This window comes from Emys orbicularis, chromosome 19 (genome assembly GCF_028017835.1).
Source record: "Emys orbicularis isolate rEmyOrb1 chromosome 19, rEmyOrb1.hap1, whole genome shotgun sequence".
Taxonomy (NCBI): domain Eukaryota; kingdom Metazoa; phylum Chordata; order Testudines; family Emydidae; genus Emys; species Emys orbicularis.
In genome coordinates this window covers 6,471,642-6,541,362 of record NC_088701.1, presented here as the reverse complement: position 1 = coordinate 6,541,362, position 69,721 = coordinate 6,471,642, and the positions used below count along the sequence as shown (strand labels likewise).

General features: G+C 58.8%; 1 protein-coding gene across 2 annotated transcripts; it reads left to right on the top strand.

Moving 5' to 3' along the window:
- Positions 1–14,890: 14,890 nt before the first annotated feature.
- On the top strand, positions 14,891–66,553 carry ADGRL1 (adhesion G protein-coupled receptor L1). Of its 2 annotated transcripts, XM_065419655.1 has the most exons (23): positions 14,891–14,960; positions 21,570–21,783; positions 29,494–29,603; positions 41,012–41,026; positions 49,352–50,152; positions 51,352–51,666; positions 52,183–52,286; positions 52,622–52,807; positions 54,162–54,200; positions 55,372–55,555; positions 56,850–56,972; positions 57,054–57,259; positions 57,529–57,699; positions 58,317–58,526; positions 58,881–59,101; positions 60,699–60,765; positions 62,001–62,092; positions 62,354–62,522; positions 62,784–62,912; positions 63,246–63,342; positions 63,883–64,011; positions 64,506–64,523; positions 65,775–66,553. In XM_065419655.1, the coding sequence occupies exons 1-23, from the start codon at positions 14,891–14,893 to the stop codon at positions 66,551–66,553; spliced, it is 4,449 nt and encodes a 1,482-aa protein (XP_065275727.1). The 2 variants fall into 2 exon arrangements, with proteins under 2 accessions (XP_065275727.1, XP_065275726.1); XM_065419654.1 differs by lacking the exon at positions 41,012–41,026.
- The last annotated feature ends 3,168 nt before the right edge of the window (positions 66,554–69,721 follow it).

Below are 69,721 nucleotides of genomic sequence, written 5' to 3'. Positions count from 1 at the left end.
TGGCCGGTTCCAAGGTATTGTGGGAGATACCGGTGAACAGCACTGTGGGAAAAACAATTCAGTTGGGGTAACTGGCCAACACTCCTGCCTACAATATTCATGTTGTGCACTTACTGAGCGGTAATGGGGTGCGAGTGCTATGTACGTGTGGTTAACATGGCCCCCATCACCCTAGGTCTGGGCACCTCCCATTCTGTAGTGTATTTACCTTTCCAACACCCCGGGAGGCCAGGCAGTGCTAATAGCCCCATTTGGGGAAACCGAGTCACAGACCGACTCATTGACTTGCCCCAGGAGGCTGCGGCTGGGCAAGAAATTGAACCTGGGTCTCCCACGTCACAGACTCACACTCCAGCCACTGTGTCCCCTTCTTCTCTGAGACGTGCTGGCAAATGCTCTGTTATTGCGAGGTGACGCTTCCGGGACCCTGCCGTACCCAGAGCCAGCTGCAGCATCTGCGTGGTCTGTCGTGAGTGGGTTTCTGGCAGCGCACAGAGGCTCCGGCGTGGCAGGTACTGCACAGAAACACAGTCGCTGCCCCTAGCAGCTTTCAGGGAAACTGAGGCACAGAGCCAAGAAAGGACTTGCCCTAGGTTAGGTCTCGTGGGAAAAGCACAGCGCCCCCTAGACCTGTTCTGGAGGGAAAAGCAGCCCCTTCCAGAGCCCCCCGCCCCCTCCTTTTCCTCACTCTCCCGCCCAAGCACTAACCCCGCCCAGCGGCCCCCAGCATGTCACAGTGACAAGCGCGGGGGTCGTCTGCTGCGGGTGACAGCCCCGACCCAGGGATCCAGGGACAGGCCGGGGCTGCGAGCAGCCGGGCAGAGACGAGACATAAACACAGGCCGGGCCATGTGCCCAGCAGGCCTTGCCTGCAGACAGCCCCCAGCCCCCCAGATTTCGATGGACCCAGCTGATTCACAGCAGGACCCACCCCTGAGTGGCTGCCTGGGAGTCCTGGGCAGGGGCGGATCACCTGATCCTGGTAAAGGTGATTTGGGGACAGTGGCTCTCCGGGCTCCCGGGACCCATGGCTAAGTGTGGGAAGGACGGCGGAGCCGTGCTTAGATTGGGGGAGGAGCTTGGAGTCAGGACTCCTGGGTTCTATCCCCAGCTCTGGGAGAGGAGTGGGGTCTAGTGGTTAAAGCAGGGAGCTGGGAATCACGACGCCTGGGTTCCAGTCTCAGCTCTGCCACCCACTTGCTGTGAGACCTTGGGCAAGTCACTCCGGTGCCTCAGTTTCCCTGTCCCCCCCCCCCCCGTGCCGATAAGGCCCCGCGTGCGGGGTTGCTCACTGGCTGCAGGGCACTTGGAGACCCGTGTGAGTGCTCAGCATTATTCCTGGCCCCCGGGGGCGCTTTAGCAGCTCACTGAGGTGATTAGATGCCTTTCATTCCCGTTCCAGGAGATTTCATTTCCCTGAGTCATGGCTTTCAGGGGGACGGAGCCGCCGGGTGGGATAGGAGGCAGCTCTCTGATCTCACCATGGGGTCTGTGGTCTGGCCTCAGCTGGGGGGCAGAGGCCCGGAGTTTCCCAGCATGCACCAGCACAGCCAGGTCTGTAGTGGTGCATTGTGGTAAACTCCCCGGGGTGCCCTGCAGTCACCAGGGGGCCAGGCTGTGAACAGCTCCCACCGGTGGTCAGTCGGTCGTAGCCACGCGGCTGAAGCAGTCCCTGTCCAGGCTGTGGCTCCTGGTGTGGCCAGCTCGAAATAGTAGCTCTCTGGGCACGGAGTGACCCGCCAGCAAGTGTGAAAAATCAGGACCGGTGGTGGGGGGTAATAGACACCGATATAAGATAAAGTCCCAAATATCAGGACTGTCCCTATAAAATCGGGACATCTGGTCACCCTACGCGGCGGGTCCAGCTGGGGCCTGTGGGTGCAATTGGAGCAGCAGGCAGATGGGACCCCTGGCCGGTGCGGCTGTCTCGGCCCTTCCCCCTCCCGGACAGCTCCCTGTGCATCCCAGAATGCATTGCATCTCCCCAGGTTGTGGATACTGTGCCCTGCGGTCACTGGCGGAGGATTTACCCAGAATGCGTTGCTGCCCCCCATGGCGCTATGGGACCCCTGGGTGCGCACCCTGCCCACTCGCTGAGCACTGGGGGATGGCGGCTGGCCCCACACGCCGCAGGAGAGCGCTGGGACTTGCTGAGGCAAACACTGGGGCGCCTGGTAATGTGGCCAGAACCTTCCTAGCGGAGCCAGGACCGAGGCCGCCCGCCCCATTGTGACAGCTCCCTGGTGGTGGCTGCAGCCAGGTGGGCCCTGCCGGGGGCGATGCCCGGCGGGGGCTCCGGGCCAGGGGGCAGGGATCAGCTGGCAGCAGGGCTGTGCCCGCCCGCAGGCGCGGGGGAGAGCAGGCGGCCCAGCCTGCAAATAGCTCTCGCCCGCTTCCGTGAGAGCCTCAGCAGAACATTATGTTTCCTGCATAATAAGGAGACTAAATCCAGCCCCAGCGACTCCTCACCCTCCCGCGCCGCATATGGGAGCAGGGAGCGCCAGGCCGCCAGGAGGGTATGGGGGGGGGGCAGCACCGCACCTCCCTTCTAACGGCTGTGGGGCACTCTGCCATGGGGGAGGGCAGCACCCACTGGCTTGGCAGGGGATAGAGGGGCCGGAGGCATCATCGAGGCGTGCTGAGGGGAGTGGGGAAGGGGGGGCTTGTATCTACCCCTGTTCACCACCCGGCTGTCCCTGTACATCCCCCTCTGTCTGTCCGTCTATCCCTGTACACCCCCCGTCTGTGTACTGGGCTGGCAGCCTGTCAGCTCAGCTCAGCAGGGGGCGCGGTGCTGCAGGGAGCAGGGTGGGGGCTCGGTAGGGGGCGCTCTCCCCATGCAGTCAGGGCTGACCCCAGTACCCCAGTGTGGTGCTAGGGGGCGCTGTGCTGCAGGGAGCAGGGTGGGGGCTCGGTAGGGGGCGCTCGCCCCACGCAGTCAGGGCTGACCCCAGTACCCCAGTGTGGTGCTAGGGGGCGCTGTGCTGCAGGGAGCAGGGTGGGGGCTCGGTAGGGGGCGCTCTCCCCACGCAGTCAGGGCTGAACCCAGTACCCCAGTGTGGTGCTAGGGGGCGCGGTGCTGCAGGGAGCAGGGTGGGGGCTCGGTAGGGGGCGCTCTCCCCACGCAGTCAGGGCTGACCCCAGTACCCCAGTGTGGTGCTAGGGGGCGCTGTGCTGCAGGGAGCAGGGTGGGGGCTCGGTAGGGGGCGCTCGCCCCACGCAGTCAGGGCTGACCCCAGTACCCCAGTGTGGTGCTAGGGGGCGCTGTGCTGCAGGGAGCAGGGTGGGGGCTCGGTAGGGGGCGCTCGCCCCACGCAGTCAGGGTTGACCCCAGTACCCCAGTGTGGTGCTAGGGGACGCTGTGCTGCAGGGAGCAGGGTGGGGGCTCGGTAGGGGGCGCTCGCCCCACGCAGTCAGGGTTGACCCCAGTACTCCAGTGTGGTGCTAGGGGACGCTGTGCTGCAGGGAGCAGGGTGGGGGCTCGGTAGAGGGCGCTCTCCCCACGCAGTCAGGGCTGAACCCAGTACCCCAGTGTGGTGCTAGGGGGCGCTGTGCTGCAGGGAGCAGGGTGGGGGCTCGGTAGAGGGCGCTCTCCCCACGCAGTCAGGGCTGACCCCAGTACCCCAGTGTGGTGCTAGGGGGCGCTGTGCTGCAGGGAGCAGGGTTGGGGCTCGGTAGGGGGCGCTCGCCCCACGCAGTCAGGGCTGAACCCAGTACCCCAGTGTGGTGCTAGGGGGCGCGGTGCTGCAGAGAGGAGGGTGGGGGCTCGGCAGGGGGCGCTCTCCCCACAGTCAGGGCTGACCCCAGTACCCCAGTGTGGTGCTAGGGGGTGCGGTGCTGCAGGGAGCAGGGTGGGGGCTCGGCAGGGGGCGCTCTCCCCACGCAGTCAGGGCTGACCCCAGTACCCCAGTGTGGTGCTAGGGGGCGCTGTGCTGCAGGGAGCAGGGTGGGGGCTCGGTAGAGGGCGCTCTCCCCACGCAGTCAGGGCTGACCCCAGTACCCCAGTGTGGTGCTAGGGGGCGCGGTGCTGCAGGGAGTAGGGTGGGGGCTCGGCAGGGGGCGCTCTCCCCACGCAGTCAGGGCTGACCCCAGTACCCCAGTGTGCTGCAGTTTCTGGGGTTCACACAAAGGGTCAAAGCAAAGCTGTGACTGTCGTTAAAGAACCCTTGCAATAATGTGGGTGTAAAATTCTCTCCTTCCGGAAATCCTCAGCCCATCCCCGTCCTGCATGATAGCAAATAGGGCTGAGAGCCAGAAGTCCTGGGTTCTAGCCCAGCTGCGTGAGGGGAGTGGGGCCTAGAGGAGGCGGAAGCTGGGAGTCAGGACTCCTGGGTTCTATCCTGCCTGTGGATGGGTTGTCCCATGCGAGGAGGTAAAGGCCTGGGAGGCTGGACTCATGGGAGGGGAATGAGATTTAGTGGTTACTGCAGCGGGCTGAGGGTCTGAACTCCTGGGGTCTGTTCCCAACTCCGCTACTGACTTCCCTCGGGGCAAGTCCGTGCCTCAGTTTCCCCATGGCAGTAGGAACCCGGACCCTCTTTACGAAGCCGTTGGAGCTGTCCGGATAGATTATCATACATCACTAGTGTAAATGTGCTTAATTCAGTGTAACTCTTCCCCTTCGGGGGAGTGAATGGTACAAGCCAGTTTAACTGCGTCCACAGTAGAATTTGGATCACTGTCACTATCGGTAAAATAATCACACTCCTAAGTGCCCTGGCTATGCTGGTGCAAACGTGTCTATAGATAGCCTGGGAAGGATTCGATTTTCATCCATAAATGTTGGCAAACGTCCATTTCACCGGACACACACGAACCCACGAAAAAAACCCCAGCGATGATATTTACGAGAGAGGCAAAGTAAGAAAAGTGCCGCTTGCGAACGTTTGATTGAAGGCAATTGACTTTGTGTGTTTTGAGCTGTGACATTGACAATGTGCGTTTGAATGGTTATAAACCGGTTTGAATCTCAACCTCTGCTGTCATCGGAGAATGATTGTCTTTCACACACCCCCACCATTTCCCACGAGTGTGAAAATTGAAATTGATAAAACTGGGGGAGGGGGGGAGGAAATGGTTAAAAATAAACATTGATATTATCTGTCAAAACGATAAAAAAATGGACTTCTGCTGTAGCCCAGGCTTCGCTGACACCTTCTGTAGTTTGGCCAGAACAAAATCACTGTAAAAACCCAGCTGTAGCTGCGATTGGCACTGGGGGTTTCATTTCGGCTAGCTTGAGGGAGCTGACTTGATTGCAAGTAAGCTACCTGCTCTCTCCGCCACGTGGATTGCTAGACCACGTCCGCTGCGTTGGCTACCCCGGCTTGTTTCTTGGTGTAACCTAAACTGTGAATTTATTGTTCTATGGGTCAAAATCCCTAGGGGAAGAAGCCCCGACCTGGGACTCTATTCCCAGCTATGCCACTGGCCTGATGGGTAACCTTGGGAGAGTCACTTTCCTGCCCCCCTGCCTCAGTTTCCCTATCTGCAAATTGGTCCTGCCCTCCTTTGTGAAGGGCTTTGAGATCTACAGATGCTGTGTGATGGGTGAGAGCTAGGGATTACTGTTATTCTAAGAGGGGCGGGGTGGGGCTAGGTTAAACCTACTGTAGTTTTTGCACCAGTATAATCAAGTCACTCTGAGTGATTTGTCCCAGAGATAGTTATATCAGCACAGCCTCAAAAAACCCAGGGCCTAAAACGGGTGTGCACAAGACAATGTGGATTTTCAGCCAATGCAAACTGGTTGAGTAGGAGCAAATTCAACTCAACTAGCTAGTGCAGGGGTGGGCAAACTACGGCCCGGGGGCTGCATCCGGCCATCCAGACGTTTTAATCCGGCCCTCGAGCTCCCGCCGGGGAGTGGGGTCCGGGGCTTGCTCTGCTCCAGTGCTCCAGCCGAGGAGCGGGGTCCGGGGCTTGCCCCACTCCGCGTGGCTCCTGGAAGCAGCAGCATGTCACCCCTCCAGCTCCTACGTGTAGGAGCAGCCAGGGGGATCTGCACGCTGCCCCCACCCCACGCGCCGCCCCTGCAGCTCCCATTGGCCAATGGAAGCTGCAGTGGCGGCGCCTGTGAAGGGGGCAGTGCACAGAGCCACCTTGCTGCACCTCTGCATAGGAGCTGGAGGGGGGACATGCTGCTGCTTCTGGGAGCTGCTTGAGGTAAGCGCCACCCAGAGCCTGCCCCCCGCCCCCCTCCCGGGCCCCAACCCCCTGCCCCCACCCTGATCCCCCTCCTGCCCTCGAATCCCTCGGTCCCAGCCCAGAGCACTCTCCTGCACCCCCAACCCCTCATCCCCAGCCCTATCCCAGAGACCGCACCCCGAGCTGGAGCCCTCACCCCCTCCCACACCCCAACCCCCAATTCCGTGAGCATTCATGGCCCGCCATACAATTTCCATACCCAGATGTGGCCCGAGGGCCAAAAAGTTTGCCCACCCCTGAGCTAGTGCCTCTGAGCTGGTCTAGACTAGGTGTATTTTAAAAATGGGTTAGCTCACATGTTTTAGAAGTCCAGTGTGGACAGGCCAGGTTGTATTTTAGCTCAGGCTCTCTGCTTTGCTGTCCTAGGCTTCATCCTGACTAGCTAATGTGGGTAAAAATACAACTTGCCCGGTCTAAAAGATGTTAGCTAACATGGGTTAAAACAAGCCTTCTATCTCCGTCTAGACACGCCCTTAACCAACAGATGTTAGCGAACACGTTTTAACAACAGAGATTGAAATCGGAGAAAACAGCTTTAATTGGAAGGGCAAGGGTGGGGGAGGTGTTGCTTCTTTAACAAAGACTTCTTTTCTCCCAACTGCTCCTTGGGTGTTTGAGTTCAATAAACATCACCAATACTAGATGCAAACTCTGCTCCTGGTTTATCCATGACATCGGGGGCTCACTTGCACCAGTGTAAGGGGAGTGTGAAACTGTTGTGTTTCATGCACACCATGCCCTGGTGTAAAGGGGAAAAGCCATGGGAGAGTCAGACCCTGGGATTTTAAACAGCTCAGATGTTTTTTCAAACCCTCTCGTTTCCCGATGCGAATGAGCTGCGGCATGCGTGGAATCACTGCTCTCAGAATCCGGTCTGATCCCTAGTTTTCCATAGAGACGCCCAGAGTGGACGAGACTTGAATTTCAAGCAGGAAAACCAACCATTTCAGGCTTTCTTTGCCCCGGATAAAGGAGCAGGGATGACCCTGATTTCCCAGCTCAGTTCCAAGACTCCTTCAATACATGGAGCTGTAACCAATGGCCCGGAGCTGTCGATTGTCCCATGCCAGGACGCCGGGCTAGATGGGCCCGCTGGCAGCTCAGCGGGGTGACGCTGCCATTTGCACAGGCTGGGAGAGCACATTTGCGGGGGGAGGGCCCGGCTCTGCAGCTGGGCCGGGATGCTGCTGACAAGGGCTCGGCCAAGGAAATGGGTCATTTCTCTCTGGGCACCCCCAGATCCGGGGGCAGGGTGGATGCAGGTGGGTTTGATTTTGCCTGATGAGCAGCCAGGGGCTTGATTGCTGATTCCAAAACCATCCAGCACCCCCTCTCTTTGTCCCCCTCCCCCCTTCGCCTCCCCCTCCATCCTCCAGCTCCCCCCAGCCTAACATGGAGCTGAGTGTCAAGGAGCTGCGAAGATGAGCTGTTACCATGGAGATGCGTCACGGGTTCTAGAGTAAGGGCCTTTGTCAGTAAAGATCCCACTGTCTAAGGGGAGGGGGGCTTGCCGGGGAGCCAGGACTCCTGGGTTCTCTTCCCAGCTCCAGGAGGGGAGTGAGGTCTGCTGGGTAGAGCTGGGGGTAAGGGGATGAGAGCCAGGACTCCTGGGTTCTCTTCCCAGCTCCAGGAGGGGAGTGAGGTCTGCTGGGTAGAGCTGGGGGCGAGGGGATGAGAGCCAGGACTCCTGGGTTCTCTTCCCGGCTCTGAGAGGGGAGTGAGGTCTGCTGGGTAGAGCCAGGTAGTGGGGGCGCTGGGAGTCAGGACTCCTGGGTTCTCTTCCCAGCTCCAGGAGGGGAGTGAGGTTTGGTGGGTAGAGCTGGCAGGGGGGGCTGAGAGCCAGGACTCCTGGGTTCTCTTCCCAGCTCCAGGAGGGGAGTGAGGTCTGCTGGGTAGAGCGGGGGGTGAGGGGATGAGAGCCAGGACTCCTGGGTTCTCTTCCCGGCTCCAGGAGGGGAGTGAGGTCTGCTGGGTAGAGCTGGGGGCGAGGGGATGAGAGCCAGGACTCCTGGGTTCTCTTCCCAGCTCCAGGAGGGGAGTGAGGTCTGCCGGGTAGAGCTGGCAGTGGGGGCTGAGAGCCAGGACTCCTGGGTTCTCTTCCTGGCTCTGAGAGGGGAGTGAAGTCTGCTGGGTAGAGCCAGGTAGTAGGGGCGCTGGGAGTCAGGACTCCTGGGTTCTCTTCCCCGTACTGCCACTCACTCACACACAGGGTGAGCTGGCGTAAGTCCCCCCGCCCGCCCCGGGAAAACAGGGAGCGTGATCTGGAACCCGCCCACTAAAGAGCTCGACGTGGTGAAAGGACCAGCAGGAGAGCTCCAGCAGGCTACAAGGGCCGGAGGCCACTCACCCAGGGCTGGCCAGTGGCCGATAGCACGGTCTGTACCGCTGCGGCTTTGCTGTATCGTGTGCTCCGTTCAGGCAGCAGCTCCCCGCCCCCTGCTTCGCAGCATTACATCGTCCCATTAATTGAGGCTTTTAATTGCAAACCCTGGTGGAGCTGCAGGCGCGAGTCAGCCTGGCAGGCTGTGCTGTGCCCGCTGGCCACATGGCGAGGGCTGCGGTGGAGGAGACTCTCTCGCCCTCAGAGGAAGGCTTGTGGGTGGAGCCATGATCCACAAGGGCCCCTCCCCCGGGGGAGGTCATATCCAGTGCATGTCCCCCAATAACCTCTTCCCGATGTAACCGGGACACCGAACTGTTGCTAAGCAACACTGGTTCTCCTTGGCTACCCCCTAGAGATGGTGCCACCCATGGAGTGGGTGTGCCACCCAGCCTCAGAACCACGCAGCTGGGTGCCAGAGCCCCCACACTGCAGAAAAGTCCATGGGGATTCCCCCCACCCCACCCCCCGTGAGGCTCCAGTGGTGGGGGTGGCAGTCGGCTCTGCTTGTTTGGCCAAGATTAGCTGCCCTGCTCCCTGCATACGTGACTCCCATGTGGAATCGGGCTGGGATCGGGGGGCGCCAGCGCACCTGTCATCTGCGAGAGATGCCGTGGGTTTGATTCTCAGCACGGAGCCAAAGTCATTTCTAGTCCAGAGACTGGACGTAGACTGTCGGCTCTTGGGGGCGGGGCCGGCTTTGTGCTCTGTGTCTGTGCAGCTCCTGGCACAATGGGGTCCTGATCCGTCACGGGGGCTCCTAGGTGCTACCACATTACAAATGAATAACAATCCCTGACTCTTACCCATCCTTTTTCATCAGTCGGGCTCCAAGCACTTTACAAAGGAAGGTCAGTAGCATTATCCCTACTTTACAGCTGGGGAAACTGAGGCACAGAGCGGGGAAGGGACTTGCCCCAGGTTACTCAACAGGCCAGCGGCAGAGCCGAGAGTAGAGCCCAGGGCTCCGGAGTCCCAGTCCAGTGCTCTCTGCACTAGGCCACGCTGCCTCCCTGAGAATAATAAAAAATGGCGCCAACTGAGCTCGGCACCCATTGTGCCAGGGGCTGTGCAAACGTAGCGAGAGATGGCAGCGTTGCCAACCTTGGACGTGAACCGGGCCCCCAACACTGCGAGATGGGCTTAAAATCATGAGATTTGTTTTACAAAATAACAATGAATTCAGGTTTCTTTTTTTCTCCTCTGAAGCCAGCTTTTCCCTGCTGCCCCCAGGGCCACGGGTTCTTCTGACTCCAGGAGCTGGGCCTTGAAACCCCCCACCACCATGGTACTGAGGCAATGCCAGCCCCTAAGAGCCCCCTTCCCATAGTATCTGAGCCCCCCTGTGCAGTAGGGCAGGACTGTTATCTCCATGTTACCTATGGAGAAATGGAGGCACAGAGAGACTCCCGCAGGGGTCACACAGAATATTTGCAGCAGAGGGGAGCCGGTTTCCCCATAGCCCATCTTAGTGCCCTAGCTGCCTTCCTCTCTAAGCCCAGGACCGTCCTTCTAACAGACCGAGGGAGGATTTGCATATTGCAGGAGAAATAGGGGTACAAAGCAGTGAACTGATTCACCCGGCCTGCTGGTGTGAGCAGTGGGATGTGAGCCCAGATTTCCCGCATCCTGCTCCAGTGCTTTACCACATGACCACGCTGCACTTGAGTTTAAAATCTCCTCTCAAATAATTCCCCTCCCACCCCCCCGTTCGATATTTACATCCTTCAGCTACTCCCAGACAATTATCTGAGCGCTCCTTAGCCGCCGTCTAGCCAAGCTAGTCGTATTTAGTTCTTTTAATCTCCCCTTGTAATTTAATCCTCCGAGACCCTTAATAATTTTCGCTGCACTGCTCCAAATTCCCTCTCATTTGACGGCAGCTTCCGTGCCCCGGAGCGCAGAGGCAGGATCCAGGCCGGAAGTGTCCCTGGAGAGGGGGTGGGGACCGTCCTGCCCACTGGGCACTGGGATACGGCATGTCCTAAAATAGCCCCGGCCCTATGGCTGGAGCAGCCGGACGGGCACACAGGGGTGCTGCAAAAGGCCCGGCCCGTCTCTGCAGGGCTAACAGGTCGTGACCCACTGATGCAGGTTGGGCTTGTGGGTCAGATGCTGGGACTCAGGAGAGCTGAGCTCGATTCCTGCTCTGCCACTGACTCCCCATGCAGCCTGGGGTGAGTCACTGCGTCGCCTGGTGCCTCCGTTTCCCCTTCTGTAAAATAAGGGGGACTGATCCTTCCCTTTGTCTGTTTCAATTGTGAGCTCTATGGGGTAGGGGCAACCTCTCGCTGTGCCAGTGCATCGCCAGGCACAAGGGGGGCCCTGACCTCGGTCGGGGTCCGTGCAGCAACTGGCCCAATGGGGCCCCCCACATCCTGGTCACAACCTTAATGCGGATAATAATTGTGTGTCTTATGCTGTAGAAAGGAGCCTCCTGTGTGTGCAGACTTGGCAGCCCCGTTGCTTGGGCGCTGCCCAGTGGATGGGCTGTGGGGAGTTTCCAGGGAACCGCTGTTGCTGGGTCAGGAATCCAGGGCTCCGAAGGCCGATAAATCTGTTGGCGCTAGAGCAGGAGATTTCCAGACGCTTGTTCATCTCGCTGCCCTTTGCTGGGGCTTTCCACGGAGCTTGGGAGGCACCTTTGCAAGGAGACGCTAAACAGGGACATGGCACAAGCAGGGTATGGGGGGCTGAAACCCACTTTGTGGCCCCAGGCTGGAAAATTGGTCTTGGGTTGCAGCCAGTGTATTGCACCCTAATGGAGCTGGGGCGCTTTATAAATTGAGCATTGCAGCCAGCTCTGGGGTGGGGCGCGGCTGCTCCTTAACAACCATGCAGCCACACTGTACGAGACTCGCCTGCCCAGCACTGAAAGGCAGCCACCTCTGGGGTGGAGCATGGCAGCTGCTTGGCAGCACACACAGACACCACATGGGGATCATTCACCCAGCACTGAGGTTCCACTGCCTCTGGGGTGGGGCTTAACAGCTGTTTAGCAGTCACACAGTATTTGCACAGGGATCCTTCACTCAACCTTGAGATGCACCCACTTCTGGGGTGAGGCGTGGCAGCTGTTTCACTGCCACCCACCATCACTGTCAGACACTTTAGAACAAGAACAAGTGACTATTCCACGTGAAGAAGCTACAGGAGGGAAATGAGATGACCAGGATTGTAGAATTAACGCTAGAATTTGGCCCGGACCCCTCAGTTCCTGCTCCGACTCGCTGGGAAAGGGCTCTGATGCAGGGCCCTCATCTGAGCGATTCGCCTGGCCCTAGCTAGGTTACTATGGTGATCACTTTGCCCCACAGCGACCCCTGCAGTAGCGTGAGGGTCCAGTTCTGGTTCTTCCTGATAACGATCAGGACCCAACTTGCATCTAGCAAGGGTCTCAAAGCATTTGCATCACCAAAACCTTCCAGGTCGTCTAAGCATTGGGCCCACCCTCATTAGTTCCGTTCTACACATGGGGAAACCGAGGCACAGAAGGGAGCAAAGCACTTGCTCATGAGTCACATCAGGATGTGGCAAGGGAACCCAGGAGGCCAGATGCCCAACCCCCCCCCCCCCCACCCTGCTGTGACCACTAGACCCCGCTCCCCTCCAAGAGCCAGGAATAAAACCCAGGAGTCCTGGCTCCCAGCTGCCTGCTCTAACCAATAACCCCTACTCCTCTCCCCAAGCTGGGGCTAGAGCCCAGGCGTGCCACACACCAGACTCTCCCTCCCGGCTGATCTGCCATAATTTGGCAGTTTTAGATGTAATTAGGCAGTTTCTTAAACCGCGGCGTCTTCGCCCAAGAGACCGAGCCGCCTCCTGGAGAGACCAGGAAGCCATAATTAGGAGAGCCTTGGAAAGCTCCGTTCACATGTGCTGCCTGCGCTCCAGGCCCAGCTCCTGCAGACGGGCGGGAGGGAGAGATGCGCGGATGGCACAGCCGGGGTCCTACTGGCCACGGCCCTAGTCCACGGGGGTATCCCAGTGTCCGGGATCCTTGTAGCCCACGAAAGCTTATGCTCTAATAAATTTGTTAGTCTCTAAGGTGCCACAAGTACTCCTGTTATTTCAACAACCCAGCGTCACTCAGCCTGGCCTGTTCTCACTGCTACGCCCCACCCCTCTCCCGGAGCCAGGAAAAGAACCCAGGAGTCCAGACTCCCAGCCCTCCAGCTGTAACCACTAGATCCCATCTCTGGCTAAGCAGGGATGAGCTGAGACCGCAGATGGTGGGGAGATCTGCAGTCTGTCACTAGGGGGTGAGGCCAAGGGTTCAGCAGGGGGCGCTCTCCCCTCGCAGTCTGTGCTGACCCCAGTGCAGTGCTGCGGGGGGCTGGGCTGGGCTGGGTGGGGGAGAGGCTCATTTGCCATCTCCCCGTGCCCAGGAACTGGGAGATGAGTGGCTAGGACATGCTGGCAGCAAGACCTAGCAGGGGGCCCCCTCCTTCCCAGCACACGCTGTTCTTCCCAGGCTGTGATATGGGGGGGGGCTGCAGCAGGGGGCCCCCCCAGCTCCACCCCCAGCTGGCCTCCTTTGTTCTCCGCTGAGGGGCTGGGAAATTTATGAGGGGCTCAGACACGCCTCTGCCCGCCCACCTGCTGGCCCGTGCCCCATGCCCATTGCTACGTGTTGGCATCCCTGGCTTGGCTTATCCCCGGGTGAATGACTAGAACCCCCTGCTCCGGGGGGGGGCGGCTGCTGGGGCCGCCCTGTCCTCAGTCCCCGCCCATGCCCCCAAGAGCTGCCTATCTCTGACCTTCCCCCCATCCACCCCCTCTCCTGCCCAAGTGTCCCCCCCCAGCCCTAGTGCAGGGCTTTGGGGGCCCCCAGCCCCATTCAGTGCTATGAGGCCTCCAGCAATAGGTGAGGGGGGGGACACAGCTCGGGAGACAGAGCTCTAGTTTTACGTGACTATAGAAGCTCTGAGCGCCTAACCCCCACCCCCACTGGAGTTGGGAAGGGCTGTTCTTCCCATATCAGGGATGGAGAAACTGAGGCACAAGGGGGACTGGACTCAAGTTCACTCAGCAGAGCTGGGAGTAGAACCCAGGTGTCCTTAGTCCTTACTCATCTTCCCCTCCCCTAGGCAGGGATGGAACCCAGGAGTTCTGACTCCCAGCCCCCCTGCTCTCCACACTAGCCCCCCCCCTCCCCTCCCCTCCCCTCCCAGAGCTCGGGGGTGGGGACGACGACCCAGGAGTCCTGACTGAAGCCAGCTCTATGATCCAGCACTCTGCTCTTTGCCCAAGGTGGTTCCACCTTCATGGCTCAGCTGTTCTCCCCCAGGGCCCCCCTCGAGTCGCCAGGGTCCCCCGGGGCCACCGAGCTGCTGCGCTGCGCTGGAGCTGTGACACTGATGAGCACAGAGGCCCCGGCCAAGCCATCAGACAGGAACCTGCAGGGGCTTTGCCAGCCGGGGCACTGGAGCCTGGCGCGCAGGTGTCAGCACTGCCCTGGGGGAGCTGGCATTACCCGCATGGCTGGGCCCCCGGCCGGCAGCACTCACCACTAAGGCACAGGAACCCCAGAGCTGGGGAGGGAACCCAGGAGTCCTGACTTCCAGCCCCCTCTATTACCACTACATCCTACTCCCCTCCCAGAGCTGGGCAGAGAACCCAGGAGTCCTGGTTTCCTTCCCCCTCTATTACCACTACACCCCACTCCCCTCCCAGAGCTAGGGAGAGAACCCAGGAGTCCTGGCTCCCAGCCCCCTCTATTACCACTATACCTCACTCCCCTCCCAGAGCTGGGCAGAGAACCCAGGAGTCCTGGCTCCCAGCCCCCTCTATTACTACTACACCCCACTCCCCTCCCAGAGCTGGGGAGAGAACCCAGGAGTCCTGGCTCCCAGCCCCCCCTCCTCCGTTACCCCTCCCCCCCACTCTCCCACGCATCTCCCAGAGCTGTGTCAGCCCGTTATTAACCCTTCCCGTGCCAGGGCTGGCCCTAGCTGGCGGTGGACTAGGGAAGCCAGTGGGGCTGGGTGTTGTCAGTCCCTGCCCTGGAGAATAGAAGGTCCGGGGGGAGGGGACCCGTGTTGGCCCTGGGTCAGAGGGGGGAATTCCCCTCTCCAATGGTGGTGCTACTGGGCTGGGAGATGGAGAAGGGGTCTCTTGCCGTGCATGGGATGGGGTGAACCCTCAGCCCCCACCAGCTTGTTTCATGGCTTCTCCCCCCTCCCTCCCCCAGGCTCGCTGTCTGCCGGATCGTCCCTCCTGTGTGATGCCGGGAGAGGCCCCGGGCTCGGGCCGCTGAGAGCCGTGCCAGGGAGCAAGTGTGCCAATCCCCCAGCCGGCGCCATGGCCCGTCTCGCCCACGCCTTCTGGAGCCTTTGCGTCACCGCCATCCTCGTCACCTCAGCCACACAAGGTAGGACGGGGGCTCCACAGCGGGCGGGGGGAGCAGGGGGGCAGAGGGGGTCTGGGGATCTCCAGGGGGCACCCGATCCCCAGCTGCACCTGGGGTGCAGATAGACCCTGGGTTCCCCCTGGATCTGCAGCCTGCATTGCCCAGTGTCACCACTAGGGGCTGTGGAACAGCCTGGGCCCCCACCCTGCAGTGCCCCCCAGAGGGGAGACGTGCCAGTGCTCACAGCGATAGGGAAAGGGGGGCACTGCAGGGCTGCGAGGGGGAGCGGAGGGACACTCCTGGCTCTTTTGGGGGTGGGGGGTTCTGGTCCCATGGGGGTCTTGGCTTCTCAGATTCTACCACCCAGCTTTAGGGGCTGACAGGGTGTCACGGACTGTGGGGGGACACAAGGCCCTGCACACCCGGCTTCCTGCGATTCACCATGACTCTTAGCCAGCCAGTAAAGCAGAAGGTTTATTTAGACGACAGGAACACAGCCCAAGACAGGTCTTGCAGGCATAGACAACAAGACCCCCTCAGTTAGGCAGAGGTGTCACCTGGCCCCAGCCCCCTTCCTGGGTTCTCAGGTTACATGCTCAGGTATCTTCCCTCAAGGCCAGTCTCCCATCTCCCAATGCAGACTGTCCCAGCCACACTCCCCTGCAACCTTCCCAGGCCAACACTCCCCACTCAGCATTCAAAGACCACATTAAGAACAGTCCCAGTTCGTCACATAGGGCCAGTGGGGAGAATATTGCCGGGGGTGCCCCCCAACTGTGCAGATCCCCTCGGCCCGACCCGCAGCCCCTGCCCTGGTCTCCCCCTCTCCCCAGCTCTGCCGGTGCCCCTCAATCCTGACCCACAGCCCCCTGGTAGCCCAGCCCTGGGCTCCCCCCCCAGCTCTGCCAGTGCCCCTCACTCCCGACCCGCAGCCCCCTGCTAGCCCAGCCCTGGGCTTCCCCCACCACAGCCCCTCTGTAAGGAAGAGGCAGATGCAGTGAGGATCTTGTGATCCACGATTGGCACAGGGTGGCCCCGATCTCGGTCAGGCTCTGGGTAGCACCGAGGGTTGACAACTTTCTAATCGCAGAAAACTGAACACCTTTGCCCCGCCCCCTGCCCCGCCCCTTCTCTGAGGCCTCGCCCCCCCACTCCATTCCCCCCTCCCTTTGTCCCTTGCTCTCCCCCCCCCCCCCACTCATTCGCTCATTTTCACAGGCTGGGACAGGGGGTTGGGGTGTGGGAGGGGTTGCGGGCTCCGGGGCGGGGCCAGAAATGAGGGGTTCGGGGAACATCAGGGGGCTCCGGGCTGGGGCAGGGGTTTGGGGCATGGGAGAGGGTGAGGGGTGCAGGCTCCGGGCTTACCTCTGGGGGCTCCCTGGAAGTGGCGACATGCCCTTTGGCAGCTAGGCGGAGGCATGGCCAGGCGGCTCTGCGCGCAGCCTCTGCCCGCAGGCACCGCCCCCGCAGCTCCCATTGGCTGCGGTTCCTGGTCGGTCTCCACTGATCTCAGTCCAGGTCAGTGCAGAGCCTGGCACAAGGGGGCCCTGATCTCGGTCGGGATCTGGGCAGAGCCTGGCACAAGGGGGCCCTGATCTCGGTCGGGATCTGGGCAGAGCCTGGCACAAGGGGGCCCTGATCTCGGTCGGGCTTTGGGCAGAGCCTGGCACAAGGGGGCCCTGATCTCGGTTGGGATCTGGGCAGAGCCTGGCACAACAGGGCCCTGATCTCATTCAACACCCTCAATACCCTCCAAGCTGTTACCACGAGTCCCTGGCTGGTATCTCTGACTCTGCTGTTCAGACAAGGGTCAGTTATTATCATTAAGCTCTTGTGCCTGCGTTGACCACGCTCTGCTCAAGGGCGATCTGGGGGCGCTGGGTTCCCTGTGCGGGTGGGTCCTGCTGTCGAGCTGTTAACCCTTCGGGGTGCAGCTGAGCAGGGGGAGAGCTGGCGGGGAGCCAGAGGGGGCATCTTTGGGGGGCTCCCATGGGGGGCTCGAGATCCCCAGATGTTGACATTACCTGCGTTATTCCTTTCCTCTACTCCTCCATCCCCCCTTTCCGGACGACACCCCGTGAGGTGCTCGCCCAGGCCTGCCGGAGTAGGAGCTCTGGGCAGGGCATCAGAATGGGGGCAGGGCGCCAGGCCAGGAGACTTCAAAGAGGGCACTGGGAGGGGCACATGGGACCCAACGGTTAATCTGGTCCCTTCCCAGCTTCGATCGAGGCGTTGAGCAGAGGGAGCTGAATGCAGGGGGGCGGGGGGAGGGAACATGGGAGAGGGGAGAGCGATGACAGGCTGCAGCCCAATGTCGGTTACAGCTGGCTCAGGGGAGAGCAGGAGCTGGGCTTAGTGGAGTTCCTCCAGATTTACACCCCAGGGAAGCTTCAATCCGGCTCTGTCCCTGAGGCTCCGAGGTTCCTGGGTGACATTAATGAGAGCCACCAGGTCTGGTGGTCGGGTGAGTCAGCAGCGCAGCTCTGTGTAGGCAGCCCAGCCTCAGTCACACTCACTGCCGGCTGCGTAGGGAAATGTCAGGGAGGGAGGAGGTGGAAATCAGGGTAGTGGGGGATGATTCTGTGCTCAGAAGAGTGAAACGGGGAGCCCTGGGGCCCCAATGCGGGTGGGGCAAGGGATAGACATAGGACAGGTCACCAGAGAGAAACGTCCCCTTCCCCTAGATGGTGGCTCAGGTTCTGGTGGTGTGTAGTGGATAGAGGGTGGGGGGGAGTCAGGACTCCTGGGTTCCATCCCTGGCTCTGGGAGGGGAGTGGTGTCTAGTGGTTGGGGAGTGGAGGCTAGGAGTCAGGACTCCTGGGTTGTATCCCTGGCTCTGCCACTGTCTTGCTGTGTGACACTGGGCAAATCATTTCCCTCTCTGTGCCTCAGTTTCCCCATCTCTTTAGATTGGGGTAGGGACTATCTCTTGCTGTCACTGGGGAAAACCATGTTACGGGAGCAGGGGTGGGGGCTTGTTAAGAGGACACAGCAGAGATGGAAGTGCATGGAGGGGGCTGCAGCGCTCAATACCCGCTGAGTGTGCTTTGCACAGACTTACGGCTGCCCCGTCCCACCCCACCCCCGCCCCATGGGTAGCATCATCATGGTCCCCACGCCAGGGGGTGGGGGAGATTCCTGTTTAATCTGATCATCTCAGCGCTATCTGCTTCCGTTTCTAAAGTTAGATCCGGGAAGAGACGGTGGGGGGGGGAGGGGGGAGATTTAAAACAAGGACTCTACTGTGAGTGAGGGGGGCTGGGCCCCAAGGCTTGGCTTGCCCCCAGCCCCATGGGAGAGCAAAGGCAGAACATAAGGCTGATTGGACTGATCCACCACAAGGGGGCACCGCTCTGGGAACTGAGCTAAGTCGTCAGTATCACGTCTACAGGAGATGTGACCATGGAGTGTTCCTGTATCCCAGGGGCAAAGTGTGTCTCAGATATTATTGTTATTCCCATTTCAACCAGAATCATTGGAGAATCCCCCCTGACTGGGGGCAGTGTAGGGCATAGGACACACAGCTGAGCAGTTCATATTGTGCCCACCAGAGGGCAGTGTTGTGCAGACACAAATGCATGCTCCCTAACCCCTATGAGCCCATGGACACACAGCCCAAGGCACACCCATGCACAAGCACATACACATAAGTACACACACACACATAACCATGCAAATGGACACACACACATGCATGCACAGGTGTGCACAGACAGGTGATGCCCAAATGGGCACACAAAACACACTCACTTGCACATACAAATGGCCAATTGCACACACACACACACACACACACACCCCTTTGCACACACAAACATGCATGCGCACACACAAACACACTTGTACACACACACCCCTTTGCACACACAAACATGCATGCGCACACACAAACACACTTGTACACACACACACCTTTGCACACACAAACACACGCTCCCCCACATCACACACTCACATAAAAATACTCGCATGCCCCAGCCTGCTCCCCCCCCATTCACCCGGCCTGTCCCCCCCTCAGGCCCCGCGCTCACCACAGGGGCCGTGCCAGAGACGGCTCCATTCTCCACTCCCCTTTGAGGGGCAGCTGCCAAGGTCGGGGGAGCGTGAGCAAATCTCCCATAATGCACCTGCCATCCCTTTAATCACCTGCCTGGCTCTGTGTCCTGCAGCTCCCGCTTCAGTCCCTGGCTCCTGGCGTTTCAAGCCCCGGCCTCGCGCTCAGCAGCCAGGCACCTTTGTGCTGTTCAAAGCCGCCAACGCGGGGAGACGGGGGGGCTCACACCATGACCCATTGTCTGCGCTGCCCTGCGCTGCCCTGCCCCCTGTCCCGCTCCTCAGGATGCTGCAGGGCCTGACGGCCGGCCCCATCCTCCACCAGTACCGTAAAGGGGCTGCACATGGCCCCCTGAGAATCCCACCCCCGGGTGCGGAAATCGTGTAAGGGCCCCACACCTGCCCTGCTCCCAGCCCCTGGCATAGGGGGCAGATCAGGGCGCCCTGTGCAGTGGCTATTGTCTGCCCCTGGGACAGAGCCCTTAGGGACAGGAGCACTGGGAATCAGGCCCCAGGCTTCAGGAAATGGGATGGGGGCAGTTGTGGGGACATGTGGCAGGGATCGCAGATGACAGGCGTTTCGGGCGGAGGTTGTTCCAGGGTCCCCACCAGGGGAGGTGGCTGGGATGTAACACACTAGCTAAATGCACTGTGCTCCCTCCCCATCAGGGCAGCGGCTGGTCCACATAGGGGATAACAACCTCCTTCCACTGCCAGCTAACAAAGCTGTTCTTTTAGCTCACATGGTAGGAGCTCACATGCTTTTAATGCTGGAGGTCCCAGGTTCAACCCCCTCCTGCCCCATTGGCCAGGGTGGGCCCCATCCCCATCCCTGTCTGCCCATATTGGGCAGGGGACAAATCCCAATTCAGAATGGCGCCCCATGACAGGAAGGGCCAGAACAATGTGGGGGAATTTCAGGCCAACCAGCGCCTCCTGGTGGTGGGGTTTGGAACAGGCAGCAGTCAGGGCTCCCCAAAGTCCTGGCAGAGGGAGGCTGGTCTCCTTGGTTTCCTGCCCATACCACTGCCAGGGCACGAACTGCCAGCCCAGCTGCACCAACCTGGAGGGAGGGGGCCCCTGCTGTGCATTGCCTCTGCCCTTCCCCTTCTCTGCTCACAGCGCTGTGCGGCAGCAGGACACCTGGGTTCTGTCTGCAGCTCTGGGAGGGGAGTCTAGTGGTTAGAGCACGCCCCGACTCTTAGACCTCCCTTCACCCCCCTCTCTGCTTCTGCCCCAACTGTGTGTGTTGGGGCAGAAGCAGCCATGTTGGTAGCCAGTCCCCACCTTCCCTTTGGCCTTAAGTGCAACCAGGCTGTTGTCCCATTGGGGAGATGGGCAGTGGAGAGATCCACAGTCTGCCTCAGGGCCACACAGCAAGTTAATGTAAAGCCGGGAACAGAACCCAGGCCCCCAGGCTCCAAGCTCCCCCCAGCCCCCCTGCTCTAACCACTAGACCCCACTCCCCTCCCAGAACTGGGGATAGAACCCAGGCCCCCGGCTCCCAGCCCCCCTGCTCTAGCCCCTAGACCCCACTCCCCTCCCAGAGCTGGGGATAGAACCCAGGCCCCCGGCTCCTAGCCCCCCTGCTCTAGCCCCTAGACCCCACTCCTCTCCCAGAGCTGGGGATAGAACCAGGAGTCCTAGTTTCCTCTTTAAAATCCCTCTGGGTGGTTTTAATTCTCCTCTCTCCTCCCGGCTGGTCCTGGTCACATGGGAGATGGGGGGGGGGATTCGGAGGGATTGCAGGGAATTTGCTCAGCACATTGGCGAGACTGTCTGCTCAGCCGCTGCCTGGAAAGTGGGTCACGGGCGGTGCGGGGAGCTGAGCGCGTGGTGAGAGACGTCTGGATCTGGGCAAAACATCCAGCCACACGTGAGCCTTAAAATGCAGCCCTGGGGCAAGGGACCAGATTCCCTCCATGAGGGGCCTGATCCTGTCACTTCATATGGGCAGCTACACCCCCCACCCCACCCATTAGCTGGGAAAGATAGAGGAGCTTGCTCTTATATTATATGGATTACGGTAGCGCCTACAAATCCTAACCGATCCTGGGCCCCGTTGTGCCGGGTGCTGCACATACACCCAAGAGACAGCCCCTGCCCCAAAGCCTAGCTAACCAAAGGGTGGGGGAAACTGAGGCACAGAGAGGGGACGGTCACCCAGCAGGTCAGTGGCAGAGCCAGGAATGGAACCCAGGTGTCCTGAGTCCCACTCCAGTGCCCCCCTCACTAGACCACACTGCTGCTCAAACACTGGCACCGTCCTCGGCCTGTGAAGTCCTGGCAGGTGTTTCATTTGGACTCCGGTCCATGGGAACTAGGCTGGACCCCACGGGTCCCCTGCCACCACCTGCTCTGACCACTAGACTCCTCTCCCCTCCCAGGGCTGGGGATAGAACCCAGGAGTCCGGGTTCCCAGTGCCATGATCTGGCTGCTCACTCCATGGGCAGGTGTGGAGATGAATTACAGATGCCACCTGAGCTTCAGAGGGTGGGGAAACTGAGGCAGTAGATGTGTGTGGGGAGGTGACCCACCCACGCCTCTCCCCATCTCCTCCTGTCTCTCTCCCCTAGGTCTGAGCCGCGCCGGGCTGCCCTTTGGCCTGGTGCGGCGGGAACTGGCCTGCGAGGGCTACCCCATCGAGCTGCGCTGCCCAGGCAGCGACGTCATCATGGTGGAGAACGCCAACTACGGGCGCACGGACGACAAGATCTGTGACGCCGACCCCTTCCAGATGGAGAACGTGCAGTGCTACCTCCCTGACGCCTTCAAGATCATGTCCCAGAGGTGAGCGCGCCGCAACCGCACCCCATACGGCACCCCCAGGCCAAGGGAACCCCGTCTCTCCCTGGGTGCTCAGGGCTGTCACCTTGTTTCCCCCCTGCCTCCAGCTAGAGGAAGAATCACTTGTGTTTAACTGGGTGCCAGCTCCTCACCCCCCCACCCAGCCTGTTAGCCCCCCAGGTGCACCCCAATCCCTGAGCCCCTGTGACATCACTGGCTACCCCCCGAAATCCCCACGGGGGCAGTGCACACGCCAGTGTGTTTGAGTCACCTGCCCCTCAGCAGTTCCCTGCCCTCGCAGCCTGGAGATCTAGTGAGAGTGAAAACAAGCCGGTTTCCGAGCTGGGGAGCAAGGGGGGGGAGAGCAAAGGTTCCCCGGAGAACGAAACCGAGACACGCGGGCTAGAGGCTGCACGTAACCTGAGCAGGCGAATTCGCTGTCCAGAGCCATCGTCTGTCTGTCTATCCCCATCCACCCCCTCCACCTATCTATCTATCCCCATCCGCCCCATCTATCTATCTATCTATCTATCTATCTATCTATCTATCTATCTATCTATCCCCATCCGCCCCATCTATCTATCTATCTATCTATCTATCTATCTAGGACCAATCCTATTCAACTTATTCATAAATGATCTGGAGAAAGGGGTAAACAGTGCGGTGGCAAAGTTTGCAGATGATACTAAACTGCTCAAGATAGTTAAGACCAAAGCAGATTGTGAAGAACTTCAAAAAGATCTCACAAAACTAAGTAATTGGGCAACAAAATGGCAAATGAAATTTAATGTGGATAAATGTAAAGTAATGCACATTGGAAAAAATAACCCCAACTATACATACAATATGATGGGGGCTAATTTAGCTACAACTAATCAGGAAAAAGATCTTGGCGTCATCGTGGATAGTTCTCTGAAGACGTCCACGCAGTGTGCAGAGGCGGTCAAAAAAGCAAACAGGATGTTAGGGATCATTAAAAGGGGGATAGAGAATAAGACGGAGAATATATTATTGCCCTTATATAAATCGATAGTAGGCCCACATCTCGAATACTGCGTACAGATGTGGTCTCCTCATCTCAAAAAAGATATACTGACACTAGAAAAGGTTCAGAGAAGGGCAACTAAAATGATTAGGGGGTTGGAACGGGTCCCATATGAGGAGAGATTAAAGAGGCTAGGACTTTTCAGCTTGGAAAAGAGGAGACTAAGGGGGGATATGACAGAGGTATATAAAATCATGAGTGATGTGGAGAAAGTGGATAAGGAAAAGTTATTTACTTATTCCCATAATACAAGAACTAGGGGTCACCAAATGAAATTAATGGGCAGCAGGTTTAAAACAAATAAAAGGAAGTTCTTCTTCACGCAGCGCACAGTCAACTTGTGGAACTCCTTGCCTGAGGAGGTTGTGAAGGCTAGGACTATAACAGGGTTTAAAAGAGAACTGGATAAATTCATGGTGGTTACGTCCATTAATGGCTATTAGCCAGGATGGGTAAGGAATGGTGTCCCTAGACTCTGTTTGTCAGAGGGTGGAGATGGATGGCAGGAGAGAGATCACTTGATCATTGCCTGTTGGTCCACTCCCTCTGGGGCACCTGGCATTGGCCACTGTCGGTAGACAGGATACTGGCTAGATGGACCTTTGGTCTGACCCAGTATGGCCGTTGTTATGTCCTTATGTATCTATCTATCTCCATCCACCCCTTCTATCTATCTATTCCCATCCACCCCTTCTATCTATCTATCTATCTATCTATCTATCTATCTATCTATCTATCTATCTATCTATCTCCCATGCCAGGTCCATATGGCATCTGCCAGCGAGGGTTGCAGGCATTCCACACAACCCCACCCCCCAGCACCCCATGCTGTACACCTCAGTAGCCAAGGGGCTGTGTGGGGAGGGGGTGCTCCAAGGCAGGCTGTGCTGTGGGGGGGAGATGGGGAGCAGTGAGATCTGGGGGTGAGGGCTAGGGGTGGGTGGAGTCCAGCAGAAGAAAGGGCAGGCAGACAGGCATTGGGCGGGCACAGGCAGCGTGTGGTCTGAGGGCACACTCCAATTACTGTACCAGCGTTTCTGGCTTTTTCAAAGAGGGTTTCGTTCCTGAGTACCGTGTGGCCAATTCCTGGAACCACGGCTCAGCTGTGTCCTCTCTCCCTGCAGCACTGTCCCCCGCCCCCAGCCTGGGACAGCCCCCAGTCTGGGACAGCCCCTAGTCTGGCACAACTCCCCCACCAGCCTGGCACAGCCCCCGCGTCTGGCACAGCTTCCCCCCAACCTGGCTCCATCCCCCCCCCCCCCCACAGCCTGGCACAGCCCTGTGGAGAATGGCTACCTGACTGGCAAACGGGCTGTCTGGTTTAGGGAGGACCCATCTCTGCAGCAGTGAGACATCCACAGAGGTTGGGGGAGCGGGGTCTAGTGGTTAAAGCGGCGGGGGATGGCTGGGAGTCAGGACTCCTGTGTTCTATCCCTGGTTCTGGAAGGAAGTAGGTGTCACACTGTCTGGAGCAGCTCACAACGGCGGGTGCCAACCTCAGGGCAGACTGTCGCAAACAGGGTAGACCCCTCAAGCTGGTGGTGTGTGGTATAATGAGATTTCACCCAGCCAGTAACAACTGTGAACTCCCGGATCAGTCGCAGACAGTCCCCTTAGCCTTTCCAGTCTATCCTGCCACCCAGGCACACAGGACAAATGGTCACTCACACCAAAAATCACCACGCTCAGGTTGCTTCTAGCCCTAAGAGACCAGTCACTGACCCCAGATGATTGGTACTCTAGATCCTACACCAAAGACAGCGCCCATAGCCAGGCCTGGACCAAACTAGCTAAAGGTTTATTAACTAGGGAGAAGAAATCCGAGTTAGTGACAGAGTAAAGCAAGCGAACATACACACACCAGTGAGTTACCAGCTAGCTCCTGAGAGTTGTCGTGATCTGTCAATTCCACGTGTCTCTCAGGGCGGACCCAGGGGGCAGCCCCTGGGGATCTCTGGCTTCAGTTTGCTTTCTCTGCCCCCCCTTAACCCAGCTTTTGTACTGCGATGGTCCTTGATGGCCCGGCTGATCCAGCTAGTCCTGCTGGATGGGTGGCAGACCAAGGCAAACATTTTCACAGTTATAAAGCAAAGTCAGGACTCCTGGGTTCTATCCCCAGCTATAGGAGGGGGTGGTGCCTAGTGGTTAGAGCAGAGGGTGGCTGGGAGTCAGGATGCTAGCTTCAATTCCCACCATTGGGCCTGTGTGAGCCAGACTCCCAGAAGCCCTTGCAGCAGGAACAGGAGTGTTGCAGGGTGAGGTGGGTGGAGAGATCACCACCTTCCTCCTCCTGGCAATGCCCCCCCCCCCCCCGCATCCCTGCTGCCAGGGAGCTCCAACAACCCCCCCCCATACCTGCCCCCCCGATCCCTCCCTCGTTAGCTCCTGCCACCTGCTCTCCCTGGCAAGGCTGATGCAATCGGAGAAGGGGTGGACGGGGCCGTTCCCCGGGGCCGTCGGCTGCTAGAGCAACCTGGGCTCATGTCCCCGGGACCCAGGCAGGGGTCCCCCGGGGCAGGGCAGCTGCCATCTCATTAGCCACGGCTGTTTGCCAGCGATGGGCAGGGAAGGGAGGGGGGCCCTCTCCAGGCTCCCACCACCTGCTCCCCCAGCTGGTTGGCACCAGGCAGCTCCCAAATCGGCCCTGGCTCCAGCCTTGGCTAGGGCTGCGGGAATTTCCTGGGGGTCAGGGTGTGGGAGCAGGTCTCCTGGGTTCTGTCCCCAGCTCTGGGAGGGGAGTGGGGCCTGGGGGTTAGTTCAGGGGGGCTGGGTCCCACACTTTTGCTGTGGAGGTCACAGGAGACTTTGAACCCCCTTTCTCCTGTGCCCCCCCTCCCCCATTTGATGCATCCTCCAAGGGGCTGGTCCAGATGTCTGTTCATTTCCACTCTCTCCCCTCTTCTTTCCTCTCCCTTCCATTAGCCGCCCGCCGCGGCCTCTGACAGTAGATGAGTTGGCCAGTCCTCAGCTATGACCTGGGGGCGGGGAACAGAAACCCCCACCCCCACCCTGGCATAGGCAGGTCAGGGGTTCAGCAGGCTGGGGCAGAGGCTGCGGAGGGGGGATAAGTGGAGCAATGTCGCCCTCCCGTGGCCGTTCTCTGCAATTACAACAGCATGCTTGACTCCCAGCTCGGGGGAGCGACTCCGGCTGCCTCTGGACTCTGCTCGCTCCTAAACACTGACCGCTCCCCCCAGGTCTCCCCCTTCCCTCACCATGGCCCCCTCTTGGACCTGGGACATCAGACTGGCCAGGACACCGGGGTTCTTTCAGCTTTGACACCAGAGGTACCCTCAGGTTAACGTCTGGTCAGAGAACTCCCAGGAATCACCCCCCAACACACAAGGGATCTGCACCCTGGGGCACGGGCACCAGGAGTCACCCCCCAGTCCCCCGAGGGGTCCACGCCCCAGGGCACAGGCACTAGGGGGAGGAGGGAGTGGGTCGTACCAGCATCTTCTCCCTCCCACTGGGAGAACAGAGGGAGTCTTTGAACCCTACTTAGCTTTACCGAGTGACTCCCCCCGGCCCATCCCTGCTCCCCCTTTGGAGGCTGCTCACTGGGTCCTGAGCCCCAGGGGAGTCCCAAGCAGCCGTGAGCTTAGAACCCCCAAAAGGAAACGTGTTACCTGTTACCCTGCGGGACTCCCTGCCACAGGAGGCAGCGCGGCCAAGGGGAGCTGGGCAGGGTGGGCCTGAAGGAGGGTTCCTAATTCCCCCCTTCTCTATTTATACCCCTCCTCTTGCCGTCCCACCGTTCCCGCTCCCCCTCCCGCTTGCACGCTTGCCTCGTTCGTTCTAACATCCGTTCCTTCTTTCCCGCCCTGCTCCTCTTTCTTTCTTTTGTTCTTTCTGTTTCTTTCTTCCCTTCTGGCTTCCTTTCATGCTGTTCTTCTTTCTCTCTCTCTCCCTTGCTTTGTTCTCTCCCGCTCTCTGCTGGGGGACTGAGCCGGAGAGGCTGTTAAAGGTGAAATACCATCAGGGAAGCAGGTCTTCCTGGATATTTATTACTCCGATCTTGGACGTTCAGCCTCGGCTCGGAGACAATAGGGAGCCGAACAATGAGGGGCCCCCAGCCTGGGGTTCTCAGCCCCCCAGGAAACCCCCTCCACAGAGCTCATGTAGTTTGGGCAATTATCCTGCAGTGCTTGCTGGGAAAAATACCCCCGAGCCAAACCTCCCCCTCACCCACACCCGGCCTGCCACAGAGACGTGATTGTAACAGGCAGCGTGGCGGTGAGAACCCACAGCCCCTGTGTGTGTGTGGGAGGGGGGTGCATGGGGAAGGGGGTGTAGATGGGGGCGTGCTGACATGGGCTTGCGGAAAGGGGGGCTTGTGCATGGAGGGGGGTGCAGGTGCATGGAAGGGTGGAGCAGTATGTAGTAAGCGTGTGTGGGGGGTGAATCTGCACACACGGGCATGAGTAGGTGTGTGTGGGGGGGGGGGGGTTGTGTGTTTGGAACACAGGAATCACCCTCCCGAATGGGCCCATCTACCCTGGTCTCCCGGCTCCAGCCACTCACATCAGCTGCTTCAGAGGCTGGTGCAGGGAGCCCCCTAGAGGGCAGTGATGGAATAACAAGCCTAGATGGGGCCTTTTACCCCTTCGCTCAGTGCCCGGGGTTCCAGCCCTGATTTCACACTTTTTCTCCTGGTGACCCAGCCATGCCCGACCTGTCCTGCTGCGTTTTTGGCCCCTGTCTCATTCTGTGGCAGTGGGTTCCACAGGCCAATTCTGGCCCCTAGCTAAAGCAGTCCCTTCTTTCAGCCTGGTCGTGGTGCCCTGGGCCCCGTGTTCTGATCAGGGCCCAGCAGCGGGAATCGTTTTTACTCTGGGCTCAGGCTGAGATACTCAGTGGGAGAGGGCGAAAGGCGAGACAGCCCTGGGGATTGTCTGCCCTGGATTGAGACACCATAGACACCTCCAGCCGGGCAGATGTACATCACGCCTTGCAGACGGGGCTCATTCGGTGCCATCTCCACATTTCACAGCTGTGGAAACCGAGACACCGAAACGGGAATGGGTTTCTGCACGCCGACTCTGTGTCAGGGCTGGGAAGAGAACCCAGGTGTCCTGACCCCCAGTTCCCTCAGCCTCACTTTAATCCCTAGGCACCACTCCCCAGACATGGGACTAGAGCCCTGCTGTCTGACCCCAGCCCTCCCCACTGTAACCCCTAGGCACCACTCCCTAGACATGGGAATAGAGCCCTGCTGTCCTGACCCCCAGCCCTCCCCACTGTAACCCCTAGGCACCACTCCCTAGACATGGGAATAGAGCCCTGCTGTCCTGACCCCCAGCCCTCCCCGCTGTAACCCCTAGGCACCACTCCTTAGACATGGGAATAGAGCCCTGCTGTCCTGACCCCCAGCCCTCCCCACTGTAACCCCTAGGCACCACTCCTTAAACATGGGAATAGAGCCCTGCTGTCTGACCCCAGCCCTCCCCGCTGTAACCCCTAGGCACCACTCCCTAGACATGGGACTAGAGCCCTGCTGTCCTGACCCCCAGCCCTCCCCGCTGTAACCCCTAGGCACCACTCCCTAGACATGGGAATAGAGCCCTGCTGTCCTGACCCCCAGCCCTCCCCGCTGTAACCCCTAGGCACCACTCCCTAGACATGGGACTAGAGCCCTGCTGTCCTGACCCCCAGCCCTCCCCGCTGTAACCCCTAGGCACCACTCCCTAGACATGGGAATAGAGCCCTGCTGTCCTGACCCCCAGCCCTCCCCGCTGTAACCCCTAGGCACCACTCCCTAGACATGGGACTAGAGCCCTGCTGTCCTGACCCCCAGCCCTCCCCGCTGTAACCCCTAGGCACCACTCCCTAGACATGGGACTAGAGCCCTGCTGTCTGACCCCAGCCCTCCCCGCTGTAACCCCTAGGCACCACTCCCTAGACATGGGACTAGAGCCCTGCTGTCCTGACCCCCAGCCCTCCCCGCTGTAACCCCTAGGCACCACTCCCTAGACATGGGACTAGAGCCCTGCTGTCCTGACCCCCAGCCCTCCCCGCTGTAACCCCTAGGCACCACTCCCCAGACATGGGACTAGAGCCCTGCTGTCTGACCCCAGCCCTCCCCGCTGTAACCCCTAGGCACCACTCCCTAGACATGGGACTAGAGCCCTGCTGTCTGACCCCAGCCCTCCCCACTGTAACCCCTAGGCACCACTCCTTAGACATGGGAATAGAGCCCTGCTGTCCTGACCCCCAGCCCTCCCCGCTGTAACCCCTAGGCACCACTCCCTAGACATGGGACTAGAGCCCTGCTGTCCTGACCCCCAGCCCTCCCCGCTGTAACCCCTAGGCACCACTCCCCTGAACTGTCCAGACTCCCAGTCTGAGGCTTGAATGTGCTGCCTTTAGGGCAAGACATAAAACCAAGGCCCTGACCCCCTGCAGGTCACTGAAGGCCCCCCCGCGCCCTCCCCTTGTTTCTCACAAGAGTCAGGACATGAAGCCCAGCTTCCTGGCCCCATCCCAAGGCCAGCCATCTCCTCGTCGCTTCCTGACATCCCTCTCCTGCCCAGCCCTGCTCCTGTTTCAGCCAGGGTTCTGCACTGCCCTGACACACCCCAGAGGTGGCCGCATTTCGGCACCGTTATGTAGCATCGCTACGGGACTGTCTTTAATTTATCGGCCCCCGGGCCCTCTCCCTCCCCCAGGTGCAATAACCGGACGCAGTGCGTGGTGGTGGCTGGATCGGACGCCTTCCCGGACCCCTGCCCTGGAACCTACAAGTACCTGGAGGTCCAGTATGACTGTGTCCCATACAGTGAGTCCCATTCTCATTGCTCTTTACAACCGTGTCCGGGTCCGATTTGTTCGCTTCCCTCCTTGCTGTGAAAAACCTTCCACCCAAAGCGGGGGGAGACCCCCCCAGAACCGGCTCCCTGATCCCTGGCGCTGGGGGGGGGGGAATGACTGGGGCTAGGGCTAAAGGATTTGGGTGCCTCGCTTTGGCTCCATCCTTTGGGGGAGAACATGCCACGGGGGGGGGGGGAGAGGGAGATGCACATTGCACACGTATGTATCCTGCACACACACATGCACACAGATGCACATGTGTGTACACTGCACATGTCTATACACGGCACACACACATACACACAGGGCCCCAGGAAGTAATAGAGAAGCCGGCAAGCCCTGGGGTGCGGGGGAGGGGGGGCGTATCACGTTTCTCGCCACTGAGGCTGCTGGACACATACAGACCCTGCAGTTCCCTCAGGCTCTCCAGCCGGCACTGCCCAGTGTCACCCCTAGAGGTCGCCTCGCGTCCCAGCCACGCCTAAGGCTACCCTGCAGTACCCTGCCCATCCCAAGGGGGCGCTGAGGAGCAAGGCTAGGATGGGGGCCTGCCCTGCTTGTTCCGGGGTGGGGGGGATTGTACCTGTCCCAGGAGGGGGCTGAGTGGGGAGAAGTGATTGGCAACCCACGTGTCCCCATGCGGTGGGAGGGGAGTGGGGTCTAGTGGTTAGAGCGGTGGGGGAGGGTGGAAGTCGGGACTCAGGTGGGAAGGATCCTGGAGCTACGTTTGAGGAGGGAGCGTCCTTCTGGGGCAGGTTTCTGGCAACGGGGGCCCCTGAGCGGGGCTGGGTTTGGGGAGCTCCTGCCCTAGGCCAGAGCGGGGGGAGGGCCGGCAGATAAACACAGAGGAGCAGAAGGGAGATCTGGAGTTGGGGAGGGAAGAGAGACTGTGTGTGTGTGTGTGTGTGTGTGTGTGTGTGCGTGCTCCGCATGTGTATGCATGTGCTCCCTATGTGCTGTGCGTGTGGATGCGGGCACATGCGTGTGTGCTCTGCATGTGCGCACACCCCTCTGCCCCCACTCAGTTCCCCTTCCCAACACACACCCAGCAGCGACCGGAGCCGCACGTGTGTTGGAACCGGGCCAGGCTGACAGTCCCCTACTCCTCTTGGGCCTGGGAAATTCCCTCCTGAGGAGCAAGTCCTCCTGCATGGAAACAGGAAGTGGGGTTCAGGGAACAAACAGGAAGTCAGGGTTGGAAAAAACAGGAAGCAGGTCTGGAAAAAACAGGAAGTCCCACCTTGGCAGGCTGAGCTGGCTCTGTGACAGCTCCCTGGCCTCCAAGGGAGCCAGGTCTAGGGTTGCCAATTTTGGCTGGACGTATTCCTGGAGGTTTCATCACATGACATAATCTTTAATTACAGATTAATCTTTAATTCTTGGAGACTTCAGGACAATCCTGGAGGGTAGGGCAACCCTAGCCAGGTCCCAGCATAGGAAGCAACAGGAGGCGCTCGGCCCCCCAAATCCTGCCCCCACTGGGTGCCCCAAACCCTAGGTACCCCGAAGGGATCCCGGGAGAGTGACCCCAGCTCTGGGGTGCATGGTGGGATCTTTGCTACAGCTCATCCATGCCCACTGGGGGTCAAAAGAGAAGGAACAGCGGGGTGGGGTGGGGGGGTTGAAGCCAGCGCTGCTGTCTAAGGGAGCCGGTTTTGGGGCGCCTCTCTCCCTCTGGGTCTGCAGCAAACACCCCCTGTCCTCTCTCTGCCGCTTTGTGTAGCGCGAGCCAGGGCATGTCATTTCAGGGGTGGGGGGCGTTGCTTCCTGTTGTTTGACGCACTGTCTTTTTCCGGGGGGCTGGGCTGGGGGGGAGGGGAGCCCTGGTAACACCCCCTTTGGTTTCTCCTCGCAGACAGAGCCGGAGCCGAGAGGGCGTCAGAGTCCAGCGCATCCTCTTAACCGATTTAACTCCGATTCCTGTTCCTTTTCCTTTCAGCTCTGCGGGGGACGCGCCCAGACAACCTCCCTCATCTCAGGATATAATTGACTCTGCCCCCACAACAGCACGGGGGCACCCCGCTGAGACTGGGCTGGGATCTCAGACGGGCTAGGCTGTGAGCGGGATGGGGCTGGAGAGAGGGCTAGGCAGGAAGGGTGGGGGACGTATGGCAGGGGGGAGCGACGGAGCATGGAGAGGAGAGAGCTGCAGAGATGGAGGGCTGGAAATCGGAGCCTGCCAGGCTCCGCTGATTTCTCCCAGCTAAGGGCCTGGCCCTGAGGTCCCAGCTGAATGAGTTTTCACGCACACACACGTACAGTTGCACACAGATGCAGGTGTATACATTGCACATGTGTGTACACTGCACACACGCATGCACACAGATGCACATGCCTGTACATTGCACACATCTGTATCCTGCACACACACATGCACACATATGCACATGCATGCACATTGCACACGTATGTATCCTGCACACACACATGCACACAGATGCACATGTGTGTACACTGCACATGTCTATACACGGCACACACACATACACACAGATGCCCCTGCCTGTACATTGCACATGTCTGTAGCATGCACACATATGCACACACCTGCATAATGCACATGTCTGTACACAGCACACATGCATGCACACTGATGCACATGCCTGTACATTGCACACGATTGTATCCTGCACACACACATATGCACACCCCTGTACATTGCACATGTCTGTATCCTGCATACACGCATGCACGCATATGCAAATGCCTGCACATTGCACATGTCTGTATCCTGCACACTCACATGTGCACAGATGCACACGCCTGTACATTGCACACATCTGTACACAGCACACACGCATGCACCCAGATGCACACCCGTGCATGTTGCACATGCCCAAACTCACACTCGGTATCCGAGAGGCAGAGCATTCCTCTCCCTGCCTCCTCACCATGTGGCTGCCCGTGTCAGCTGGGCCAGATCCAAGGCGTTGTGATTCGGTGTAGGGTTTATCCCTCGCTTGTTTATACCAGCTGGGCCCCTCTGCCACTCCCCGATTTCCATTCCCATCTGCCGCTCCTTCCTTGGGAGAAATGGAAATTGACATGTCTCCCCCCCCCACCACTCCCACCCGCTCATGCAACACATTTCAAGGCGACATACGCGCTGCCCAAATGCTTGCCGGGTGGCATCGCTGCAGCGGATTGGCCACCCCTCTCCTCACATTTCAAGGCGCGGCTGTTCTCCTGGCGCTGGCTCGGTGCCCACCATCTGCTCTCCCCCGCGCTGCCACTCACCCAACAGCCAACGTCAGCAAGGGACAGGCGAGGTTCAGGGTGTGGGACTAGCGACGAGAGAGAGAGCGGGGGTGGAGCTCAGCGACGCTGGCATGACGGTGCCAAATCCAGATCTGGCTCTCGGTTACGCTGGGGTGTAAACCCACAGTGGCTCCCTGGAAGTCCAATTCTGCTCCCACCGTGGCCAGCGTGGAAAGCAGGAGTTAGCGCCACCAAAACCGGAGCGTACATCCAGAGTAACTCGCATGAAACAAAATCCAGCTCTCACTTACACCAAGGTGTTAATCTGGAGTCACTGCCCGGAAACCGGACTCTGATCCCAGTTACACCAGGGTGTAAAGCAAGATTTAACTCCATCCAAACCAGATTCAAACCGGAGTAACTCAGATGAAGCAAAATCCTGCTCTCACGGACACCAAGGTGTAAATCTGACAGCACTCTCTGAAAAGCAGATTCCCAAGTGGGGTAAACTGATGTAGCTCCATTGACTTTAATGGCTCTATGCCCGTTTACACCAGCTGGGTATCTGCGCCTCTGATTTCATTGACTCGGGTGTGTAAATCCAGAGCTAGCTCACCGTGGGTCTGGCAGGACAGGCCAGGGAGCGGCTTTCTCAGCTACAGAGCCCCCTGGCTAGGGTCAGAGGCACCTTCTGGGCCTAGCGCTGAGACAGAAGCCCGTTGGGAATCACTGAGAAGTGGGCGCGTTGGCCCCAGGGTTTCCCATGGGGAAAGGAGGATGGCCAAGGCGGTGGGGCCGACGGAGGGATCTGGGGCAGAAGGGGCCAGATCCAGAGCTGGCGTAAAGCGATGCCACTCCATTGGCGTCACTCGTCTGCTCCATCCCTGCTCAGGAGGGTCCAGCCAGCCCAGGCCGGGGACCAGCCCATCCTGGCGTCCCCAGCACAAGGAGCTGAGACCCAGCTGTCAGAGGGTCCCCGGCGCCTGCTGTTCCGCATTGCGAGGGTGCAGCCCTCCCGGGTCAGACGTGGGGCTGGCAACCTCCGATATGGGACAGGCGGGTCCTGGGGGGGGACCCCAGGGTAGCCCAACAGGGCAGGCTCATGGTTGGGATGTAAGATTCACAGCCAGGCCTTGATCCGGCATCACCCCCCCCCCCCCCGTGAGCGCCCTCTGCTGGAGGAAGAGTCAGCGGAGCCGCTCCTCGACCCTGACTAGCCCAGGGCTCAGGGTCAAGCTGCTGCTGTGAATCAGGCTGAGCAGGGCCTTGAACTCGTGTCGTCATCTGCCAAGTGACGCCTCAGCCACAGGGCTCTTGGCCCTTCTGGGAGCTCGCCCGAGTAACCGTCCCGCCCAGGTTTTCATCATAACCGAGCCGGGCCCGTGACATGGGCTCACTTTGACCTCTCTGCATTTTTGAAATGGCAGGGGAGAGATTTGGGGAAAAGCTTTCAGCCAGCTCGGCTGCGTGTGCAGGGTTTGGGCTTCTGCCCGGCCCTGGGCGTAACACCGTGGGGGTGGGCATCGGCCCCATGCTGGGCACGGGGGAGTGCAGAAGGAGACAGCACAGGCCAGTGATCTAGGAGTCAGGACTCCTGGGTTCTGTTCTCAGCTCTGAAAGGGGAGGGAGCCAGGGCTAGATCCCAGGAGGCCAGGCCCAAAGCTGGGCACCACCACGGCACTGTGGGAAGCAGCTGTGATTTCGCACAGCCGCATGCCCAGCACGTGCCCCCAACTCCCACTGCTTAACCACAAGTTGGAGCATGATGGGAGTCGTGCTAACATGAAGCAAAGCATGATGGGAGTCACGCCAACCCAGCCAGGCCTCATTCAACTCACCACGACAAAAGCGGGCTTCCATCCTGGAGCGCGTCTGGCACCTTCTAACCCACAGTGCTTTGCACCAGGCCGGGATAATCAGCAGCCAGACCGCCCAGTACCATGCAGCTCCTCTTCTCTCTCTGCGCTCCGTGTTGCCCCCTGCGGTCTGTCTGTCCCTTCCTGCTCTCCCGAGGGTGCCCCGGTGCTGTTGATCTGTGGGGGTCGGGGCAGGGCAGGGGTGCAGAAAGCGGGGAGATGGGGGAGGGTGTGTGTCGAACTCCCCGCTTTCTTCCTTTGCAGCTGCCTCCGTTCTAACTAAATGGCCTATTTTCCTTCTTCAGGTGCCAATTTTCCTTGTGTTAATTGAATGCCTCTAATTTTGGTTGGGTCTTTTTGTTGGTTTTTTTCTTATCTATTTAATTTATTTTGGAGGGGGCAGGATTATAAAAATATAATTGTTATAATTGTGCAAATAGAAAAAAAAACCACAACCCTTTTTCTCAGCCCCTCCCGCCTCTCTCTTTTATTTCCTGTCACATTGTTTCTTTCCCTTCCTTCCCCCGGGATCTCGAGGGGGCGCCTCTGTTTTTTCCACAAGGGATTTGTTAGTCATTGACAGCAGCTGTGTATATTTCAGGCCAGGCCCGGGCTGCCTTTACTCAGTTGGGTGAGCAGTTATTCCCTAGTTTATTATTATAGCAATGCCGGGAGGTCTCAGCCAAGATCCAACCCCCCTCCCCCCTTTGTGCCGGATGCTGCACAGACAGAGAAGGAGATGGCCCCCCTGCCCCAAAGAGCTTCCTGAAGCAGCCAAGAAAAGGGGCACAGGCCCATTCTGATTTCTTTGCTCTGTCCCCCCTCCATACACACACACACCGCCCGCTTTACAGCATCACCAGCCCCGAACGGTCAAAAATCCTAGACCCCAAAAGGTGAGATCAGCTTAGGAATCATTCGATTTTAAAACCAGAAAGAATCCTGGCTCTGCCTTGCTGCCGTCAGGAGCCTCCCCGTCTCATTTCTCTGTAGCCACGAGGGCAACCTGTCAAGGGGCAGATTCTCTGCTGGGGTTGGGCTGCTCTGAGCTGTCGGGCTGGCCAACATAGAATCATAGAATATCGGGGTTGGAAGGGACTTCAAAGCAGGACCAATCCCCAAATGGCCCCCTCAGGGATTGAACTCACAACCCTGGGTTTAGGTGGGCTAATGCTCACACCACTGAGCTCTCCCTCCCCCACGTGACAGGGGCTGCCCCGGGGCTCTTCAGAGCTACACCCCTTGAGCTAGTGAGCTCTCTGGCCTGGCCGTAACAGACTCGGCCATTAGCAGAGTGGCACCGGGGAACCTGTCGCCCTCAGCCAGCACCTGTGTGGACCAGCCGACAGTCTCACCCCAAGTTTTTCATATTTTTTATCCACCCGTCATCACGGGAGCCGGGTTAGGGTTAAGTCCCAGGTCTTGTGCGGCTCCATTGGCAGCAAGGCAGTTCCCCCCCCTCCCCCGACCCCACAGCATCCCCGGGGTGGGGCACCGATTTGCCTCCCGCCCTGGCACAAACGCGTGTGGCTGGAGATTTCTACCCGGCTGGTTTGCTCTTTGCCACTACGGCCTGTCTCGCTAAAGCCCCTGCTGAGCGGCTCGGCGGATGTTAATTTCCGGCTGGAGCTGGTTTTTCCCCTTCCCAAGCGCTATTTTTAACTCGCTTCCCCCTGTGTTTAATATCTCCCCCCCCCCCCCAGTCCCCTTTCCACAAGTTCACCATTGGCATTAGTGCTGCGCCGGGCCCAGACCAGCCCTCGGGGCTCCCATGGAGCAAGGCAGGGGGCCACCTCACTCCGCTCTGCACCGCCTTAGCCCCGTGCCCTGGCCGGCTGTCAGCGCCGCCCCACAGAACTCGCCGCCAATGGCCGCAGTCCTCTGCACTGGGGAGAACGGCCGACCCCAGAGCCAACCGGTGAGGGGCAACGAGGGGGTGAGAGTCAGACTTTAGCACTGCTAGATTGTCAGTCTGTCCATCCCCATAGATTTACCCCTCTGTCTGTCCATCCAGCCCCATGCACACCCCTCTGTCTGTCCATCCAGCCCCTCAATCCAGCCAGCCAGCCAGCCCCATACACACCCCTCTGTCTGTCCATCCAGCCCCTCGATCCAGCCAGCCAGCCAGCCAGCCCCATACATACCCCTCTGTCTGTCCATCCAGCCCCATACACACCCCTCTGTCTGTCCATCCAGCCCCTCAATCCAGCCAGCCAGCCAGCCCCATACACACCCCTCTGTCTGTCCATCCAGCCCCATACATACCCCTCTGTCTGTCCATCCAGCCCCATGCACACCCCTCTGTCTGTCCATCCAGCCCCTCGATCCAGCCAGCCCCATACACACCCCTCTGTCTGTCCATCCAGCCCCATACATACCCCTCTGTCTGTCCATCCAGCCCCATGCACACCCCTCTGTCTGTCCATCCAGCCCCATGCACACCCCTCTGTCTGTCCAGCCAGCCCCATGCACACCACTCTATCCAGCCAGCCAGCCCCATACACACCCCTCTGTCTGTCCATCCAGCCCCTCGATCCAGCCAGCCAGCCAGCCCCATACACACCCCTCTGTCTGTCCATCCAGCCCCATACACACCCCTCTTTCTGTCCACCCAGCCCCATACACACCCCTCCATCCATCCAGCCAGCCCCATACACACCCCTCTGTCCATCCATCCATCCCATACTCACCCCTCTATCCAGCCAGCCCCATAAACTCCCTATCTACCCTCAAACACCCCTTCTCTTTATCTACTCAGCCCCATACACAGTGCTCTGTCTATCCTCACACACAGCTGTATCCATCTGTCTATCCCTTTCACCCCCTCTGTCTACCCAGCCCATACAGCCCTCTGTCCGTCTGTCAGGCATCAGTAACCTTTGTTGGGGTACAGTTCCCAAGGAGACAGGACCATAAGCCCAGCCCAGGCCCAACTCCTCAGACCCCGCCCCCATCCTTCGGGTCACATCTCACACCCAGGCCTGAATACACGTGTAGCTAAGGAGCTGTAGGCAGGTTGGGGTGTGAACCCCGGTGTCCATCCTGGCCAAACACCAACCTGGAGAATTCCCTCCTCTCTGCCTGAACTGCGCTGATAGCTGTCATCAGACAAAGAAGGATCAAAAGTGGTGCCCTCTACAGGGGAAAGGCCCCCTGTCCCATTCCCTGCCCCCCTGAGCCAGCCAGTCCCCTGCCCTGGGGTCGGATCAGAGCCAGCGCCCCCTAGAGGGGAAAGGCCCCGTGTCCCATTCCCTGCCCCCCTGAGCCAGCCAGTCCCCTGCCCTGGGATCGGGTCGGATCAGAGCCAGCGCCCCCTAGAGGGGAAAGGCCCCGTGTCCCATTCCCTGCCCCCCTGAGCCAGCCAGTCCCCTGCCATGGGGTCGGGTCAAATCTGGCGCCCCCTAGAGGGGAAAGGCCCCCTGTCCCATTCCCTGCCCCCCTGAGCCAGCCAGTCCCCTGCCCTAGGGTCGGATCAGAGCCAGTGTCCCCTAGAGGGGAAAGGCCCCCTGTCCCATTCCCTGCCCCCTGAGCCAGCCAGTCCCCTGCCCTGGGGTCATATCAGAGCCAGTGTCCCCTAGAGGGGAAAGGCCCCCTGTCCCATTCCCTGCCCCCCTGAGCCAGCCAGTCCCCTGCCCTGGGATCGGGTCGGGTCGGATCAGAGCCAGTGTCCCCTAGAGGGGAAAGGCCCCCTGTCCCATTCCCTGCGCCCCTGAGCCAGCCAGTCCCCTGCCCTGGGGTCGGATCAGAGCCGGCGCCCCCTAGAGAGGAAAGGCCCCCTGTCCCATTCCCTGCCCCCCAGAGCAGCCCTGGGATCAGATTGAAGCCAGCCCCCCCCCCCCCCCGCAGAGGAGGAAGTTTCCGTTCAAAGTGTAGGTAAAAAACAAAGTCATTTGTATTTAATCGGAGCCAGAGCTCTCGGCATTGCCCCATGACCGGTGTCGCTCACAGTGCCCCCTGGATCTCGGTGGAGCTGTGTGCTGTTTCCCCAAGCTCTTCAGTGGACCAAGCAGACATTGGAGGGCTCTGAGCTAGGAGGGCACTGGTCCACTGCTAACAGGATCAAGAGGGCAGCGTGGTCTAGTGGCGAGAGCACTGCACTGAGGCGCAGAAGAGCTGGGCTCTATTTCTGGCTCTTCTGGGTGAGCTGGAAGGAGTTGCTTCCCTGCTCTGTGCCTCAGTTTCCCCACTGGTATACGGGCGGGGGGTTAGGACGCTGACCAGGGATTATCGTCACAGGGTGGAGGCATCAGAGAGCAAGGAGCAGATGGAGTGTGGTCGAGGTGCAGTGGGGCCTGGGAGGGGGCAGGGGATAGCGGGGCAGGCCCATCAATCATGACAGAAACAATCCTAGTTTACAGAGCACAGAGGGTTTGCCTCAGTGGGGTAGGAGCTTTCAAAGGTGATGAGAAAGGGAGCCTGGATCCCCAGCGCATCTGGGAGTGAGAGACAGGGGGGAGCTTTGGGACAGGGACTTAGGGGTGTGATGGGTCTATGCGTAGGAGCTGTGCTGGGTAGCATGTTAGAAATACACCTTTATAGACAGCTGAATGGGGGCGGGGTGGGTGGGGATAGATAGATAGGCAGTGGGGGTGTACGGAGAGAGAGAGAGGTGTATAATCCACGGTGCCCCCACATCTTGAATATTCCCTGCAGTTCCGGTCGCCCCATCGCAAAAAAAGATATATTAGGACTGGAAAAAGTACAGAGAAAGGCAACAAAATTGATCAGGGGGATGGAACAGCTTCCGTCCGAGAAGAAAGTAAAAGCACGGGGAGCGTTCAGCTTACAAAAGAGACGACTACGGGGGCACGTGATAGAGGGCTGTAAAATCATGGCTGGTGTGGAGACAGTGACTCGGGAAGTGTTATTGACCCCTTCACCTAGCACAAAAGCCAGGGCTCACCCGATGAAATGAACAGGCAGCAGGTTTAAAACAACCTTAAGTACTTCTGCAAGCACCGCACAGTCAGTCTGTGGAACGTGCTGCTGCGGCTGTTGGGACGGCCAAATCGGTTGGAGGTGTTCCTGGAGGATAGGTCCATCAATAGCTATTAGCCAAGCTAGTCAGGGACGCAGCCCCATGCTCTGGGTGTCTCTAAAGTAAGCTTTTGATGGCCAGAAGTTGGGACTGGATGACAGGGATGAGTCACTTGATAATTGCCCTGTTCTGTTAGTTTCCTTTGAAGCATCTGGAACCAGCCTCTCTCAGAAGACAGGACACTGGGCTAGCTGGACCATTGGGCTGACCCAGCATGGCTGTTCTTATGGGATGGATAGATAGATAGATAGATAGATAGATAGATAGATAGATAGATAGATAGATAGATAGATAGATAGATAGATAGATAGATAGATGATGGGTGTATGGGGATAGATAGATAGATAGATAGATAGATAGATAGATAGATAGATAGATAGATAGATAGATAGATAGATAGATGATGGGTGTATGGGGATAGATAGATAGATTAGATCTGATCATCTGCTCAGACCTCCTGCATGACCCAGACCAGGGAATACACCCATTTAGATCTAGGGTGATGAGTGGGCTGATATTGACAAGAGAGGATTGGTGTCAGCTTGAAGCTAAGCAACAGAAGATCAGCAGTTGAGGGTGGGGGCGGATGTCTACGGGCCACCTGGGCCTCTTAGTTCAGCTGAGATCCCAGAATCCTGGTTCCTTCGACTGATCGATCAATCTGTCTATTCCCATACACCCCCTCTATCTATCTACCTGTCTATCCCCATATACCCGCTCTATCTAACTGCCTATCCCCATACACATCTATCTATCTATCTATCCCCATACACAACCATCCATCTGTCCATCCCTATCTATTTCCTACTGTCCTTTCTGTTCCTGGGGTGCTCAGAGTTTTGCATTTGGTTTTTTTTTTTTAATTCTTATAATTTTGGGTTGTTGCAACATTTCTTATTATTTTATTATTTGCATTGGGCGGAGGGGGGGGGTTCTTGATGTTTCTCTTTCCAAGGGCGTCGCTGCTGGAGCAAAAAAACCATTGAATCCTAAAAACAAATCAAACCTGATTTATAAAATCCTCCAACAAAAATCCAACACACGTTTTTCCCTCTCTCTTTGCCTAAAACAAGCAACAATTTTAACAATTAAAAAGGGCGGGGGTGGGCTCTGAAAAAATGGGGGTCGGAAGGGTGGGGCGGAAAAAGTTGCGATAAAGAAAAGGTTTCTTTGGGGCGGGGGGGAAAAGCAATTTAATCTCTTCTCTCTTTTTTTTTCTTCTTTCCTTGCACTTTTTTTTTTTCAATCTATTTTTTTTCTTCTTTCTTCCGATGCTTAAAGTAGAAGTGGAACAAAAAGGTAAACAGAACATTACCACTGACCCCCTAAACCTAACACCTTGTTATATTCTCTGTGGCCATATTAAATGTGAATTCCGTCTCCTCTGATCCTACCCCGATCCCTCTTTTCCTAACTTACCTTTTTCCTCCCAGAACCTTCCCTCTCCCCATCCCCCCCCCCCCAATTTTCTCTCTCTGGTCTTGTTAATTCCAATTGGCCTCCCTAGCTAAAATACAGGCCCCTTTCGCCACCTGCCCGATGCAAAATACAAGCCACCAGCTCCAATCTGGAAAGGATTTTTGTAACCAAACTGGAATCCAAAGTCTGATCCATGATTCCTTGGCTCGTCTGCTCGTGGGGGGCTGGGGGGGGCAACCATTAATGTCTGCTCGACTTTTTACCTCCTTCAGGGGAACTAGTCATGGGGGCTTCCTCTCCGTCTTTTTTTAATCATTCAACTGAGTTTCTCTGCTCCTCTATTCATGTTTCCATGGCAACCAGTCGGGTATCTACCTCAGTCACCGGCTTTCTCTTTCTCCTCTTGATTTCGGTTCTGTCTCTTTTTTATGATTATTATTTCCTAATTCCTTCTTTCCCCCCTCCCTTAACACGGAATTTTAAAAAACGTGGTTCATATGAGCGGGGAGGGAGCTGACAGGTCAGATGGGTTTACTGATTGATTTAAAAAAAAAATTCCGTCAATTTGATTTCAATCTGCAAATTCGCTTTTTGACTCCCTCTCCTTCGTGGCCAGGCGTTTGGCCAAGGGAGGGGTGCATGTCCATGGATTTGGGTGCTTACATTGGTTCAGCATGGGCATGCAGCTATCCCTGTTTGGGACAGCGCATGACCCTGTGCGTGAATCCCCATGAAGTCAACGGGACTTTCACTCCCACTGAAATTTATTTAATTAATAGTAGTATTATTTATTATTACTGATCATTAGTACACAAGGAGACTTCAGACATTAGAACAGAAGCACATGCTTAAAGTTAAGCACCTGCTTTACCATGGTGCCGATTCAGAATTCTTTCCCACACCCCAAGCAGGAGCTCCTAAACCTCTTGGGTTCTTTTAGTAAAAGCCCGGTTTAAAGTGCCCACTTTCATTTTCTTTGACTTTGTCTCATTCCTCCCAGCTTGTCCTCCTTGTTAACCCCTGGAACGCTCTGCTAACGAGACGACGCACAACTAAAAAAACCAACCCCGATTTGTTTATATATATATTTATGTCTACACACACACACATATATATATATATAGACCAGCTTTTTAACACTAGCAGTAGTAATCTGTTGGGTATGTTTGTTTGGTTTTTGTTTGTTTTTACTAACCACTTTAATATGGAATTTTATGTTATTTCTTTTTATTCTTTTTTTGTTCCTTTATTTCTTTTCTTCCGATAAATCCAGGGTTTGGGATTCTTATTTTTTTCCTGCCTGTTAAAAGAAATTAAATTAAGCAAAAGCTGCACTCATGGTCTTTAACTCGATCTGTTATTGCCAGAAGGGGCGGGGATGCAATTGATTTTATATATATATATATTTTTTAATTTGACCATCTTTGACCTTTGTGGAGGTTTCTAGTTTAACGTAAGTACCAGGAACGGCAGGGAGAAAACGAGATTTTTCTAACGAGCATTGGGGCTGTCAGAGGCAGCAGTAGGAAGCCAGTAAATTAACAAATTGATAATTGCTCAAGAGACAACAGAAAAAAAAAAAAAAAAAAAAAAGCCAGGCTTGATTCTTTCCAATCCATGTTTTTCTCTCTTTCTCTCGGCTTATTTTGTATTTCCAAATGCACTGGGGTGGGGAGGGTGGGGGCACATCTATATTTATTTTTGCTGGGGGGCTAAACATGCTTTTTTCCCACAGGTCCAGCAAGGATCCCATGGTTCTGGGGCGTTAAAAACCTTCCTGATGTGGCTTTTTTTGTTTGTTTTAAGTTGATTGCTTCCTTGTCCATTTCGGCCCGGCTGCCTCAGACCGTGGACAGCCCACTCCCATCCCCTGTGCACCCAGGAGGGATAGAAACCAGCTAACCCCCCCTCACCCCATCTTTAACAATGTGTTTCTCCTCGTCCTCCTCCCGCCAGGAGCCCTCCATCCATCCCACCTCACCACCCCCAGCCTGGGCCATGGGGCCAGCCCGGCTGAACCTGTGAGTCTCAGAGAGGAGTTCGTGATCACCCAGAGCGGGACAGGAACGGGGTCAGATCACACAGCTGGGGCTAGAGCCCCCATCCTTGAGTAGCAGCATGGCCCAACCCCCCCCCCCCCCAGCACCCGCGCCAAAGAGCAACTCTGTTGCTTTGCACCAGCTGTCGATCCTTTATCCGTCTGTAGTCTGTGCCACAAGAGGGCAACGCACGCAACCGCACACACGTACTCAGCCGTGCATGCGCAGCACACAGGAGACCTTGCACACATATGTAAACATGCATGAACGTGGGAACACACACGCACATGCCAACAGGTGAACACAGATGCGCCCACCCCCATGCATGGCCATGCACACACATAGGAACACGCATGCAAACATGCCTGCATACATGGGAGCACATATATGTACCCATGCGCACACACTCTCTGATTGCATCGCCCAGTGCAGCTCTCCTTCGACTCTCAGAGCATTGGCCTGGATTTACCCCTAGCTCCGGATCTGGGTTTACCCCAGGCCTGGGAAAGCTGGGCAGCAAAGATGGGCCGAGGGTGGCACCAGGTGGTTGAGACGGGAGTGGGCATGTGACAAATTTCAGAGCAGGTGCAAACACTCCAGAACCGCCCCCCTACCCTAGCTCAGAGGACCCAGCGCTGGCTGGCTGCCGTCAGGAACTGAGGACAACCCCAGCACTGGCCTCGGGGCAGGTAGGGGATGGCAAAGGCAGGAACATCTCCGCTCTTCCCCCAGGCCTGCATCCCTGTCTCTCTGCTGCCCCCGGCTGGCAGGAATTGGGCAGTGCACTAGGCAGGTTGGATGGGAGCCCCTCTGGGGCAGCGCAGGGGGCAGGCGGGGCTGAGAGCAGGGAAAGGCCTAGGGCTGCCAAGGGCATGAGGAGGAGCCCAGAGGGTCCCTGCAGCTGGAGCTCACAGGTTCAGGCGGAAAGGTCCCACGTCCCGCTCCAGCTCGTCCTACCAGGCTCCGCCCCGGCTCGATAACGACCTTCTGTGCTGGCAGAGGAACCCCGGCTCGGATCCCGGCTGGAGACCCGCGTGTGCGTGTGTGTGTGTGTGTGTGTGTAACACATCGGGGTCAATGGACACACCGGCCATGCTAATGCAGGAGGGATGTGTGTGTGTGTGGGGGGGGGGGGTGCTGGGAGAGACACCCCCAGCATGGGGCCTGGACCTGCCTCCCCCTGGCTGTAATGATTCCATGCAGGGGGGAGGGGCCTTGAGCAGGTTAGCTCAGACCTCAACCCCATGCTCTGCGCTTTGGGGGGCGTGGGGAGCTGGATCGGGGTCGTCCCGCTGAGTCGTCTGGAGCAGATGGATTGTCATCTCCCCAGCTTTCCCCCATCCTCCAGTTAAATGGGAGTTTGCAGCTGAACACAGAGAAGGGCCAGTGGTGAGTTGCTCATAGCACATGGGGAGAAGGGCACCAGGGTGGAAACGTGGCCCAGTGGTTAGCGGCTCGAGATCCGGGGTCAGCTCCCGCCAGACTCCCTGTGTGACGGGGGCAGATCCCTCAGGCTCTCTGCTTTGTGTCGTGATAGCACCCTGGTGCCCCAATCACAGCCCAGGGCCCCATTGTGCCAGGCGCTGTACAAACCCACAACAGAAACTAAGAAATAACAGCACTTGCCTCTCACAGGTGTAGTGTGAGGATCGATCTGTTAACGATTGTGCGGTGCTCAGATACTATGTGAATGGGGCCATAGAGTGTAGGTAGAGGGGTGATGTGTGTGGGGATGGATGGAGCGAGCAGGGGAATGAGGATGGCTGGATAGAGAGATGAGGTCTATCGGGATAGGTAAATAGAGGGGAGTGTACAGGGATAGGGATAGATGGGAAGTCTGGGGATGGATGAATAGGTGTAGGGATAGGTGGGGGGTGTATAGGGATGGATGAATAAAGGCATGTGTAGAGGGGTATATGCGGGGTATATGGGCATGGCTGGATGGAGGGGCATATACAGCGATAGGTAGGGGCTGTCTGGATGGATGAATAGAAGGGCGTGTACAGGGATAGGTACGGGGTGTATGGGGATAGGTGGTTAGAAAGGTGTGTACGGGGTAGGTAGGGGGTGTATAGGGATAGCTGGTTAGAGGGGCGTGTACAGGGGTAGGTAGGGATGGTTGGTTAGAGGGGCATGTACAGGGGTAGGTAGGGATGGTTGGTTAGAGGGGTAGGTAGAGAGGCAGGGAGATGGGGATAAAGGGGCATGTACAGGGGTAGGTAGGGATGGTTGGTTAGAGGGGTAGGTACAGAAGCAGGGAGATGGGGATAAAGGGGCATGTACAGGGGTAGGTAGGGATGGTTGGTTAGAGGGGTAGGTACAGAGGCAGGGAGATGGGGATAAAGGGGCGTGTACAGGGGTAGGTAGGGATGGTTGGTTAGAGGGGTAGGTACAGAGGCAGGGAGATGGGGATAAAGGGGCGTGTACAGAGGTAGGTAGGGTTGGTTGGTTAGAGGGGTAGGTACAGAGGCAGGGAGATGGGGATAAAGGGGCGTGTACAGGGGTAGATCTGAGACCTTCAGGAGCCTTTAATCTAGCGCTGGCTCTGAACAGGGGGAATCCCCCGGGCCGTGCTGTGGCTTAGCAGGCCCAGTGTGACCCCTGAAGTGGGAGCAGTGAGTGAGGAGCTGAGCAGTGGATTCCCCTGGGGGCAGCGTTGGTGGGGCAGACAATGGGCGTCGTGTCCAGTTGCGGGGACCTCACTGGAAAGAGGAAGGGGGGTGGGGAGAGATGCCAGGATGACTGGAGGCTGGAAACCTGCCTTGGCGAGAGCGTGGAGGAGCTTCAGCTCCAGGCTTATGGGAGAGCCGGGCCGAGGTGACTCACTCAGCCACGGGCAGCGAGCAGGGGGCTGGTCAGTCTCCCCGACAAAGGCAGAGCGAGAGCCAGCGGCTGGAAGCTGAAGCTGGGGAAATTCAGACTGGAAACACAGGGCTTGTTTTTAGCTGTGATGGGGAATTAACCGTTGGCTTAATGGCGAAGAGGCTGCGGTGGGTTGTCCATCACTTGAGCTAGACAGATAGATACTGTGTATAGGGAGAGATGAAGGGTGGTGAATGGGGAGAGATGGATGGACAGACTGGCCCCAGGGCAAGCAGCAAACCCAGGTATGGAGCCCAGGGGTCCTGATTCCCAGCCCACCTGCTCCATTCACTAACCTCGCTCCGGGAGACTGTTTTGTGGTTAGAGCGGGAGGGGCTGGGAGCCAGGCCTCCTGGGTTCTAACCCCAGCACTGCCACTAAGTCCATGTGACCTTGGGCAAGTCCCTTCCTCTCTCAGTCCTTTCCCCTGTCGTTAGACGTGAGGTCACAGGGCAGAGTTCGCTGGAGCCTGTGCCCAGCAAAGGGCTATTTATTACCCACAAGGCTGTGGGTAATGAAGCATTGCAGCAAGCCAGGGAGAGGTGCATTGTGGGAAGGGGCGCTGGGGTGACCATGCTTCAAGAGGTTCAGAGACCTCCCCGGGTCCTGTCGCCTGGTCCCCTCATGCCAAAGGCTTCTGTTGTGATTCTCATCGGTCCAAACGCCCACAGCAAGGGGCAGGCAGCAGGTGCAGTGACCAGGAGGCAGGAGGGGGTTAATTCCTCCGGGGGCCAGCAGGGGGCGATGTAGCTGGCAGTCTAGTCCCACCATGGAATTATTGCTGGGAGATTCCCCCTGCCACACGTGCCAGAGCCTGTCGTGTGGCTGCAGGGCGCAGGGCTCCCGGCTTGGCGTAGCCAATTGGACTGGAGCCTGCTGGCATCACAGGCACTCGGCCCATCCTGCGCGCTAAACCCAGAGCAGAGGATTCGCTTGGCGCTGGATTGTGCCCCTCCAAGGCCCGGCGATGCCAGGATGGCTGCCAGCCGCGGCCCTTTCCCCATCCCCCCACGCCACAAGATGGTGTCTGCAGCAGGCGAGGGATAAATGGGCCCCGTCTGGGGGAGACAGATGGGAGACGGGCTGGGCGCGGATGGGGAGGGTGACGTGAGGCCCCCAGGACCAGCCGCCCCACCCTGACAAGGTGCTTGATCCCCCCTCACAGTCCCACCCCCAAGGGAGGCGGTGCCATTCCTACTGACTCCGCCTCCTGTTGACTCTGTCTCCCCCTCTGGCCGCCTGGGGGTTTGCGTCCAATCACGCCACATTTGGCACCTGCGATCTCTGCTGCGGATCCTCTGCTCTGGCCCGTGGCTTCATTTCTTTCCTTGCAGCGCTAACCCACCCCACCCGTTTTCTTCCCCAGCCTCTCTCCAGCTGCCCCGACACACCCAGAGGACGGTCGCTCCTGTCCCCCCCACACCACCACCTTCCCTGCTCCATTTTCCTCGCTAACAACTTTTTCCTCTTGGCTCGGAACCCAAGATCCTTCCAGGTCACATCTGGGTGGGGAGGGGGGTTCTGCTCGCTGTCTCACCCCACCCCCTGCCCTCCATCTCCCCTGGCTGTCCCTTCACCACCCCACCCCATGTGCACCAGTTCTCATGACTCATGCTGATCTGAATCAAACCTGGCTGTTAAGGTCACTCCAGAGACGTCCAGGGTGGGGCGAGATGTGGGAGCATGGGGGTCTGGGGGTGGGGAGCAGACCAGACTGCTTTGATCTTCTGTCCTCCTTCCATCAGCTGTTCGTCCCAGGAGGGAATCCGGCACCGTCTGCTAACCCCACAGCTGCTGATCCCAGAATCTTTCCAAGGGGCAGGATCTCTCTGCAGGGTTCTACACTAACCCTTCCCTGCCCCCCAGGGCCATGGGACACCCCCTTAACCCCCCCCCCCCACGCCCAGCGAGACGTCTGCTGGACACAGGATCCCAACCAGGGCTCTGCCGCTATTCCTTTTGAATTGGCAAAATGTTGGATCTTTTGCTTTGCTTATTTTTCATTCCAACTGTGTGTCCCCACCCTCAGATCGGTGTCACTCCAATCAGTGTGTAGGAACAGGGGCTAGAGGGGGGGACGCGTCCATTACCCCCTCATCCCGCCTTCCGAGGGGAAAGGATTTCTCGCCTGAAGAATATCTGGCGACAGCGGGAGAATCTGGAAGAATGTTAACCAGAGGGGAGTGGGGTCTAGTGGTTAGAGCGGGGCTGGGCGCCAGGACTCCTGGGTTCTATTCACAGCTGTGGGAGTGTAGCCTAGTGATTAGGGTAGGGGGCTGGCCATCAGGATTTCTGGCTTTTATTCCTACCTCCTCAAGGAAGTGGGATCCTATTGGAGGGGCTGGAAGTCAGGACTCCTGGGTTTTATCCCCAGCTCTTCCACTGACTTCCCTTTGAGGGAAGTCACTTTGCTCCTCTGTGCCTCAGTTTCCCCACCTATTAAGATTCAGATTATAGTGCTGACCTGGCTCCCAGCCAGGCGGGAGAATCAGCTAAGAGCTAGGCAGGGTCCTTCCAACCACCAGCTGATCGCTCCCTGCCTTTTCCCCAGCATTCTTCATTTACCGGAGCTAATCTGGGGTCCCTCCGAGAAACCCTGTATCACAAAGCCGGGGACCAGACTCTGGGCTGCCTGGGCAGTCATCAGCAAATGGGCCAGATCTCATCGCTCCATTGGAGTCCATGGGATCCTGCCCAGCCGAGGGTCTGCCCCTCCCCCCAGCCCTTTCTGACGCGGTGACATTTCACCCTCCCTTTGTGCCAGTGTAAATTAGTCACCCCCCGTGCAGGATGGCAGGGAGCCGGCCGTGCCCCGTGGTGTTCGGGCTGGCTGTGAAACCAGACCCGGTTCCAGCAGGGCCGGCCCGGCCCGTGCCACGTCCCTCGACAACTGGGGCGGCTGACCCCCGCTCTCCGGAGCAAGTGCCCACGCTGCCTTTACGCTGAGATCGGGCAGGCCACACCCTTCCAAATTCTTTTCTTTCTTTAGATCTGGGTTCCCCCCCATCCCCTGTCCTTCACAATGCCCCCCTGCCTTCCCACGCCCCCCCAAAAGTACCCTCCAAGCACTCTCTGCCCAGTAACAGAGATGAATCACCCATGACTGCAGCTGATCTCGGAACCGAGCGTTGATTTTCATTCCTCCAGCCGACAGCCTGTTACAAATTTATTCTTTCTTCTCTTTTCTCTCTTTCTTTCTCTCTCTGTCTCTCATTCTATCGCTCGCTCGCTCTCTTGATCCTCCTCTTCCCCCCTCCCCACTTGCCCCAATCTCCCTCCCCTCTCTGCTCCCTCCCCCCCCCAGTATTCGTTTGCCCGGGGACCCTACAGAAGGTGCTGGAGGCCACGTCCACCCACGAATCAGAGCATCAGTCGGGCGCCTGGTGCAAAGACCCACTGCAAGCCGGCGACCGGATCTACGTCATGCCGTGGATTCCTTACCGGACGGACACGCTGACAGAGTACGCCTCGTGGGAGGACTACGTGGGCGCCCGCCACACCACCACCTACCGGCTGCCCAACCGCGTGGACGGCACGGGCTTCGTGGTGTACGACGGGGCCGTCTTCTACAACAAGGAGCGGACCCGGAACATCATCAAGTACGACCTGCGGACCCGCATCAAGAGCGGCGAGACGGTGATCAACACGGCCAACTACCATGACACCTCACCCTACCGCTGGGGGGGCAAGACCGACATCGACCTGGCCGTGGACGAGAACGGGCTGTGGGTCATCTACGCCACCGAGGGCAACAACGGGCGGCTGGTGGTGAGCCAGCTCAACCCCTACACCCTGCGCTTCGAGGGTACCTGGGAGACGGGCTATGACAAGCGCTCGGCCTCCAACGCCTTCATGGTGTGCGGGGTGCTGTACGTGGTGCGCTCCGTCTACGTGGACGACGACAGCGAGGCCGCCGGCAACCGCGTGGACTACGCCTTCAACACCAACCTCAACCGGGAGGAGCCCGTCTCGCTGGCCTTCCCCAACCCCTACCAGTACGTCTCCTCCGTGGACTACAACCCCCGCGACAACCAGCTCTACGTCTGGAACAACTACTTCGTGGTGCGCTACGCCCTGGAGTTCGGGCCCCCCGACCCCAGCACGGGTGAGCGCGACCCCCCCCCCCCACTGGCACCACCAGCCCCTCGGGGGGCAGGGCTTGTGAGAGAGCTAGGAGAACCACCCCCAATGGTGGGGTCACAGCCCGGCCCCACCAGCGGGGGAACCCAAATGTCTCCTCTCCTCGGGTGGGGGAGGGGGCGCAGCCCTTCAGAACTTGGGGGTTTGGGGGCTATTCGGAGGGAGGCTCGTAGCAGTGGGGGGGTTGGCTGGAGATGTCTGGGGGTTGGGGAGGGCTCCTGGAAGGCCTCAGAAGGGCTCAGAGCTCTGTGTGGAGTTCAGGGGGTGGAGGGTTTCAGGGGGATCCTGTGAGAGGGTTTTCGGGGGGCTGTGGGGGGCTCCAAGGGAGTCAGTGGCATGGGGGGCTCTGTGGGATTTGTGGGGACTCAGAGGAGGCTGTAGAGGAGTCTGGAGGGAAATTGTGGTGGATCATCATTGGGGGGTGGGTCTCATGGGGAGGGGCCCACAGGGGCTCATGGGGGGGTGTCTCAGGGACTTGGGTGTGTGGTGTCAGGGGCCTGGGTGGGGGGAAAGGTCTCATGTGTGTGGGGGGGGGGGTCGCAGGGCTGTTGGAAGGGTCAAAAGGGGGTGGAGCCCGGGGGCGGGCAGAAGGGGTCCAGGTGGGGGGCGGGTGGGATTACCAGGGGGCATATGGGAACCAAAGGGGGGACATGGGGTGTGGGGGGGGGGGCAGGGGGGAGTTCAGGGTTGTGCATGATCGTGTCTGGGGGAGGGGAACCAGGCATGTGCACAGGGTCCAGGGAGCCATGGGATGTCCGGATTGGGGGTTCCCACGGCTCTGAGTGGAGATGGGGTCCTTAAGGGGGGTGGTTCCCAGGGCTGTGGACAGGAGTGGGGGACTGGGGTAGAGGGTTCCCAGGACCATAATGGGGGGGGGGAACTGGGGGCAGGTTACCAGGGCCATGAGGGTGTGGGGACTCAGGGGGTTACCAGGGCTATGGTGGGGGGGGGACTAGGTGGGTTCTCAGGGCCAGAGGGAGGGAGGGGGAGGGGAGGGTTCCCAGGGCCATAGAGTGGGCAGGGCACTGGGGGGGATTCCAGGGCCGGAGGGAGGGTGGAGGAGTGGGGGGGTTCCCAGGGCCGTAGGGAGGACGGGGCACTTGGGGGGTCCCAGGGCCATAGATGGGGTGTCTGGGTCTCTAACCTCCCTCCTCCCGCCCCCAGGCCCTGTCACCTCCACGCCGCTCAGCACCACCACCACTGTGCGGCCCACCACGGTCACCACCACGGCCTCGCCCGCCGCCACCACCACGGTGCGCAGGGCCCCCCTCACCACCCACCCCATCGGCGCCATCAACCAGAAGGGCACGGAGCTGCACCCCATCACGGCCGCTGCCCCCAGCACCCGCAAGCCCCCCTCCTCCAACCAGCACGTCTCCCCCGAGCTCTTCTGCGAGCCCAAGGAGGTCAGACGGGTCCAGTGGCCGGCCACGCAGCAGGGCATGCTGGTGGAGCGGCCCTGCCCCAAGGGCACCAGAGGTAACGGGCGGCTGGGGGGGGCAGCGGGATGGCATTGACCCCCCTCAGAGTCTGCCGACCAGCAGGGAAGACAAGGAGAGTGGAGTCTAGTGGGTAGAGCGGGGGGCTAGGTGCCAGGACTCCTGGGTTCTCTCCCCATCTCTGGGAGGGGAGTGGGCTGTAGTGGTTACAGCAGGGTCTGGGTGCCAGCCAGGACTCCTGGGTTCTCTCTCCTGCTCTGCCCCTGTTTCGCTGACCTGAGCAGCATGGGGCTGAGTCCGTGGTGTGGGAACTGCGTGGTAACTCCCAGCCTGACCCCTAGAGGGCGACGTGGCCACACAAAGGGGGGAACTGCTGCCTTTTCAGGCACTGCACCCGCCCCAAAGCAGAGCCCCCCCAAAGCCCACGTACCCCTTAAGGGGCGTGGATGGGCCCTGCCTACACTGGGGAATCTGGGGCTGGGCTAAGCTGACAGGGGACCCCGCCGTCTCCCTTCTCCCCTTCTCCGGTGCCTCCCGCCTCCCTCTCTGCCCGCAGGAATTGCCTCCTTCCAGTGCCTGCCGGCCCTGGGGATCTGGAACCCGCGCGGCCCCGACCTCAGCAACTGCACCAGCCCCTGGGTCAACCAGGTGGCACAGAAGGTACCGTGGCCCCCGCCTTTCCCCCACCCTCCCTGTGCCCCCATGCCTACTGTGCCCTCCATACTCGCCTCTCTGCTTTGGGGGGTCACCACTCATACCCTATGTGGGAGCTGGGGGGCATCACTCGTACCCTACAGAGTGGGACCCAGGGCATGGCTTGTACCCTACAAAGGGCCTGGGGGGAGCATGGTTCCTACCCTATGGGGCAGGATCCGGCAGGTCGCTTGTACCCTGCGGGGGCAGGGCAGGGGGCACTCCTACCCTGTGTGGGGAGAACTGGGCCTGGCACCCGGCTCCCCGGGGCTGATCAGGGTCTCTTCCCCCTGTCCCGGCAGATCAAGAGCGGGGAGAATGCGGCCAACATTGCCAGCGAGCTGGCACGGCACACGCGGGGACCCATCTACGCCGGCGACGTCAGCTCCTCCGTCAAGCTGATGGAGCAGCTGCTGGACATCCTGGACGCCCAGCTGCAGGCGCTGCGCCCCATCGAGAGGGAGTCGGCTGGCAAGAACTACAACAAGGTGCAGGCGACTGGGAGTCAGGGCTCCTGGGTTCTGTCACTGACGGTGACCTTGGGCGAGTCACTTCTGCCATTCTGTGCCTCAGTTTCCCCATCTGTAAATGAGGATAATGCTACCCAGGCAACAGGCTGTAGGGAGGTGTCCACGTAGGTTAGCTCTGGGGCACCCAGGCTGTGGGTGCTCTGGCAGGGCCTGTGTGGTTAACCCACTAAGGGGGAGCCCTATGGAACCACCCCACCCCCTATGCCAGGGCATCTCTCACATCCCATCACACAGAGAAAGGTCTATTCCTCCGTGCCAACCCCTGCAGTGTCCCCATGCGGGGCCGTTTCTGTATGTTGATATCATCCTGACTTCTTAATGGTGTCATCATGATTTACGACGACGTTAGGGGTCTTTGTGATGTCATCACATGGTGCCGCGACGGGAGGGTGCTCCTCTGTAGTGTCCTCACATGCCATCGGGACGTGAGGCTTCCTACTGGAGCCGCCTACGTTATGTCACAATGTGCTGACGGGTTTTGTGACACTGCGTCACATCACGAGATGACAACTCTTCATCCGACGCCATGACGTGGTGACGTTCCTTCACGAACTGCTGTCCCACCGTCGCTGGGGGCCAGCCCGCTGGGTCACAGTGTGATGCGCTCTTTTCAGGGGGTCGTTCTTCTCACCAGCCACTGGCAGCCGGCTGGCTTTTGAAAGCCTGGGCCCCCCACTCACTCCAGGGGTCACAGCTGGAATTGGCGACAGGCCCCATTGCACTCAGCTAGTTACCCAGTGGCCATCGGCTAGTTATCGAACAAAGATTGGCTAATTTTAGCTAGTTAGCCAGTGGTTATTGGCTAGTTATTGGCTAGTTACTCAGTGGTCATTAGCTAGTTACCCAATGGTCATTGCCTCTAGTTATCAGCTAGTTACCCAATGGTTATCAGTTAGTTACCTAATGGTTATCGGCTAGTTATTGGCTAGTTACTCAGTGGTTGTCAGCTAGTTACCCAGTGGTCATCGGCTAGTTATCAGCTAGTTACTCAGTGGTTATCAGCTAGTTACCCAATGGTTATTGGCTAGTTATAGGCTAGTTACTCAATCATTAATGGCTAGTTACCCAATGGGTATTGGCTCGTTGTCAGATAGTTACCCAATGGTTATCGACCGGTACCTGTGACTGACACTGGGGCTAGCAGGGATCTGATGCAGGAAGCGCAGATTTGGCTCCAAGGCCCCAAGGTGGGAACGTACCCCAGAGAATCAAAGCCCGGACCCTCGGTGCTGGGATCTGGCCCTGACCGTTCCTTCTTGTCTGTTCCCCGCTTCCCTTCCTGCTCTGCCTTCCACGTGTCTGGCGCCTTCAGATGCACAAGCGAGAGCGGACCTGTAAAGACTACATCAAGGTGAGTGGGGGGGCTCCTAGGCTCCCCAACACTAATCAGCTGGCCCCCGAGAAACCGCCACAGATGGGCAGCTAGTTACGGGGCTCTCGGCCCGGAGAGTGCCCTGCTCTTACACCAGGTTGCCAGCAACATAACTGATTTCAGGAGGGTCACTCCAGATTTACACCAGGGACTGAGTGGGGAGTCGCCCCCAATGGAGTTACACCAGGGGATGAGAGAGGAATCGGCCCCAATGAGTTTACTCCGGATTTACACCACGGAGTGAGAGGGGAATTGTGATGGGAGCCTGGGGTACAACCTGGAACTGTGGGACCGTTGAGCCCCCTTAACTCTCCAGCCTGGGCTGTCTCACACAAAGCTTTGCCAGTGACAAGCAGCAAACCCCTCCCGGCGCTCTGATCACTCAGCCATCAGCATGTGAGCCCCACACCCAGCTAGATTGTGTGAAAGCTCCCTGAGCCACTCATGAATCGTACAGAGAGAGGCATCTGCCAGTCACCTCAGACCCCGGCCTCGCACCCCAGAAATATACCGTCTGACACTGCTCAAGGCTCCCTTGGACAGTGCAATCTCCTTGATCAGTTCATCGCTCCAACCAAAGGGCAGTGGATCTGCAACAGCCCCTGTTAACCTGAGCTGAGATTCCCCCAGCACTTCAACCAAAGCCCCACTGTTTTGGGTCAAATGTAAACCAGATTTGTTAACTCCAGGGAGACCGACTGTAAGTGATTAGAAGTAGCAGCCATAGAGCTCAACGTTAGTAGCCGGCATTGAGATCCAAGTTTGTTACCTAAGAAATAAAAACAAATTTTCCGTCTAAACTCTAGAGACTGAGCAAGATTGTCAGTCTCCCAACCCCAGCTTGGCAGAGGTGGAGCCCCCATTCCAGGGCTGGCTATTGGCCAAGAGAGACACCCACTCACCCCCCTAGCCCTGAGCCAAGGGGGCACGGGGAGGAGGCCGAGCGGTTGCTCCGATTGGGGTGGGGGTAGCTCTGGTGCCCTGGGGCATCGGGGCAGGCAGGCTGGGGGGCGAGAGAAGGGGCTGCGGCTGTAGAGGGGAGCTTGCCCCGCCCAAGGGAACCCCGGGGTCTGCCATCCCCGGCTCCCCTCTTGGGTGTGGGGCCCAGCGCGGGGCTGAGCCGTGTCACACACACACACGCCCCCCCCAGGCTGTGGTGGAGACCGTGGACAATCTGCTGCGGCCCGAGGCGCTGGAGTCGTGGAAGGACATGAACGCCACGGAGCAGGTGCACACGGCCACCATGCTGCTGGACATCCTGGAGGAGGGCGCCTTCCTGCTGGCCGACAACGTCAAGGAGCCCGCGCGCTTCGTCACCACCCGGCAGAACGTGGGTGAGTGGCCCCCCCGATGCCCGGATGCCTGGGTCCTCCAGGGATCAGTGGGAGTAGTGATGGGGGGGGTGGCAGGAACGCTCATCCTGGCCCAAAAAGGCAGAGACCCCAATAATCCCCTTGTATCCCCAGCGTCCTGGTCCCCAAGAGGCAGAAGGGAAAGCTCATTCTGGGTCAGGCCTCTCACCTGGATGCCTGGGTCCTCTAGGGTTAGGGAGGTGGAAGGGGGGGTCCGCAAGGCCGATCCTGGCCCACAGTGGCAGAGACCCCACTATCCCCAATACCAATAGGCAGGAACCAATAGGCAGGTGGGGAAGATGAGCTTGAGCTTGGCCTCTTGCCCAGATTCCTGGGTCCTCCAGGGATTGGATCGGTGGGTGACCCTGATTCACAGCATGGTAAAGGGGGGTCTGGTGGGTGGCTGGGGCAGCTGGTGTTTCTCAGAGCAAACTCCACCCATGTGCAGGACAGATGTGCGTGCAATGCATGTGCAGGATGGATGGATGTGCGGGACAGATGTGCGTGCAATGCATGTGCAGGATGGATGCATGTGCAGGATGGATGGATGTGCGGGACAGATGTGCGTGCAATGCATGTGCAGGATGGATGGATGTGCGGGACAGATGTGCGTGCAATGCATGTGCAGGATGGATGGATGTGCGGGACAGATGTGCGTGCAATGCATGTGCAGGATGGACGCATGTGCAGGATGGATGGATGTGCGGGACAGATGTGCGTGCAATGCATGCGCAGGACGGACGCGTGTGCAATGTGTGTGCAGGACAGATGTGTGCGCGGGTCAGCTGCATGTGCAGGATGGATGCGTGTGCAGGATGGATGTGTGTGTGTGTGACGCATGTGCAGGACAGATGCATGTGCATGCAATGCATGTTCAGGATGGATGTGTGTACAGGATGGATGCATGTGCAATGCGTGTGCAGGATGGATGCGTGTGATGAGTGTGCAGGACGGCTGCGGGTGCAGGATGGATTAATGTGTGGGATGGATGCTTGTGCAGGACGGATGCGTGTCGGGGGTGGATGCCGATGCAGGACGGAAGCGTGTGTGTGCGATGCGTGTGCAGGGTGGATGCGTGTGCGGGACAGATGCATGTGCATGCGATGTGTGTGCAGGACGGCTGTGGGTGCAGGACAGATGCGTGTGCGGGGTGGATGTGTGTGCAGGGCGGATGCGGATGCAGGATGGATGCATGTGCGTGCGATGCGTGTGCGGGACGGCCTGGCTGCGTCGCTGAGGCAGCACGCCCCCCCCCCCCATGGCTCTCCCCCCACAGTGCTGGAGGTGACAGTGCTGAACACGGAGGGGCAGGTGCAGGAGCTGGTCTTCCCGCAGGAGTACGCCAGCGAGAACTCCATCCAGCTCTCGGCCAAAACCATCAAGCAGAACAGCCGCAATGGTGAGTGGGGGGCCAGGCCCCCGCCCTGGGCATGGGGGGAACCCCAGGGAGCGGCACTAACCACCCTCCTCTCCTCCCCAGGGGTGGTCAAGGTGGTCTTCATCCTCTACAACAACCTGGGCTTCTTCCTCTCCACCGAGAACGCCACAGTCAAGATGAGCGGGGAGGCGGGCGCCCCCAGCCCTGCCCTGGTCGTCAACTCGCAGGTCATCGCCGCCTCCATCAACAAGGAGTCCAGCCGCGTCTTCCTCATGGACCCCGTCATCTTCACCCTCTCCCACCTGGAGGTGAGACACGCCCCAGCCACCAGGGGGCACTGGACTGCTGAGGCGCTGCCCCCAATGTCCTGGCTGTGCCCCGTCCCCATACACACCCCAGCCTGGGACCAGGGGGCGCTGTGCTGCTGGGGTGCTCTCAATGAGAATCTGGACGCACGAATTCCAGTGTATCCCGCCGTCCTTCTATACCCCCCCCCCCGTACCTGGGTCCCCTGTGATGCTCGAGCTCCCATCACCTCCGTTGTCACTGACGCGTCCCCCCCGGCTGCTCCCCACAGGCGAAGAACCACTTCAACGCCAACTGCTCCTTCTGGAACTACTCGGAGCGCTCCATGATGGGCTACTGGTCAACGCAGGGCTGCCGCCTGGTGGAGACCAACAAGACGCACACGACTTGCGCCTGCAGCCACCTCACCAACTTCGCCGTGCTCATGGCGCACCGCGAGATCGTAAGGGCCTGGGCTCGGGAGCAGGGCGGGCACCGGGGGCACCTCGGCTGGTCTGAGCACAGCGTCACCCCCCAGAGGCTGGTCGGTGTGCACTGTCCCCTCGGTCCCGCAGCTGCTCTGTGCACGCTGTCCCCTCCCCTCCCCTAAGAGACTGGTCTGTGCACAGTGTGTGTCCCCCCCAGCGGCTGGTCTGTGTACACTGCCCCCCTCTAGTGGCTGGTCGGAGGATAACAGCCTACTGCTCCTTTAGCTCAAGTTGCAGAACGTCCCAGCTCCAATCCCAGCTGATGGCTCCTGCTGGCGTGTGGGGGGGAGGGTGTCGGCAAAGGGGCAAAGAGGAAGGAGGGTGCTGGGCAGGGGAGGCATTGCTGGAGCAATGGCAGAGGTGGGGGGGGGGTGCATCTTTGAATTGTCCAGGTTAGGAGGGGAGGGGGAGAATCCCCAGGGGGATAGGGGGGCGCCAGAAGTGGGGAGGATCCCTGGTGAGATGGAGGAGGGGTGCCTGGAGGGGAGCACCCCAGGGTGCTGGGGCGAGCTCCGGCTTTGGGCAGTGGCTCCCCCGCAGCACAACAGCCCCGGGGGCGCCCGTCCTAACCCCCCTTCTCCTTCCGCCCCAGTACCAGGGCCGTATCAACGAGCTGCTGCTGTCGGTGATCACCTGGGTGGGCATCGTCATCTCGCTGGTGTGCCTGGCCATCTGCATCTCCACCTTCTGCTTCCTGCGCGGGCTGCAGACTGACCGCAACACCATCCACAAGAACCTCTGCATCAGCCTCTTCCTCGCCGAGCTCCTCTTCCTCATCGGCATTGACAAGACGCAGTATGAGGTGGGGCCCAGCAGGGAGCGCCCTGCCCTGGCCCTCACGGCTGACCCCAGGGCCCCAGCGTGGCACTAGGAAGCACTATGCTGCAGGAATGGCCGGCCGGGCATTCATTCCGCCTCCCCTAAAAATTCCCTGCAGTTTCATTCTGGTGTCCCCTCTTTCATGATTGTGTTGCTGTAAGGATCTTAAACAGGCCCCGCATTCCACCCCAGAGGCAGCTGCATCTCAGCACCGGGCGAGGGATCCCTGTATAAACAGTCCCCATGTGCCACACCCCAGAAGCGGCTGCATCTCTGCACTGGGCGAGGGATCCCTGTGTGTATCGCTAACCCCCTTGTCCCTCTTCCCCCTCCCCAGATCGCCTGCCCCATCTTCGCGGGGCTGCTGCATTACTTTTTCCTGGCAGCCTTCTCCTGGATGTGCCTGGAGGGCGTGCACCTCTACCTCATGCTGGTGGAGGTCTTCGAGAGCGAGTACTCCCGCAAGAAGTACTACTACCTGGGCGGCTACTGCTTCCCGGCCCTCGTGGTGGGCATCGCCGCCGCCATTGACTACCGCAGCTACGGCACCGACAAGGCGTGAGTCCTGGGGGCGGGGCTAAGACACTGATGGGGCGGGAGTGCTGGGGGCGGGGCTAAGGCACTGATGGGGTGTGAATGCCAGGGGCGGGGCACTGATGGGGTGGGAGTGCTGGGGGCGGGGCTAAGGCACTGATGGGGTGTGAATGCCAGGGGCGGGGCACTGATGGGGTGGGAGTGCTGGGGGCAGGGCTAAGGCACTGATGGGGCGGGAGTGCCGGGAGCGGGGCTAAGGCACTGATGGGGTGTGAGTGATGGGGTGGGGCAGGACTAAGACAGCAATGGGGCATGAGTGGTGGAGGGTGGGGCTATGGCACAGAGAAGGCATGAGTGCTAGTGGGCGGGGCATGAGTGCCCAGATGGGCGGGGCTATGACCCCAATGGGTGTGAGTCCCAGCAGCAGGTTGGATAAAAATTGACATAAAAAAAATTTTAAATCTCATTTTTGAAATTAATTCCCTGTTTCTCTATAAAAACAAAGCTATTCAAAATTAAATTTGAAATTGACAAACTGATGTTAAGGCCTAAACGTATTCTGATCTATTACAATAATTGTAATCAAATTACAAAAATAATAGGCAGCAGTAAACGTTTGCTGCCAAACTTTAAAGAAAGTCAAACCCCCTGAAGTGGTGGAAGTCACTGGCTCAGCACCTGGAACTGGAATTTGTTGAAGAACTAAACCAGCTTGTGATAGCAGTAGCCTTATCTGTGTGCTTCCTTGCATTTTATCAAACGAGTTCAGTTCAGTTCATTCAAAGTTGAAAACCAAACTGGGAGCTGAAAACGCAGGAGAGCTTGTTTTCCTTTTCCAATCTGTGAATAAAACCAAGTGTGAGAGGATGAGATCTACTAGTTCTAAAATCTCGATGCGCAGGGTGACCAGAAACAATCACTTTGATTCACTAACTGCGGATAACGCTCCCTTCGTTTCATAAATTGATTCGGGTTTAAATGGAAACCACGGTTTGAGAAATTCGCTTTTTCCCCAGCACGTTTAAGGGAGTTTTATTTAACTAAATCATGAAAAGCATTTTAAAAATTGTGCCTTTTTAATTGAATTCCAATTTCCAGCCCAAGGCAGCTTGACACAAATCCCGAGTAAAAAATGACTCTGGCGAATAAGAAATGCGTCATTCACCATTTTCTAACATCATACAAAAATGTAAAAAGCAAGAGTCTAAAGAGACGCATGTGAAGCTATAGACTTGCTTCAATAAATTCGGCTAGATCGAGCGAATCGTCCTGCTTAGCAAGCCCAATGGAGTGTAACAGATACATTTAAATGCAAATCAACATGTTTTAAGTGTTTCCGTCCAATGAGTCTTCACCGTCCTTTAGGAAAATACCAAAAAAGTACAAACCCATATGCCCTGGTCAGGGTCAGGGCACTGGCATTGATGTGGCATGAGTGCTGAGGCATATGGGGGAAATCCAGAGTGGTCCTTGTGCCCCATAGCTGTTGGGTGGGCTTCTCTGCAGTGCCCAGCTTCCTGGGGCAGCCCCAGAAGGGGTGAGGGAGATTTGGGTGTCCTCCCCCATGGGGCCACCAAGTCAGCTTGCCTGTAGCTAACACTCCCTCCCCGACTTCCCACAGCTGCTGGCTCCGAGTGGACAATTACTTCATCTGGAGCTTCATTGGCCCGGTCTCCTTCATCATCGTGGTGAGTCCAGAGGTGCTGTGGGGGGAGCGCAGAGACGTCCCGGCATCCGCAGTGTGACAGGCTGCTCCCCCAGCCTCAGGCAACCCCCCAGGAAGGGATCGGCATCATTATTCCCACTGCCAAGGTGGAGCTAGAACCCAGGAGTCCTGGCTTCCAGCCCCACCTGCTGTAACCACTAGACCCCACTCCCCTCCCAGAGCTGGGGATCGAACCCAGGAGTCCTGGCTCCCAGCCCCTCCTGCTCTGACCACTAGACCCCACTCCCCTCCCAGAGCCGGGGCTAGAACCCAGGAGTCCTGGCTTCCAGCCCCACCTGCTGTAACCACTAGACCCCACTCCCCTCCCAGAGCCGGGGCTAGAACCCAGGAGTCCTGGCTTCCAGCCCCACCTGCTGTAACTACTAGACTCCACTCCCCTCCCAGAGCCGGGGCTAGAACCCAGGAGTCCTGGCTTCCAGCCCCACCTGCTGTAACCACTAGACCCCACTCCTCTCCCAGAGCTGGGGCTAGAACCCAGGAGTCCTGGCTTCCAGCCCCACCTGCTGTAACCACTAGACCCCACTCCCCTCCCAGAGCCGGGGCTAGAACCCAGGAGTCCTGGCTTCCAGCCCCACCTGCTGTAACCACTAGACCCCACTCCCCTCCCAGAGCCGGGGCTAGAACCCAGGAGTCCTGGCTTCCAGCCCCACCTGCTGTAACCACTAGACCCCACTCCCCTCCCAGAGCCGGGGCTAGAACCCAGGAGTCCCAGCCCCCCAGCCCCTCCCACCAGCTCCAGCCACTGGCCCCTCACACCGCAGGGGGCGTTCTCCCCTAACTCTAACCCCAACACCCCAGCCCAGAGCTCTCAGTCTCATTGGCCTGGCTCTGACCTGTCTCTGGGTAAAGCCCCTCCCAGAACCCACTAACCCCCACTGGGGACTAAGTGGCCATTGGAGCCATATCCTGGCTCACAGAAATGGGCCCCGTACAAACAGCAAAAGAAAGCCTCCCATAGCCCTTCTCAGAGTGGGGCAGAGGGGTCACGGCACGGGGGGAGGGCCAGAGACAGCCCCTCCCAGAGGGGTCGTGGGGGGAGGGGCAAAGACACAGCCCCTCCCAATGTGGGGCAGCTGGGGGAGTGATTGCACGAGTGGTTGGGGGAGAGGAGGCCTCACAGCCAGCGGGGGCAGGGGGCGGAGGGGCAGGGGGCGGGTCTGTTGCAGAGCTGGGGTCTCACGGCTCCCCCGCCCCCAGGTCAACCTGCTCTTCCTCATGATCACGCTGCACAAGATGAGCCGCAGCACGGCCGTGCTCAAGCCCGACTCCAGCCGCCTGGACAACATCAAGTGAGTGAGGCCAGGTCGGCAGGCACTGGGGTCCCCCCACTGAGGCCCCCGCCCCCGGGAGGAGCTGGGGACACACTGCACTGGCCACAGCCCCAGCTGGACAGGGCACAGGTGACCCCCGAGGTGGCTGCATCTCAGTGCCAGGCGAGGGGTCCCTGTATAAACAGCTCCCATTCCCCACCCCAGAGGTGGCTGCACCTCAGCACCGGGCGAAGTGTGTGGAGGATGCCATGGGTAACTCTCTGTGTCTCTCCCCTGCAGGTCCTGGGCGCTGGGCGCCATCGCTCTCCTCTTCCTCTTGGGACTCACCTGGGCCTTCGGCCTCCTCTTCATCAACAAGGAGTCCATCGTCATGGCCTATCTCTTCACCACCTTCAACGCCTTCCAGGGCATGTTCATCTTCGTCTTCCACTGTGCCCTGCAGAAGAAGGTCAGGCACTGCCCTCAGCCAGGAGAGGGGCAGCGGCAGAGCTGGGGGGAGCCCAGGGCTGGGGTAGCAGGGGGTGCGGGTCGGGAGTGAGGGGCACCGGCAGAGCTGGGGGGTCCCAGGTCTGGGCTAGCAGGGGCTGCGGGTCATGAGTGAGGGGCACCGGCAGAACTGGAGGGGAAGCCCAGGGCTGGGCTAGCAGGGGGTCTCCCAGCCCAGTGCACTAACCCCGGTCATCGCCCTCCCCCCCCCCCCCCCCCGCAGGTGCACAGGGAGTTCAGTAAATGCCTGCGTCACGCATCCTGCTGTCTGCGCAGCCCCCCGGGGGCCACACTCGGCTCCCTCAAGACTTCAGCCATTCGGAGCAACAACCGCTACTACACGGGCACGCAGGTACAGGGGGGCAGAGCCCTGCCTGGGCTGTGGGGGCGGGGAACGGAGCCCTCCCTGGGCTGGGGATGGGATCGGAGTGGGGGGGCAAATGGGGACAGACGTACAGAACCCCGTCCTAGGGCTGGGGACAGATGGACAGAACCTTACCTAGTGCAGGGGGTGGGATGGGGGGCAGGGGACAGAGTCCTCGCTAGGGGTGGGGGCGGGGTGGGGGGGAGTTGCCAGACTCTCTCTCAGGCAGGGCTGGGGTCTCTGGGGGTGGGACAGGCAGCCAGGGGTGTCAGTGTCTGAGCTCCCCCCCCCCCCGACAAACACCCCCCGTGTCTCTCACAGAGTCGGATCCGGAGAATGTGGAACGACACCGTCCGGAAACAGACGGAGTCGAGCTTCATGGCGGGGGATATCAACAGCACCCCCACCCTGAACCGAGGTGAGGCCCCCCCACCCAGCACCCCCTGCCCAGCACCCCCACCCTGAACCGAGGTGAGACCCCCCACCCAGCACCCCCTGCCCAGCTCCCCCACCCTGAACTGAGGTGAGACCCCCAATCCAGCACCCCCTGCCCAGCACCCCCACCCTGAACCGAGGTGAGACCCCCGCACCCAGCACCCCCTGCCCAGCACCCCCACCCTGAACCAAGGTGAGACCCCCCCACCCAGCACCCCCTGCCCAGCACCCCCACCCTGAACCGAGGTGAGACCCTCCCACCCACCACCCCCACCCAGTACCCCCACCCTGAACCCAGGTAATACCCCCCCAAGAACCCCCACCCTGCTCTCTGCAGCCCCTGGACTCTCTCCCTTGGTGGCGTCAGATCCCTGCACCACCCCAGCCAGCCCTGCTCAGCGTGGTGTGCTGGGTGGGCTGGGTGCCCGGCGGGCGGGGGGATACGTTCCCCGTTACCCCTTGGGCTCGGGGGGCCGCGGGGGCCCCGCAGGGGAGCTGACACCTGCCTCTGCTGCCCGTGCAGGGACCATGGGGAACCACCTGCTGACCAACCCGGTGCTGCAGACCCGGGGCGGCACCAGCCCCTACAACACCCTCATCGCCGAGTCCGTGGGCTTCAACCCCTCCTCGCCCCCCGTCTTCAACTCCCCAGGTAAGACCCCCGGCCCCCCTCATCCGCCCCCAGGTGCGAGGACACACCCGGTCTGGGGACACCCCTGGAGGGGACCCACTCACTGGGATCCCACTTTCCTTCCTGCCCGGTATTTGGGGGGAGCCCTGTAGGGGTGTGGTGTGGTCCCCTTAAATCTTCTCCCAAGAAGGGAGTTCTCGAGTCTTGCGCTTTTCTCAGCAGGGGGCGCTGTGGGGAGCAAGACAGGAGCACTGGCTGTGGGGTGGGATCCTGGCTACTCCAGCCCCGGCGTCTCCCAGCAGGAGGTGCTGTGGGAGTGGGACGGGAGCACTGGCTGTGGGGTGGGCTCCTGGCTACTCCAGCCCTGTCGTCTCCCAGCAGGAGGTGCTGTAGGGAAGCACAGAGAGGTCCATGGGCAGGGGGGTCAGTGTTTGCTTTTGGGGTGCTGTCCCCTGCCTGCCCTATAACCTTCTCTCTCTTGTCTCTCCCTCTCCACTCGCTGGCGCCACCTGCAGGGAGCTTCCGAGAGTCCAGTACGTCCCTCCTTTCCAGTTCCATTTCGCAGTAATGTTTCCTTCATTGCTAGTTTGACTGGCAGGCTGGGGGTGGGGCAGAGCCAGGACATGACGGTGCAGGCAGCCAGGAGCTGGCGTGGAGCCTGGTCTCTCCAGCAGGGGGCGCTGTGGGGAGCAAGGCGGGAATGCTGGCTGTGGGGGGCGCTCCCAGCTACTCCAGTCCCGGCCTCTCCCAGCAGGGGGCGCTCTGGGCAGTTCTATAATGGGGTTCAACGCTTGCATTCACTGCCTTGGACAAGAGAGGGAGACTCTGAACAATTGTCGCTGGGACCGTGTCTTAATGGCCTATGGGAACGCATCTATATCGCCCTCCTGCTGGGCTCGATTGTACCTGTGGTCCCTATAGTCCCGTATCGCCCTCCTGCTGAGCCGTATCGGACCCCTGGTCCCTATAGGCCTGTACTACCCACCTGTTGAACCAGATCAGCCCCATGGTCCCTATAGTCTCATATCACCCTCCTGATGGACCATTTTGGTCTGTACAGTCCAGTATCTGACCATCAGTCAATACTTGGTGTTTCAGAGCAAGGCAGCCTTGTCCCCGATGATGCGCCTGAGCAGCAGAATGCTCTCTGTGAGCAGGGACGGGGGGGCCCCCAACTCGGGCGATGGGTCCCCCAGATCTCAGCACTAGGGGTCCCAATGTTTTGGAGCTGGAGGCGGGAGGAAAGGGGTCCACTATCTCAGACCCTCACGGGCTTGGTTGCAGGTTGGGGGGTGGCAGGTATGTGTGTTAGGGGAGGCGCACAGGACTGGATTGGGGAGTCAGTCCCCCACCCAGCAGGGGAGTGGGGCACTGCTATGTCCGGCCAGCTTGTGCCCCACCCCCAGATCTGGGGGGCTGGGTTCTCAGCTCCCATCAGAAAGCCCAGCCCAAAGCAGCACCTGGCTCTGGCTGAAGATGGGGGTGTATGGTGGGGGGGGAACCAACCGTGGCCCATTTCCACCCCCGAGGCTGGGTCCGGCCTGGCACCGGGAGCTGATGAGTCTTGGATCAGACACCATATGGGAGCTCTGGGCCAATCACCCCCATGGCGGTGATGGAGGGTGGGGGTGCGACCTCCGACCCTGCCACCCAGCCCTCGCTGAGCTCCCTGCTCACGCCTACCCCCTGCCCTTTTCCACTAATTCCCGGGAGCGCCCCCCGGTGCCTCCCTCCCGCTCCCCACTAACTCCCCCTCTCTCTCTCCCCTGCCTCGCCCCCGGCAGAGCACCCCCTGAACAACAGCCGGGACGCCTGCGGCATGGACACCCTGCCCCTCAACGGCAACTTCAACAACAGCTACTCCCTCCGCAGTGCTGACTTCCCGGCCGAGGGCGCCAAGATGGCCGACTGCCGGCGCAACCTCAGCGACGCCGCCGCCTTCGAGAAGATGATCATCTCGGAGCTGGTGCACAACAACCTGCGCGGGGGCACCGGCAGCATGGCCAAGGGGGCACCCCCTCCGGGGGGGGCCGGCCCGGCCGAGCCCAGCAACCCCTCCGGCCCGCCCGCCCCCCCCAGCGGCGGCGGGCCCGGCGAGGAGGAGGCGGCGGCGCCCGAGGGCCCAGCCCTGAGCCAGGAGGAGAACCTGGAGATCGAACTCATGTACAAGGCCCTGGAGGAGCCGCTGCTGCTGCAACGGGCTCAGTCGATCCTCTACCAGAGCGACCTGGAGGAGTCCGAGAGCTGCACGGCCGACCTGACCGAGGGCGGAGACGGCCAGGCCCCCTCCCCCAACAGGGACTCCTTGTACACCAGTATGACCAACCTGAGAGACTCCCCTTACCCGGACAGCAGCCCCGAGGCGGTGGGGGAAATCCTCCCCCACACCCAAGCCATCAACGAAATCTACTACACCAACCGGCCCGCCCTGGTGCCCCGCAGCCAGCTCCAAGCCTACTACCAGGTCCGGAGACCGAGCACTGACGGCTACTTGGTTCAAGCCGGCTTAGAGGGCCCAGTGCCGGAGGGAGACGGTCAAATGCAGCTGGTCACCAGTCTCTGAAAGCCAGGAGCGGACTGAGGAGCCGTCCCGAGCCGCCGACTCTCCCCCCGCCTCATCCCACCTTTGCCAAAAGGAGCCCCTCCCCCTGGGCCGTGGCCTGGCGTTTTTAATTTTTGCCCTGGGATGCTGAGAGAGAGACGGGTGGGCGCTGCAGAAGGACACAGGCCAGGGGAAGGAGGAGAGGTGGCGTGAATCTCCTCTGGGAAGGGGGGCCGTCTTGTCTAGCGTCCTCCTGCCCACCTGGCGGAGAGGGGAGGGTGGAAATTGGGGGTTGCTGCTTTTGTTTTTGAAGGAAAGGAAGGAGGAGGGGCGGGAAGGAAGGAATGAAAAAGGCACCGGGCCGGACGACAGGATCTCACTTTTTCGTTTTTTAAGGTCGTCCCTCTTCCGTTTCTTTACGTTGGTTTTGTGGGGAGAGAAGATCAAAAAGAAGTGGAGCAGGGAAACCAATTTTCTTTTTAAGGCGTGTTAAGAAAAGGATCAGAACCATGGGGGAGGGGCCGGCTGGGCCTGTATCAGAGCCCCAGAACAACCCCCCACACACACACCGGCACCCATGTATAGGCCATCCCTGCTCCCCCACGTATGCACCTTGGCGATGTCAAACAGGGATCCGATTGGTCCGGAGAGAGAGAGGCAGATGGAGCATCCTCCACTGTCTTCTATACGAACTTTGCCAAAAACCATAATCTGTATAGATATATAGAGAGCTATAAAGAGAGAGCTATATCGAGAGAGAGAGGTGGGGGTGGGGATTGTTTGGGGTCTGGATAGAAATTATGTTGAATCCGGTGCTGACCTTCCAGTATTTGTCAGCTGAGGGAAACTAAGGCACGGTGGGGAAGGGACTCTTAAAGTCACTCATTGACAGGGTTTTGAGTTCGGTTCTTTTTTATGCCAAGCCATCAGCAAAGTCTGCAGGAGACCGGGGGAGGGGTGCATTTTTTTTCTTTCAAAAGCATCCTGGGCACCAGGAAGGGCTGATGCACAATGTTGTTTCCAGCGGAGGAGGAGATGGCGCTGAGGTGGCCATCTTCGATTTGGATTTTTGTTTTCCTTTGCGGTGTGGCGCACACACACACACACACACGCCCTTCACAGCTCACAAATCAAACACACATCACCGTCCTGCTCCGGGAGCTGGCAGAGGAAACCGTGAGCGGAGGGGCTCTTCCTGGGCCGTCAGTGTAATTGTTCAATCCACATTCCCCACTCTCGCCTGCCGCTGCCCCACTTCGGTCAAGATGCGCACGCCGTTTTCCTATGGCTCAATGGGAAGCTCGGAAACTCCTGCAGCTCTCGCCCCTTATGCGTTTTCCAACTCTGCTTTTATTTCCTCCTCTGAAGACATGCAGAAGTCAGGTGCCTCGTGGGAGCTGCTGTCTGAACTCGGTTGGGTCAAGATGAGGGTGGGGAGGATTTTTTGGGGGGGCAATTTGACAATTGAACCATTTTCCCCTCCAAATCAGTCGAATCATCTTTGAGCAAAAGAACAACAGAAACCCAAACGGCACTTTTTTTTTTCTTTCTTTCAAAGGACAAAACAACAAAAAACAAAAAATTCTCCCTTTTCAAGCACAACTCTGAATTCTCTCACCCTCTTCTTCCCGAGAGAGACCATGGGAGCCAATATCACATGAATACGTCATTTCGCCGGGGGGGGGGGAGCTTAGGGTGGGGTGGAGGGTTAATTCGGGGGAGGCGGGCGGGGATACAGATTGAAATGCTGTAAATATGAAATTTCAAACAAACAACAAAAAGGGGAATTGAGGAATCCCTTGAAAAATGAAACAGGGATTTAAAAAAAAAAAATACAACCAATCAACCACAGTCCCAGGGAACAGTTTGTGTCCTGGAATTAAAATATATATCTATAGATATATAGATATATACTGACCTCTGCTCCAGCCCCATTGACTGTTGGGGGGGGCAGGTGAAGGGAACAAGGAGACCCCCTCCCCTTTTGACGAAGACAGGGGAAGGGATCGCAAAAACTAAGAGCAGATTTTTACAATCAAAACAAAAAAAAACAACAAAAAAATTACTGTTTTTGGCACAATTTTTATGTAATATATACATATAATGCGTCATTTCTGTGACTTTCTCAACATTCCCTTTTCCTGCTGGATAAGGTACTTTTTTCATACATCTTGACATGGATCGGTCATTTTCTCACTCACTGCCACTGTGGAATTGTGGGTAAAAAAAAAATTACTGTAAGACCCAAAGATGCTGTAACTGTAGGTTAGGAAAATTGTTTGGGGTTTATTTTGCTTTTTTTTCTGGCCAGGGCTGTTGGGTGTCAGGAGTTCTTAAGTCTATGGTTATTTACTTGCATCCCTCTGGGCTGGAAGGCATTTGACGGGGTCGAGTTGAAGGGGCAGGTGGGCGTGTGGTTCAGATTCATGGAGTGCGGAAGGGTTTCGCTTTCTGGTTCCTTTTCTCCCAGCCTGTGGAACTCCTGGAGAGTGTGTGAGAGATCACGGGGGGTTTTTAGAATGATCCTGGGCTTCAACGGCTGGGATGTAGTGACTTAAACATTGGATAGAAGGGTGGAGACATAAGGGGCAGGATCCCTAGCTGGTATGAATGGATGTTGCTCCATTGGCGTCCATGCAGCTATACTTATTGACACCCCGCTGGGGATGGGGCCCAAGGAGTTTGGGAATGTCAAGCTCCCACTCCCAGTGGCCAGCAAACGCCTTGGGTGAACAGTAGGGTGTAGGTGACAAATGGGTGATATTTACAGTGCTGCCCTTGCCAGTGGTCTCTGGCCAGACACAAGGCCAGCAAAGGGCTGGATAGGCCCTGAGAAGCTTTCTCCAGCTCTAGGCCTTGGTGGGGGTAGATGGACCGCCCACTAGTGTCATTCCCCTGCCCACATGCAGAGCAACCAGCCCTCGACCACCAGGGCCATCGCTGAGAGCTGAGTGCCCGTGAAACTCAGGGTTTCAGGGCAGCCACTGACCCACCTCGCCGGAGCAAAACCCACAGGCAGGATGGCTGGCAGCTCCCCGCCCAAGCCAAGTGGCCAATAGGACAGCTTAGGCATGCAGGGAAACTGGCCTGCAAAGCCTCCTGGGATACTGAGGGCTGCTTCAGTGGCTCCGTTGGAGCTGTATGCCAGGCCCTGGAACCCCCCCCTACCCCCCGCGCGTCCCCCAGTTC

Excerpts from the sequence above, each read along its gene's own strand:
- ADGRL1 (XM_065419655.1), top strand. The coding sequence starts at position 14,891 with ATGGCCCGTCTCGCCCACGCCTTCTGGAGCCTTTGCGTCACCGCCATC. Across the intron at positions 21,784-29,493 it reads TTCAAGATCATGTCCCAGAG|GTGCAATAACCGGACGCAGT; the intron begins GTGAGCGCGCCG and ends TCCCTCCCCCAG. Across the intron at positions 57,700-58,316 it reads TCATGGCGCACCGCGAGATC|TACCAGGGCCGTATCAACGA; the intron begins GTAAGGGCCTGG and ends CTTCCGCCCCAG.